The 62503-nt window shown below is 34.8% G+C and overlaps 2 protein-coding genes across 2 annotated transcripts; one reads left to right on the plus strand and one right to left on the minus strand.

Moving 5' to 3' along the window:
• Window positions 1-13732: 13732 nt before the first annotated feature.
• On the minus strand, window positions 13733-14583 carry LOC130802533 (protein FAR1-RELATED SEQUENCE 2-like). The gene is made up of 2 exons (XM_057666545.1): window positions 13982-14583; window positions 13733-13899 (listed from the first exon to the last, which is right to left on the minus strand). Exons 1-2 carry the CDS (start codon window positions 14481-14483, stop codon window positions 13733-13735), a joined length of 669 nt encoding a protein of 222 aa, XP_057522528.1. The 5' UTR covers window positions 14484-14583.
• Window positions 14584-16951: 2368 nt separating this feature from the next.
• LOC130802365 (DNA-directed RNA polymerase I subunit 1) lies at window positions 16952-60676 on the plus strand. The gene is made up of 21 exons (XM_057666340.1): window positions 16952-17129; window positions 17224-17393; window positions 22465-22624; window positions 22746-23042; window positions 24678-24899; window positions 25243-25419; window positions 34331-34505; window positions 38203-38387; window positions 46150-46413; window positions 48103-48191; window positions 48287-48434; window positions 48534-48752; window positions 48964-49350; window positions 49463-49604; window positions 53095-53297; window positions 55311-55513; window positions 56464-56662; window positions 56753-57033; window positions 58258-58398; window positions 58768-59497; window positions 59955-60676. Exons 1-21 carry the CDS (start codon window positions 17112-17114, stop codon window positions 60531-60533), a joined length of 4989 nt encoding a protein of 1662 aa, XP_057522323.1. The 5' UTR covers window positions 16952-17111; the 3' UTR covers window positions 60534-60676.
• Window positions 60677-62503: the final 1827 nt, after the last annotated feature.

The following is a 62503-nucleotide window of genomic DNA, read 5'->3' on the forward strand; positions in this document are numbered from 1 at the left end:
ATAAGGTCCATAAAGACAGCAGGCGCATTAGTGAGTCCAAAGGGCATGACTGTGAACTCATAATGGCCATACCTCGTTCGAAAAGCTGTTTTGGCTATATCTTCTTCTGCAATTCGTAATTGATGATAACCCGAAATGTTCGTTAGCGTCACGAGTATGGCATCGCATACATTTTTCTCTTTATGCGTAACGTTAAGACAATGCATAACCTGTAGATCTCTCTAATATGAAAACTTCCAAAAGATTGATTCTTTTTTCTATAGCCAATCTTCACCCCCTTGCACTTGCCCTATTTTACCAAATATAGTTTCAACTCCCTTAACCTGTTCGTAAACCTCATAGCTGATCAACAGTCGACGAGCTACACGGTCCTCAACCTCCCCGTTGAACATCTTTTTCTTCTTACGATATTAGTGATCTCGTGGGAGAAACTTTTGATGGTGCATGAATATATGTTTGCACTTAGGAATCCACGTGGATTCCATGTCATCGATACATATTAGGCATGCTTTCTTCCCTTTGTTCTTATACCCTGATAAGTTGCCATATGCCGGAAAATCATTAACGGTGCATAAAAGCATTGCACGCAAGGTGAACTCCTCATTAGCATGTGCATCAAACACGGAAACGCCTTCATCCCACATCTTTCTCAAATCCTCAACGAGAGGTGTAAGATATACATCTATGTCATTGCCAGGTTGTTTAGGACCCGAGATAAGAAGCGAAAGCATAAAGTAATTACGCTTCATACACAACCAAGGTGGCAAATTATAGATCACTAACAGTACCGCCCAAGTACTATGTTGAGAATTAAGATTACCGAATGTGTTCCTTCCATCCGTACACAGTCCGAGCCTTAAATTACAAACTTCATCCCCAAATGTCTTATGCAACCTATCAATATTCTTCCACTACAGAGAATCAAATGGATATGTGAGAAAATGACCTTTGTTCACCCTATTTGGCATGTCACCTCAAATTTAACGCATCTTTCTTTATAGAAAACAAGAGCTTGAATCTAGGTATTATTAGAAGCTACCACAATACCTTAGCTGGGAGCCCTTAAGCATCCCGAGCGCCTTACGCTTGTAACGCGGTAACCGACACCTAGGACCCTCTTCTAAGTTATCATTTTCATTTCGATACAATACACAATCATTCGGACATGCATGAATCTTTTGGTACTCTAAGCCGAAAAGACACATGAGCTTTTTGGCATAATATGTCGACTTTGGAAGTTCATTTTCACCAGGAAGCATCTCACCTAACACTTCTAATAACATTGTGAAACTAGTGTCACTCCAATTGAACTTTGACTTAATGTTGAAAATTGTCATCTGGGTTGTTTGTTTGGTGAACTTTGTACATCAATGGTACAAAGGCCAACAAGTCAAAAACACGAGGACGTTTTTCTAACTCATCCTCGACTCCCTCCATCATCTCATCAACACGATCTACATCCTCATCGACAATCTCTTCATCTGTCTCATACCCATCAACACGATCTTCTACATCCTCATTGACATCCACATTATTGACATCCTCAACAACACCTTTTTCTTTGTAAACTCCCTCCTCACCATGCCAAACCCAAACATGATATTGAGGCCTAAACCCACGTCGAAATATGTGCTCCCTAAGGATATCAACACTATCTACCTTTGATACATTGCCACACTTAACACATGGGCGATAAAAACCAACACCCCCCGTCCTAACTTGATGTTCAACGGCAATACTACAAAATTCTAATACGCTATCAATAAATTCTGACGATTCAATGCTCCCATACATCCAAGAACGATCATTTGTCATCCTAAGTGTGATTAATATTAATTTATGCTAAAGGAAAATGCATAAAATAAGGAAATTCATAATTTGGGTTAAAAATATATAATTCTGGAAAAATAATTTATTTTACTGTTACTGCACATTTATTTTTTATTTAAATAATTTTTGTGAATTTTTGTGATATTTAAATTTTAAAGAAATAAATTAATAACATAAATTGTTATAATAGACGAAAGAAAGAAAAGTGAAAAAAAATAATTAAAATTATTTTATTTTGGTGAATAAAAATATACAGCAACTAATTTAATAATAAGTAAATTTTTAAAATATTTTGTTTGGAATTTAATCTTAAGGAAATTAACTATTCATGTAATAAATCTAAAACTAAGCTATTAAGAATTCAATTAAATAAAATAAAATTTTATTTTAAAAAAATTTGGATAACTGGGCTAGGATCTATAATAAACACAATATGTCCTTTTTAAGATATTTTTAGTATTTATTTATGATGGAACTATTTATTTTATCATTTATAATAAATAGACATTCAAGAAATTGATTATTAAGAAATTAATAAAGCTAAATGAAAATTAATCTATAAATATATACTAAAGACTCATTTAAGTTTTGATATAGTCTAATAATAAATGATTTTATTTATATTCAAATTGTTATAAATTTATTTCTATTATATGTTGTTGTAATGTTGCATTTATATGAAAACAGTAACATGATAATTAAAAGGCTTGATAGTAAGGAAATGCTGAACCATGCTTTCGGCATGTAAAAAACGAGGGACGTGTTTTCCGACACGTAAAATACGGCGAACACAATAAGGTTATTTAACTTGACCTGTGGCTCGAGCAACATTGTATTGGAAGAGTGACGACTCCCACTAAGTTAGGGGTTTTGGTTTACCTCACCCTAATAGGCCCTTACATATATTAAACAAAGTTAATTGATGTAAGGAAACGGTTCACATAATCCTTTTATTCTTTTGTCGATGGAAAGACTTGTGTTATTGTTGAATTAACGATTGTGATTGGTGTTGAATGAGTTGCCTACGTGCTAGAAGTAATTGAAAACTTGTCGTGAATGGATGATAGTGGTTACTTTGGCTTTTAGCTGGTATGACAAAGAAGTTAAGGGGACTTATTAGTTCTATTTCTAACTTTTATAGGTTCCCAGTTCATAAGAGGAAAGTAGAACCTTAGTTGGGTGACTTTTTGTAACTTTTAGTCGTGCAGTAACGCTTACAGGTACGTACACGCAGTAATTAACTATCATATTCATTGGTTCAAAGTATTATCAATATTTCGTGATTATATGAATCGTATTAGAACTATAGAGTGCTAGAAAGTAAACTATGCTATCGAATAGTCATAATAGTGGTATAGGCAAGTAGAATGAAAGCATTAGGAGACTATGAGAACAAATTCCTAAATAGTAGAGAACGCACTATCGTTGTGTGTGGTATCGAAGTGAATCCTTAATTATTGAGCCTTGATTTTATTAGTCGGCGTGACTCAATTGGATTTATGTCTAGTAGATTTAGTAGTCCCCTAGGTTAGATCCGACGGGATCACCGTAAGGGGGGTATGAGTATACTTTTGACATTTGGCGTCGGGCGGCCGATACCGCCCCTTGACGAGGTGTTACCATGCAGGCCATGCAAACTCCAATATGGTGGCCTCTTCATTGGATTGGTACCCCAGTGTGTTAGTTTTCCCAAAGGTAGGACCCGAGAGGGTCAGTTGGAGGGAGTATGAGCTCATACTTTGCCATGAGCGCCGAGTGGTCGATAACACCCTTGGTCGTGTCACTATGCCATGAATAGAGAAAAGATCCATTACTTTTGAATATACTTCGAAGGATTAGTAGTTGAAAGAGAAATCATGAGTAAATATAAGTGTTTAGACAGATGAGTAGATTCGTTATTGTTGTGCTATGTCGTCGTCTATTCCCTTATTATGTGATTCTAATTATTATAAGTTATTGATTACTGACGTGTATGTGTTTTTTGTTCTTTGTTCATGACTCTCTATGATGTTCCTACTATGATACATTTGGCTATGGTCATTATGTTGAGCAACAGGGTTATCATAAATAGACATTAGGGGGGAATGAGTGAGAATCTTGAAGTATACAATAATCATATTGTCTACATGTAGTTTCTTTTTAATTAAGTTGTCTAAGTTTTAAGTTTGAGGTACATGTCCTCCTTTGTATAAGTTATTTTTGTTGCGTTGTTTTTATGGTTTGTATGATTTAAATAGTTCTTTCTTTCTTTGAACTCAAGCGTTTACATTGGAACCACGATCCATGCTTAGCATTTCGACCGAGGATTAGGCTATGGACATTCCGCCGTGATATTTTGTTAAAAGGCCGATGATTCCTTTTTTTTTTTATTATGTTTTATCGATCATTGTTTGTTTAGTGCGTCCAACTTTAGGGAAGATGCTGTCGAAATTTACGCACGATCTTGTTTTGCAGTTTTTTAATCCCTTTAATTAAATCAATCAAACTTTAACCATTTTATTTCTTTATTCATTTTGTATTTTATTTGATTTTTAATTTAACACCTGAATTTCCTCCGTTTCCTTGCGGTTTTGGTTCCGTATAGAGGATCAAAAATTCAGGGGTGTTACAGTATCCTTAGGACTATTTCACGTCCTCTAAGAGGAATAAGAAGCACCTTAGCTTGAAAAAGTCTTTTATTCATTTGCCATTCGAAGTGTGTGCATTTATAGTGACATGCCATGTGGTTACTATCTGCAACGATGATGGCTTATTTTGTCTTACTTTTTACGATTTTTGATATTACATTTATATTGACATTCTCTACCATCTCACTCCCAGTAGCTTCAATAGTTTAGAATTGGGTATGTTTGATATTAATTACATTTACGATTTTTGTCTTATTTTTTATCACAAAAATAACATAAACCTTTTGCTATTTTCTCAGCCTTTACATCAGCTGATATGTACGGGTATGATATCTAGGTAAATCTATTTAGCATTCATTTGAAAGGAGGAATTTGCCTTAGTAGTGTAAGGTTGTTGAGGTTTATAGGTACTCGTTGATTTATTAGCATATGATTTTACTGTCAATTTTCCTCACATACTATAAATTGTTCTTCTTGTAATCTTGCATGCCTGATGGCATCTGAAATGGATAGGGATTAAAAGCCTAAACAAAAGGTTTTGTCTCTTCCCTCAGACCCCTAATGAAACTTTTCAACAAATATGCACTAGTCAATTAATAACCATTTTGAAGCAAAATTGCTCTTAATTCTTTAAAAGAATCTATACATTCTTCCAAAGAATCCAATTGAGAAAGTTTATTAAAGTGTTCAGCAAAAGTAGGACATTGGATTTTAGGTGCCATATCTAGAGGTCTGGTAGACTTAACCTCTTGATGATTGTTTCTTGATGAATCCATTAAAGCTTGATCCTTTAATTCAGCAAGCACTTGGCATCACTTGCTGCATAGCTTGGGCTTGCTCTTCCAGCTTTCTTTCCAAAACCTTGACTTGTTCTTCCATTGCCATTGTCTTCCTAGTTGTAGGAGCCAGCTAGGAAACACGGACACGGCACCTAACTGGCGTGTCCCGTGTCGGACACGTGTCGGACACGGACACGCGACGGACACGCGAAAATCTGTGTCCGACACGCCAAATGAAGTGTCCAATATTTTAATATTTTTTCGGACACGTGGACACGGCAAGGACACGCGACGGACACGGCAAGGACACTTGTGTTGTTTTTATTTAAAAAAAAAATTGAAAACAAAATCAGTTGACACTAGACAGTATCAAAGTAGGCGAACAATCGAATTCCGTTTCATTTCCCTCTCAATTCCCCTCTCTTGCTCTCAGCCTCTCACTCCTCCTCTAACCCTAAAAACTCGAACTCACCTCTTCCTCCACCTCCATCACGCCACCGCCACCGCTGTAACTACTCGAACTCGAACTCGGTCGATGCTGCAACTGCTGGCTGCTGCTTCCCTGTGGGCTGTGGGTTGTTCGAATCCAATCAAAGCATCCCAAAAAATCGAAATTTTTGATTTTGTTTAAGGTATTTTCACTCTTTATCCTAAATCCTAATCTTAATCTTGTTCTAATCTTTAATTTAAGTGTTAATCTAATTGTTTTTGAGGTTTGCTGCCATTGCTGGCTGCTGCACTGTATTCAATATTCATGTCTTACTTGACTTTGTTGAAAAAATCACGTGGTTTGCTTTGTTCTATCACTCATGAAAGCTGGAATTTAGGACTGTATTCAATATTATGATTTTGATCATATGCATCTGGAATTTAGTACTTGCTGTCTTGCTGATTATGGAGCTCAAAATGCATAGCAATTGTTTGTTCATATGCATCTTCATTTTTAGCATTTTTTTTAATGTGTTTGTTAATGTTATTTGTTAATCTTGATTTTTAAATCTTTAATTTGATATATTTATTATATTACCATTTTCGTGTCCCCGTGTCCGCCATTTTTAAGTTGGCGTTTTCCCGTACCCGTGTCGTGTCCGTGTCCGTGTCCGTGTCCGTTTTAGTGCAACCTAGGGAGCCAGATTGTGTAACATCCGTTTTTTTAAATAATAATAATAAATAAATAAATAAATTTCAGAAAATTTTTTAAAAAAATAAAAAAATAATAACTCCCTATTAACAAATAACTTCCCACTTCTCCCTCTAAATCTTATAACTAACCTCACTTACCTATTATAAATTAAACCAATTACCCTTAATTTCATTCACATTATTACCCACACTTCCTTTTTCTCCTACAAACTCTTTCTCCATCTTCCAATTGCTTAAAATTTAATAAAGAAAAGGCAAGATTTTGATATTAAAGGTATGTAATTTCATCTCTTTATAATATTGTTCTACCAATTTCAATCCAAATTACACATTTTGTATTTGATAAAAAATAAATTATTTCTGACCTTAGTTTTCCTGCGATACGGCAGTCACCAGGATACCACCGGCGTGCGACGGCGGCCACCGGAGCCACCGCCGGCCGACACCTTCTTCTTCTTCCTTCTCCCTTTCTCCTTCTCTCTCTTCCTTCCCTTTCTTCTTTCTTTTTCGTGGGTATCCCGGACAAAACCCACCTTTCTCTTTTTTTTTTATAATTATGATTTCTTTTTTTTTCTTTTCTTTTATTTTAACTCTTACGATTTTAAATTACATGTTTAAAATTATTCTTTTTAAATAAATATATAAAAAGAAAAGAAGTCTTTTAATTTATTTATTTCGATGGGTTGATTGGGGTATTAAATTGAGATATATTATTTTCTCGTGTAGACAGCGGATTCGTAGACAGAGATTATTAGGAGCGTACGTTGTCTAGGATCGCGTGACAAGGTAATTCTCAATGTCCATCTAATTAGGACTATCCCGTTAGTATTATGTGTTAAGTGATAATTAATGTGTTTAAATAGGATGCATGATTTTATATGATGTTATGTTTTATATATTCTCAAATTATATTTACTATTATTTTTATCAAACTTGAATTTATAATTACTATTTTGATGAAATTTATATTATTGTTTTGATAACGAAATTTGATATGATTTAGTTGAAAGAGAAATATTTATAATATTATTTTGATGAGAGTTGTATTATTATTTTAATAATGATTTTAACTGCGATTGAATTTGGGAGAAATATATTATGATATTAATATTGCAATTGAATATTCTTGAGATATATTTTTCTTGGGAAAACCTTTGATCATAAAATAAAATGTATAATGTATGTTTGATTATATGTTTGTGTGCTCGCGACTAATTATTAAAATATATTAAATCACGTAAAGTGTAACACGAGGGAAATGAAGCTCTTATATTTGTTGTGTAGTATAAGGGTGATGAACAGGTTGTCCTGTTTGGTTAGTATAGCTGCCGACAGGTATTATTATTTCTGATACTTGATACGATGTTTGGTCTTCCTTTTAATTGTTGTGATCCAAGTAGAAGGGGTGTGCACACTAGGGTTCTCTGAGGCTACTCTGCTGACCTTGAATTATTTGGGGTGACAACCTCTTGATGAAGTAGGTATAGGGGTAAAGCCTCGGCCTTCTAGCGTTCTCGTTCCCTCAAATTAAAAATTGATTATGTGTTTGTCATTATTAAATATCAAATTAATAAATTGGTTTATGACTTTATTTGATATTATATATATTGTTTCTCAAATTGTTTTCTTTTAAACTCAGTTATATATTATTTTCTAAAATTATTTTCAATTTAATAATATTTTATTTTCTTAAACTATTTTCAAAATTAATTTTTTTACGGGATTGAGTTGGAATTACTCAATTTTCTGATTTTGGGAAGTTTTCCCTTGTTTTTCTTGCATTCTTATGTTGCAGGTTATTGATTGCGTGAGAATCGTGGAGTGAGGATCACTTAGAAATATATCTTTTATTAGAGTCGTATTTCAGTTTAAATTTTTTTTAGTTGTTTAAATTTTATATAGACATAGATTGCGTTTCAGTCTTCTCTTATGTTGTAAGACTCTTTATTGTATTTAAAATTATTAAGTTATTTCTTAGTCGTTAAGCCTTACATTTATTTTATTAGAAATAGATATGGCGGTAACACTCCCATGAGTAGGTTTTGACTCATGTTTTTTATAAAGGGTGTTTCAAAAGTTCGACCTATTCTGAGGGTGTTACAGATTGTCTCAACCTACAAACAAATCTGTAATGTTAGTACTAAAAGACTCCAAGATTTGAAGTTTCTTGAAAGAATTTTGAGGATAAAATCTAATCTGTATATACTTCAAATACTTAGGGTGCCAATTTTCATGAATATTAGATTAGAGGGCAAAGTGGATGGTGGCTACTCTGATACCAATAATACAGGTGTATCTTATATGACCAAGAAGAGGAGAAAAGAGTCTGATAAGTCTCTGATGAAGGCTAGAGATCAGATGCAGAATTAGGAAGAATAGCAGTAGTGTTATTATTGATGATGAATAATACATGCAATAAGATTGCCCAATCCTTATATTCCGCCACCCTTTTCATTTTATCGCCACCCCCCTGAGTAAATTACCATTTTACCCCTACTTTATAAAAAATTAACAACATTGCCATTAAGGGTAAAATTCCTATATATACCACACTCCACCTAAAATTATTCTCACTACAACTAAATACAACTCACTAAAGCTAAATCTCGGAGCAAAAATTAAGTACAATCCCCAAATTATTAATCGAGGTAAGTTATTTTTAATTTAATTAGTTGCAAAAGGAAAAAAAAAAAATTTCAAAACGAGGCGCCCAGATCTGGGCGGCTGGACCCCGGTTCAGGCGCCCAAAATTAGGCGCCTGAACCGGGGTACAGCCGCCCAGATCTGGGCGCCTCGTTTTGATTTTTTTTTTTTTTCGTGTATTTAGGATTAATTAATATAAATTTTGAATTATTATTGTAAATTTGTATGTTGTAATGTGTAATTTTTATATTTTTTAGTAAATTTTATATATTGTTTTGAATGCAAAAGAAAAAAAAATGAAAAGGAGGCGCACAGTTCTGGGCGGCTGGACCCCGGTTCAGGCGCCCAGATCTGGGCGCCTCGTTTTGAATTTTTTTTTTTTCGTGTATTTAGGATTAATTAATATAAATTTTGAATTATTATTGTAAATTTGTATGTTGTAATGTGTAATTTTTATATTTTTTAGTAAATTTTATATATTGTTTTGAATGCAAAAAAAAAAAATGAAAGGGAGGCGCCCAGATCTGGGCGCCTCCCTTTTTAATTTTTTTTTTTGTTATATTTAGGAATAATTAATTTAAATTTTGAAGTATGTTATTATTGTTGTTAATGTTATTATTATTAATTTTATTTTTATTATTATTGTGATTGTATTTTTTTTTATTAAATATATGTTAATGTTATTATAATTAATTATGTTATTATTAATGTGATTGTTATTTTTTTTATTATTATAAATATGTTCATGTGTTGTTTTATAAATTATTAGTGTAAATTTGTATGTTAATTTTTTGTTCTTAAATTATTATTTATCTTTGAATAAAACTGTAAAAATTGTAGAAAATGGCTGGTAATCAAGGAAAAGGAAAAGGTTTTTTTAGGCAATTGTTGAAAGGTAATAGTTCAAGGCCTACTTTACTTAGAGAGGACCCGCATGAGAGGGGGGGTGACGGGTTCTGCTAGGAGGGCTAGGCATGAAGAGGCTGTCAGACACAGTGAGGCCCAAAGGTCGAGTACGCTGAACCAAGTGCGTACTCCTATTGATGACCAGGCTGACAGCCTCCAGAGTAGTTGGGGGGTTTATAGTGATGATGATAATTATGCTGATGATGTTCAGTTCCAAGGTACTGAGTGTCACCAAGTGGACTGGGCTGTTGTTCGCGGCCCCGACGGCAGATTTGCCCGGGGCGGCCCGAGTTCTTCTGCCGCATCTGAGCGCGCAGGACGTAGTTTTGTCGATAATCAGCCGCCACAGGAGAGCAGGCCCTCACAGTCCACTAACACGGACTGGTTAGTGACATCACCCTAGCCCGGTGGGCCGACAGATACGCGACTGATCCCTAGCTATGGCGGGCACATAGCTAAACTTATTTATGACGGCTTCGAGCGTACGCCTCCGATTCTAGAATGCCGTATTAGGAAGAGACCGGTGGAGTCCATCATCGGACTGAAGGATATGTCCGATACGCTAAACGATGTTCTACCTGCCACTTCCCTCGGCCGACTACCGGTCATTATGCACCAGCACATCGATTGTGCTTTGATATCTGCGTTCGTCGAGAGGTGGCAGCCGGATACGAACACCTTCCACATGCCCTGGGGAGAAATGACGATTATGTTGCACGACGTGCAACGCATATTGGGTATTTCTATTGAAGGTTCTTTGCCGGCTAAGCCTTCGGAGGCGGAGTGGGAGGTTGGTATCACCAATCTGTTCGGGGAGCCTCTGTCTGAGCTTCGGCGTAAAGGTTCATTCACCGGCGGATGCATAACCGTTGCTGAATTGATGCGGCTGTGTCATAGGTCGCAGGCCATGGATACCCAGAAGACAGCGTACTACATGGCTGTCATCGGCTCTACCTTGTTGGCGGATAAGTCCAGAATTGGCATGCGACCTCACCCGATACTTGCCGTGAACGACGATCAGCAGGACGTGGCCTGGGGTGCGGTGACCTTGGCGTTCTTGTACAGGCAGCTCGGAATGGTATCTAGGGCTGGTTGCAAGACCATTGCTGGATGCCTCACATTGCTCCAGACATGGATTTATGAGTACTTTCCCGCTTTCCGCCCTCATGCTCGCCGAGAAGATGTGCCAAACATGACTAGGGCGGAGATGTGGACACCGAAAAAACCATGTCGTGAGCTGGACAGGTTGAGGGACTGCCGCAAGGTTCTTGATTCAATGACGGAGACTCAGGTACTGTACATTACATTTTGTCATGCATGTTGTTTTCAATTTATAGTATTTTTTTTGTGAACTTCGCTTGTATGCAGGTTGAATGGACTCCCTACAATTCTGCTGCTGGTGTGTTGCTGAATGATCACCCACGCACCACCGTAATCGGGGGTATCACGTGCTTTGATGTTGTGGAAGTGTATTTGCCGGAGCGGACATTGCGACAGATTGGTTTCGTGCAGGCTATTCCTCCCGCTCCTATTAGACCAGCCAAGGCTGTCCGACCGGCACACGGTACCTACTACGTGACCTTTCCTTCTTCTGCTGTATATTTGGAGGCATGGAGTAGGTTCCCCTATAGTGCCCGCCTTTTTGAGCAGGGACTTCGTCGGGCTTCTGTTCCTTTTGAGGCTGAACCTAATTACGTTGATTGGTTCAAAGTGTGCTCACACCCGTACATAGCCCCGGACGAAGGGCCTACTTCTGGTCCTGGTCCTTCTCAGAGCAGATCTGAATACGTGAGTTTTATTATCATTTTTTTTTCAGATTTTTTTTTAATGAATTAATAACGGTCATTATCCTTTTGTGTTTTCAGTTCCTGAATGAATGGCCCAGTCGATTCGCTCCACTGGCAAGACTACCTGCTAAGGTTGCGGATTTGAACCCCCGTCAACGACATGCGTTAGAAATATACCTTAATGATTGTAGAGATTTATTTGAAGAATGGCAAATTTTTAAAGGGCATGACCCTGCATAGTCTGTACTGAAACTATTTTACATTAATTATTGCATTTCTTTTCGTCAATGAATGTCATTCGTATACACAATAGTATAATTATGGATTATATACAATTTATAATGAATGTCGTGTATAAATTCTATAGAGTATCTAAATTTACAGCATCGTCAGCGGTGGTATTAGTTGGTTGTGAACGTGGCCCGCGTAGATTATTCCAGAGCATAATCCTCGTACTGAAATGTGTGTCAAGATGTTTGGTGAAATTGTCAGCTGCTTGTTTCCAACTTGGATGGATCGGCGGTAGAGGGGACGAATCGTCGTTCATTAAAAGTTGAACAAAATGATTTCTATTAACCCAACATATATGTATTACTTTATTTACACTATTCACGCCCGATGCTTTCCTTAACGGGAGAATCAAACAGTTGTATTGCGAATCACAGTCAGCAGAACCATAATAAGCAATGGCAATGTTTAGAAATGTTGCTGCAGAGTACAAAGCCATTAGTGCATCCATCCAGTGCATGAAAGGAGCAGGTCCGTTTGCGTGTGAACCTATTCTGAATATAGACTCGTCTAGTGACTCCTGGGATAGATACAAAGTTAGGTATTGCGCTCTATTCATTTGCATTTCTATACTCATAGCACGCCTTAAAAGAGGCCATGCTTCCTCGCCTCCCAGCTCTGTGACGGCAATTGCTCTAAATCCACAGTTACCATCACCTAACACATCAATCTAGTCGAACAAGTAAGGAGGAAGGATAAATGGGATGTTATTAGGCCATGAAAAGTGTGAAAAATCTCGACCTCCAGGATCATCTACAATAAATGTAAATAAAGTTAATATGCGTAAACTGAGACGAATTAATGCAAAAAACGAAAAATATAGTCAAGTACCGGATAAGTTGAAACTGAACTTAATTCCTACTGAGGATTGCGTCTCTCGACCACTAGATCTGCCACTAGATCTCCCGCGGGAAGAAGATCTAGACCCTCGACCGCGAGAAGATGATCTGCTATATTCAAATGAACTTTTTCTCCTTCTCATGTTTTTACTTGTGCTTGGTCTTCCCTTTCTCGGTGGACTAGCGTAAGACTCAGGTATTTCCGCGCCATCTGGGTGTAGTTCATATTCAAGTAACTGAGACATTCGGCGAACAACAGCGGGATCAGATTTGAGGACTTCATCGACCAGAGATTGAAAGTACTCTTTGTCATTGGCGTTCGGGTATCGTACTCCTTCATCGATTTCGTCTCCTACCTCTGTGTACCTCAAAGTACTCCAGAATTCATGAATGTCATCCAAATACAAAGCACCATGTGATCCGATGGACATATGTAAATAACATGCACACGGCAATCCATGGGTTTGTTGAAGTACACAACCACATTTGTTAAACACAAAATCACCGAGTTCTAACATGCGGTTATACTCAAGCTGGAGCTGCTCCAAGGCATAGAGAGATACGTGGCGATATAGAGGTCTAAAGTAATGATGTCGCATCGATCTTGGTACAGAAGACATGGAATCCTGTAGCGCTTGTCGGATTGTAGCTTGCTGATTTGTAATATGTGCGTGCGCCCTTTTGAAAAGGGTATCGAATGAGCTATTACCGCTACCAAGGTAATACTTAAAAGACGAGTGTTGGCTTTCAACTCTGCTGGTAGTCCGGTTACCCAAGTGTAAACAATCATTCGTCCACGCACGGACAAATTTCTCTCTCAGTGGAATCCATGTTCCAGTCAAATACCGAACGACCTTTTTGTTCCTAACCGACCACGTACTGACGATCACTTACCATCTATCTTCATATTCCTCGATCGTAGAACTTTCAACCAAGGGGTTCCATCTACTTTTCCTGAATACCTGCCCTTGTTGATTTTTCTTGCCGCCACACAACTTGTCCACCATGTTCTCAACGTCGTTGCCAATATGCCAGATGCATAACAAATGCCGCACATCTACATTAAACAAAACATTGAACGTAATTAAGACATTATCATTAGATATAACCACTATAATGAATCAGCAAAGCCTTTTTACCTGGGAAGACGTCACGAATAGCTGCAGATAAACCTTCGTCTCGATCGGTTACAATGACGCTAGGAGTCTGAGCAGTGCCGAAAATATCTCTCAATCCCTGCAGCACCCACGAATACGACACAGCCGCCTCATCTCGCATCAAACAAAACGCAACCAAGAAATTGTGATTGGTTGGCGTCATTCCGATCACTTCACATAGTGGCCACTTTTGTTTGTTCGTTTTGTACGTTGTATCTATCAGCACAACATACGGCCACGTACGTATCATTTGGATAGAGGTAGGATTTGCAATTAATAGTCTGCTCAATTGCCCTTCGTTATCCAAGTCTGTCCAGACCACATAATTAAGTTCTGTGGCCATATGAAGACAGTGTTGAAGGGGAGTCCTACCCTCCATCTCTTCTCTCCTTATTGATTGTCTAATATTATATATCTGATTCATACTAGCATAAAAACCAGGAAAATTATCTCTAATAGAATTCATAATAAAGGCCGGTTGCATTCCGGTTGCACTAAGCTGTCGTATGTGCTCCCGAATGTCTACATTAATCCTATTTGCCCTTACATGACCATCTCTGTACACCAAGAACGGGTGGTTATGTTTTCCCTTTTCACCAGGACACACCCTTACCGTCCAAGGTCTTTCTGGTGGTTTATGACTACTTCCTACAATCATAAATTTACACCCGCAACTTCTACTTTTAGAACCAGGTCGGGCAGTATTATCTAGATAATGTATATCACCCCTAATATTACCATAGCGGTGACATCTTAAATAGACACTAACTCTAGAACGTCCTTCTTTCTTTTTATAAGAAGCACGTGTAAATTGAAAACCGATTGTTATTACTATCGCATCGGCCCAACTATGTAACTCATCTAAGGAGATAAATTCCCTATCCGTAACAAAGCTACCGGAATAGTCTACGTTGTCTCCAAAGTTTTCAAACTCCTGCAAATTTGAAATATAAATAATATAAATTAAGTACATTAATGACTACAATAATAATAATAATAATAATAATAATAATGACAACAACAACAACAAATTAAAAACATTACGTAAATAAAAAAATCTTAAAAATTTAAATTTATCAACAATAAAAATTTATACGGAAAATAAAAAAAATTAATACGGAAAATAAAAAATAGTACTAATAATAATAATAATAATAATTTTAAAAAAATTAATACGGAAAAAAAAAATATTTACAGTCGCCCAGATTTGTGCGCCTGAACCATGGTTCAGGCGCCCAGATTTGTGCGCTTTTTTTTTTTTTTTTTTAATTTTCCAACGACAACTTTACGTACCGTATCCGACTCATAGTCGCTTTCGTTAGCCATATTTAACCAATTACGGGTTACCACTTCTTTAACACTTTTTAGAGAGATAATACCAGTTTTTAGAGAGATAGTACCGTGTTTGAATTCGTACTTCATACGCATCTCAGAATTCCATATATATAGACAAATCTTACGCATTAAATTCTTATTAGTGTTATTAAGCGTGATTTACATTTATTAATTAATTTTTAAGTATAGTGGCAATTTTGTAATTTTTTAAAATACAGGAGCAAAAATATAATTTTACAAGGGGATGGCGATAAAATAAAAAAGGGTGGCGAAAAATAGCATCACCCTAAGATTGACAAACTTCTTATATTACTTATATATAGCTAACAAATTGACAGCTAACAACTGAAACTAACACTCAGGCATACAGATACATTATACTAAAAGACTATATCAATTTATCTTTGATGTAGTAAGAAAAAATTGTTTTGTTCCATTAATTGTGGTTGGAGAATGATGCAATTTTTTAAAATAATTTTTCCTATTTTCTCCCCAAATTACTATTTGTTATTTTTTTTTTCCTTTTTTTCGGTAAAAATTACATTTAATTACATAATCTATTAGTCTTATAAAACTGTCTCACCATAAGATGGACCCATATAATCAGCCTATTTCTTAATTGATACTATAAGATTATAAGTGATCACTTTGATGTTATAAGTGATCATGAATACTAAAAAAAAAAAATCACTTTTTAAGATTATAATTTGTTATTTTAAGATACAAGTAATATTTTAAGGTAATAAATGATCAATTTACGACTAAAAACTGTCTCCTTACTATTTATTTTTTCTAAACAATCCAATTTTTATATATTTTTTTGCTGACAACATCCTTTGTTACATTTTAACCGGTTAATGTAGGTACCTACAACCAAAGAGGAGTAGAAGCAAACCATTGAAGAAGTATAAGGAGAAAAAAGTGAGTGTAACGACAAATAGGTACCTATACTAGCCGGGTAAAATGTGACTAAGAAGTGCTGTCACAAAAAAATATACAAAGGTTGAATTATTTAGAAATAATTAATAATAGGGATTATTCACAATAGATGATCAGTAAAGGTGTTCAACGGGGCGGGTCGATCCAATGAGTCAAGGTCGGGTCACATTTTAACGAGTCATTAGTGGGTCAGGTTAATAACGGGGCGGGTCATTAACGGGCCTTCGTGTAAAGAGTTAGGCCGGGGTGGTTTGGATAATTATAAAAATTATTTGCGAAATTTTTTTTTTGCCACTTTAATAAAAATTTTTAAATGATATTATTATATATATAATTGGGTCGATCAAACGGGCCATAAAGTATAATAAAAAACTATTTTATGAACTTTAAAAAGGCGGGTCAAAGTGGATTTGATTTAAACGGGCTTTGACTCGCCCCGCCCCGTTTAACATATAACATGACCCGCTCAGTTTAATTTTTGACCCGCCCCGTCCCGTCCCGTTGAACACCTCTAATGATCAATAGATGAGATCATAATATTTCCAAAAAAAAAAAAAAATTCGAAAAACCCGTATGTTTGTTGGTAGATCCGACTATATTTCCGACCCATTAAACAAGCCCGCATCCTACTATAAGTAATAAGACAAAACGGGTTTTTCCTTCCTATTTGTAGCAGAAAACCCGCTTACACTTCATACTTTCTCTCACTCGCACCCCTCACAGCCGTTCCCTCTTCTCCCCCTGGCTTCCAGGACGCCATAACTGCGGCCATAACTTATCTCTTTATCTTCCTCTATTAAACCCTAATAAAAAACGATTCAAAAGTAAAGTCCAGAAGATGGCCTTAGCGCATGAGGTATTTGTGTTCTCTAATTTTTTTCTGCTATGAATTTCTGTAACTTTTAATTGCTATTTTGTTTCTTCTAATTCTAATTTGGACGAATTTTCAGTTTGCAACGGGTACGGTGGAGGCGGTGAATTTTGGTGTAATGACAGATGAAGAAGTCAGGAAACTTAGTGTTGTTAAAATTACGAACAGTAATTTGTTGAATGCTGTTGGCCGACCTGAGCCTGGTGGTCTTTATGATCCTGCTTTAGGTCCAATGAACGATCATATTCCGTAAGTTTTTGATATATTTTGATGAATTTATTAAGTTTGAGTTGCTATTGCTACTGCAAGTGCTAGGTGCTTGACCGTGCAGGCCTCCAAATTACGGGGCCTTAAATGTAAATTTGCATTGTTTTACATTACTTTTGTCTTACTTTAGTGATTTGTTGTTAGGCCCTTAAATTTCGTAGAAATGTAGAATGAACGGGGCTTAAAAATTATTGTGTATTTGGGGTCTGTCCTGCATGTGAGCTCCAAACATCGGCTTATTGTGTACTCTACAGCTATGGTTGGAATAAAGATGAGGCTGCCCGTTATCTGGCAACCACTTTGTTCCAGAATTTTAACGTGGTCAATCTCAAAATCCCTGTTATTACTTATTTACCCATGGCATCGGTTGTTATAGGTTATCTTTTCATCACATTAGCCATCTTGGCCCATTGTTTAGATATAGTTAGGCTTTTAATTGCACAAAATTTCAAAAAATGTAATCTATAATGTTATTCATAAACTGTAATCTTCAACTTGTTAATTCATGTTCCATTGGTTGTGAAGCTCATTGTAACTTTTGTGAGTCCGTTTTCGAACGCCAGTTGCTTGGAAGTTACTACCTTAAACTCCGTGAGCACCACTCCACATCCTTTTAATGTGATTTCAAATAAGCGAAACTTTTAAATTTAAAGATTAAGAACAAGGAGAAGAACTGAATCTAAGGCATCCTTGAGTATTGGAATTCCAGGAAGTACACAAATTGTGATATGTAGAGCAAAGAGAAATGAATTTTTTATTCTGACGTCTTAGTTTTTAGTTGATCATATGTAAAGGTGTGCAGAATAAATGAGTGAATTATAAGGGTGAACCTTTTGTTTAGAAGAGAAATGATGAATATATAAGTGCATGTGCGCGTAATAATTGAGCCATTGTGCTAAAATGTAGTTTTTATAGTGATCATGCAAACAATCACATGGTGATGGTCATCGTTGTGCCAAATATTGGCTTAGACGAACATTTTTATTGAATCGACCTAAAATGCAATTGTTACTACTTTAAAATGTGGGAATGTTGAGGTATCTTGGTATATTTGAAAATCTATAAAACTCGAGCTATATCATATGATGCAACGTATTTTGCAATATTGTTTGAGCTAAAAAAGCACCTAAAAATTTTTGGGTGTATTTAGATGGTGTGAATGTAAAATAAACCAATATTACAAAAGTTGTATATTCATAATCATGTTTCATATTAGAACATAAAATGTCTTTGTGAGTTTCAATGAAGGTTATGAATTTGGAACGAGAAATGAGAAATGGGGATGGCGAGTCTATTTTGGGATTTGCACGAGCATGTTATATTTAGTAGTTCACATGTGGTATAAAATGCATAAATACTATTTGGTGACTTGTTGAAGTGTAAGATTTCAATTCAAATTGGTCACTTCGTTTTTTGTAGAAATGATAAGGGCAACTGTATTGTAAGGTTATAATAGACATTATCATATTGTGTAGTTGCCTAACCTTAGTTTTGTGAGCACGCTCAACTAAGACGCACCTAGGTTAGGGCACACCCAAGCGCAAGAGAAATCGCTTCTTCAAGTACAAGAGAGGTGCACAAGGCACAATAAGAGGCGCACTTGACAAAAACTTATTAAGTTTTTTAAAAGTTGTAACGTGTTTTGGTGTTTTTTTTGTTCAAACGTGCACCAAAGTGCCTCTGGCGCTCAAAGGTAGGGCATTTCCTCTTTTTGTTTGGTTAAATTGAGAAGGGAAAATGTTATCATGATCCACATTTCTAGTTGACCAAATGTTGGCTCCCTAAGTCAAGATGCAAATGCAAGTCAAGGTCATGCAAATGAGAGTCAAGGTCAAACTATTCAAGATAAAAACATTCTACACATGGTGCGACATCATATCTTAAAGTCTTACAAAGTCCAAATTGCCGCTCAAAAGGCGGTTCAAGATACATCAATACCATTAGTTAATTAAATAAATTTGTGTGCTGAACATGATGAATACCTATGGTTGACCTAGAGTTGATTAAACATAGTTAATCAAAGGAAGTGCAACAAGTTGCAAACACTAACACAAACATCCACTACACAATCATAGGAAGTTATTTGCACAGATCATGGGGTTGAATGCAAAAAACCGTCTAGGAGGACAACAACAACATCAACCATTCAATGTTGTTTTCTGAAAGCTATTGGGATTATTAATTATGTTGGGTTTCCAATTGATAGTAGGAAAAATTATCGTGAATAATACGACCTTTCACTGATTTATCTACAATAATACGAAATTTTGATTAACCCTGAATAATAACAATTTTGGTGTGCATTTCCCTCTAGCTTTCTTAATTAGTTGGAAACCTACAATTGTTAGTCAACTTGAAAAAAAAAAGAAGAAAATACAAATAATAAAAAATGCAATAAAAAAAAGGCAAAGTTGAGATTTTTTTAATTTAATTGAATTTAATTTTTTTGGGTAAAATTGACTTGCTGGTAAAAAAAATAGATGTTGGTGGAAAACTCACCTTTAAGTTTGTATTATACATGGTTAATCAATAGTTAATATTATTAAAGGAAAAAAGTTGAATGGTTGTATTGTTCAAGGTGATTTTTTCTTAATAATATGTAGTCTATTTGATGTTGTTGTGTGGTTTATAATAAAAGAACTTTGTTCAAACTTTGCCTCGATAGAATTCTTGGATTAGAATTCTACTAGGAAGTTTCTTTGTTTTGTGAGAGTAGCGACCTTGCATGTGTTTAGAGGAGCCTTTAGATTTAAGGGTGCGTGTGTGTATCCCTTACATTTAGAGTGAGCTATTAATCCTTCTATTCCATCTCCAATTTGCATACTATTTTGTTTAATTTGTGGTGTGTATGTATTGATTTGATCAACTACATCCCTGTCTATGTCTTTCTCTAATTCCCCCTATGAACACGATTTTCTACTATCACACATAACCTAAAATTACATTCGACATTTTGCCATTTTTCGTTCATCAATTGAAAACAAACAATGCTTCCCTTCAATCAACGCCCTACTTTTAACCGTCATCCCTCTTTGTTTCTTTGTGTGCAACCTTCAAGTTTCATATTGGGGGATAAATATGCATGAATTTGGTTCAAAATTAAGTGTCATTTATAGCGGAATTTATTAAGTGAAAGAGAATGATAGATTTTTTTGAAATTAGATTTTGAATTGATGTTATACAAACTTAAGATTTCATGCCAAAATTTTGTACGATTATGTTTTTTATATGCCAATTTTATGTTTATGTTTGAGGTTGATTTTGTTTGTACATTTTGTACATCAAATCTGCAATTTTATTTTTAGGAATAGTTAGCCTTGAATAATCCATCTTTTCACTGATTTTCCTAAAATAATCTTAATTTTTAATCAATTATAAATGATCCTATTTAAAGGGTTGTTTGCTAACAAAGCACCTAGGTAACCTATGTCTGGCTTAAGTGGGTCGGGCAATCAAACTCGACCTGATTAATTTTACTGATTGTGGGTTACATTTATAAGATATGGCAAAAAGATATTGATTATCTGTCATTTGATACAAACCAAGAATAACTCAAATTAATATTTAACATAGGAAATTGTTGCAAAGGTATTTCAAAAAAATATTTTGAATAATTCTTTGGAAAATCTCACCATTTCTTAGATAGTGTCAAACAAGGAAGCCAATTTTTTGCAATATTAATTTATCTGCAAATTCCATAATCACCATTTCCCACAGTATATTGAATCTTACAAAACATAATAAACCTTATCCCTTAACAAATGCCAAACAAGGAAGCAAATTACAAGCTTTATGCAATATTAATTAATCAACAAATACCTTATCGACCATTCCCTACATACTTTCCTTGTGATATAAGGAATAAAAATTAAAGTGTCATCCAAATTAGAGTAAATTAGGGATTTTTACCTTGAAAGAACGCAAGTTTGATTGAGAAAATTCTTGAACAAAATCTCTTTGCTCAACGTAGATGTCGAGCTAGTAAGCTATACAAGATTGAGAAAACTCTTTCTGATATGTGGAGAACTTTTTAGGGTTCATAAGATGTGAGAGGATAGAGGATGAAGGAGAATGATACCTATTAAACGTAAACAAACTATGAGTTTAACTGAGCCCTACATAGTATACTAAAAGCCATTTTTAAGCCCTCTTTGAGCCCTATTCTTATTAATCTAAAGAGTCTAAATATGGCCCGACTCTCACTAAACCCTTAAAAATATGGGTTGCATCCCGTTGTGTTGAACACCCTTACCAATGACTTATTAAACTGGTTAATTTGAAAAAAAAAGAGAAAAAAAATATTAAATTAGAAAATAATTTTTAAAATAAGAACAAAAACAAATTGTTTTTAAAAACATTTTTTATTTTTCCTTTTCATTTTTGATTCTTTTATTTTTTTGGTGGTAATCAACCTATAAAAATCGATGACCATTTGCGCAATAAAATTCTTGGTAAATGACCCGAAAGTTGGAGTTATTCATGGCCAATTAAATTTTAGGATTACTGTAAGAAAATCAATGAAATTTTGGAATGGTCCAACACACATTTACATACGTTGGACTAGAGTGTTACCATATAGTCTTTGGTTTATTCAAAAATTTGTAATGATAAATAGATTGATACCACACAAAGTCTTTAGTTGTATAGGGACATCGTACTTTTCAAACCAATCATATCAGTAGAGTAAGAGATGCACTTTTCAAACCTCATCAAGTCATCATATACCATGATCAATCTTGAGTAAATTATCTCGCCTCTCTATTGTTTAGTGTTCTCTATTTACATCTGATGCTACGCTAGAAAGCTTACGCTGAAACTCAATAGCTCATAAAGAGCTAACATTAGTGTATTTTTACTGTAATAAATGCTTAAGCAGTTTTGAGTGTGGGTAATGATTAAATATGACATCAACTATGGAGAAGAGGAGAGAAGATGATGTTGTTATGCTTCTTTCCTCCTTGATCTTCTGTATGCTGACTCTTTTCATGCTTTATTGTTAAGGATAGTACCTTTGAAAAGCAATAATGATGTTAAAGATTGTGTTTATGTGCAGTTGCATAACATGTGGCCTGCGTTCCTTTTATTGCCCCGGACATTTTGGTCATATTGATCTTGTGTCATTGGTTTACCACCCTCTACTGTTCAATATGCTCTATCGTCTTCTGCAGAATACGTGTTTGGCATGCTACCATTTTAAGGCATCTCGGGAGGAGGTAATTTTTTTATTTGTGCATATTAGTTTTGTTTTCCTTAGTTTTTCCTGATCATCATTCCCTTTCCTTTCTTGCTTGCTTGTATTTGCATGGCCTGGCTTATTTTTGTGTCCATATGCAGGTTGAGATGTGCATTTCTAAATTGGAACTCATAATGAAGGGTGATGTTACTAAGGCTAGAATGTTAGACTCTGCTTTAAGTGAGCATCCTGATGATAGTGGTGACAACCTCCATTCGAGTGGGCACTCCAATAATGGCAAACATAATGATAATAATAATGAAAAGGGTTGGACCTCTTTTCAGCTTACAGAAGCACACTCAGTTCTAAATAGATTCTTGAAGAAAAGAAGTGGGAAATGCAGTTGTGGGGCGAAGAATCCTGCTATTACTAAACCTACCGTAGGTTGGATTTACATGGTAAACTTTATTTGTGTTTATTTCAAAATTCCACTTGGTATTTATAAATGCTCATTTTATTCTGTTATCATTTTCGTTGAGCTGACAAGAGTCATTCGTGTATGTTTGTCAAACTAATTTTTGGTATTTACATTTCAGACCTATCTTTATAAGGTCTTTCTTGGCGAACTGGCTTTTGGAATGAGGGATATGCTCCTTTAGCAACCAGCACTCCATAAGCCTATCACTCTCTATTTATAGCAATAGAAAGTAAAAGGTCTTGAGTGACACTTAAATTGTGAATGTGTTATCTTTCCTTTCATGTGTTTCATTTTGGATTTTGAGCAGAATCTGACTTTCATTTTACAGATAGTGGATTGAAGTTTTTATTTTTTTTTTGTTCTTTCTTTGTTTTTTTGTTCTTTCCCTTCCTATTCTTGACTGTTTTGAAAGATTGATGCCTCTTATGCTGGGAAATTTTAATGATGGTGACTCTAGTTTTTATGATCGAACCTTTGGAAAAATTTGGAGTGGGTGGATTCATTGTGATGGGTGCTAAATCATTGGATAGTGTGTTTCCGGAGTGGAGGAGTGGTGGGAGGTTATTTCGATGGGGATGGTGCTACAATAGGTGCTGAAAGAAGGCTGGGGTGGTCTGGGGAAAGGTGGTGACATAGGTGTTTCTTGAGGTATGAGTGATGGACTAGTGGTTTGGGTGAAGTGAAGAGAGGAAAAATTCATAAATATAAAGCCATTGTGAAATTAGCATGCCATCAGTTGACTAGCTTAACAGGTTTTCATAGGACAGAAGACTGCTTTGACTTTTGAGATCATAAGATATATAGTTGGGATTATTTTGGGCAATCTACCGAGATTGTTTCTTCATTTTTTCCAAATATTTACTTGGAATTATCATCCTGTTTTACCTATTAAGCAATGTGTTTGTACTCGTTACAATGTTGTTTTTGATATTGGAATGTCAGGTGTTTACGATCTGTTCAAAAACTGAAAACACTTTGTATAGCCAGTCTTTTAGGCTCCTACTTGTACTATCACATTTAAAAATTTGAGTAAGAGGGAATTTAATCCAAAATGAACTTAATTTTTTTGTTATAAAAGTTAAGAGTAGGCATCTTTCCTTTTGGGCTATAGGGTCAATTTCTTTTAGTTGATATAGCAAACAATGCAATTGATGATGAAAAACCCACCTTACCGTAATATGCATGCTTGATTATGTATATGTTACGTGCTTCTCTCACCTTGTTTACCATAAAGAATCCCTAGTTTTCTTATGTGCATCATATCTTTTTGGTAAATTTTTACTTAAGTGCACTATTTCCTTATATGGAGATTTTTTGGAGTGTATAAGACAATGGTTATTCTATTTAAGCTATATACGCCCACATAGAGGAACCACACATGACCCACACGTATTGAGTCACACTCATCATTATTATTTTGCATGCTCATGAGTCATGAGAAATGGAGTACTTAAGAAAAGCAAAGGAAGTATTGTTTATCCTTCTAGCTACCTAATTGATTTTAGCAGTGATAACTGAATGATGATTACTATTCCTGTTGCTACTGGAGATGGGATTTTATACTGATCAACAACTTTGTTGGTACTACTTTACTCTTTTACTTATCTTTTTGTAGGGTGGCCTGAGTGAAAACAAAATAAAAGAAAATATCATCCGAGGGCACAAGTTGGATGGACCTTTAGCCGACGAAGATGCTGACAAGACTCTGTCTGAGGTAGAAGATTTTGAATGCCGTAATGCTGGACCAGGGGCATCTAAAAATCGGAGGATTAAGAAAGATGACGTCCAGTTGGAATTCATGAAGTGGAAAGAAGCACGATATCTCTTACCAACAGAAGTATGTTTTTTTCAGTTATAGTCATGATAGAAATTTTTGTCACATTAGCTTTTTCCAGATTCGAAGTATATTTTGACTCTTGAGCTTTTTAATCATCTATAATTGGATTTGATTCTTTGAGCTTATGTCTACCGACAGTATCAACTCTTTTTTTTAATCAAATTTAATTTCCTTTTACTAATAATGCTATTGTTCTGTTGTGCTGTAAATCACCTCGCAGAATTGTCTCATGTTTTTCTACTTTTATGCTTTTATTGTTAATATACATTCGTGACTTTTAATAAAAGACACATTATTCTGACACATATACTAAGATGTATATCATGTAACTTGATAATTGCAGGTCAGAAAGATCCTAGAGCTGCTATGGCAAAATGAGGCTCGATTATGCTCATTTATATGTGATATCCAGCAACGTCACCAAAATACTCAGAGAAAGTCAGCTTTTATGATGTTCTTCTTAAAAGCTCTTCTTGTACCTCCAACGAAGTTTCGTCCTCCCGCCAAGGGAGGTGAATTAGTAAGTTTCATCTTTATATTCTCTTGTACGTTTTCAATGAACCTGACTGTGCCTGGTGACGTGCTTGAAAATCGTGTTTGCTTGTGCACAATAATGTTTTTATGAAGTTTGAAGTACCTTAAAAACCATTGAACATCTGTACGGTAACTAATAATTGTTAAAGATAATGGATGGTCCTCATGGTTTCTTGGTGCTTTATTTGGGGAATGCAATAATTGCCAGCAAGACAGTATTGTATCAACTAATATTCTGGTGTCCTGTATTCTTGTTAGACAGCGTGACAAATAGCAGTATGGGGTGTTTGTTACAAAACTTGATATGAGTCTAGAATAAAGAATAACTAAAGATGGTATGGGATTGGAACTTTATTCCTAATGACGGTACAATTTTAGAACGGACAATAATCAGATCACTGCAGTGAAAGTAATGTTCCTTGTATACCGCCACCTTTTCTTCCCCAATGACGATATGTTAACAGTTGATCTGTAGCATTTACTATGCATTAATCAAGTTCTGAGTAGCAAAACAGAATTTCACAATGCAACACTGTAATATAAGATAAAAAAATTGAAGAACCTCTTTTAACACATTTTAAAAAACTCGCTAGTATGATTGTTTAAGAATGTTAATGGAAACATCAAAGTAGTGATTGGTAAAGATGAAATTCCAATATTCATTCCATCACCCCATTGCCATTAGGTTGCTCCACATAGGTGGGGTTTGGGGCGTGAATGTATGCAATTTTACTCTTGTTAGTGATTGTTTCCGATTAACCTTTGATAGAAAACGTCATGTATATGTTTTATTGAGCCATTTAATATAGTCTATTGTAATCCAAAATCAAAGCACTATAATTTCAGTATAGACAAACAAAAATTTGCCACCCAAACTCAAGATGTTTTTGACAATTCTATGAGTGTGTAAAGCTATTTATAATTACTTCAAACTTCTTTTATTTTGATTTTCTACCATCTCAAAGTCTAAATCATTCATGTCTCTTTCTACTTCCGCCCTCCAAGTTATCTTTGATATTCCTCGTCCTCTTTTTAAGTCTCTAATTCCAAATTTGTATCTTCCTAATTGTACTTCTCGATACATATCTTACACTATGTTACTGTATTTCTTCGGGAATACTCATCTTTGTCATTGCTCACGAAAATACTTCTCTTGGTACCTTATCATAAAAACCATATGCAATTATCTTTTTTCTAGCCCTTTAGTACTCCATTTGTCTCATAAATTGAATTGCTTCCATTATAGATTTCCCTTGCTTAAATCCAACTTGGTTTTCTAATATGATGGTACATCTCCTTATATGTATCTCTATCACTCTTTCCCATAACGTCATTGTATGGCTCATGAGTTTTAATCTACGACAGTTAGAGTAATCTTGGACATCTCCTTTGTTTTTGAAAATAGGCGCTAGAGTACTTCTTATCTACTTAATGGGCATCTTGTTTGTCCTCCAAAACTTGTTTAGTAGATCAGTTAACAAAGTTATTTCAAGTATCCCTAAGCATCTCCATACTTCAATAGATATACCATATGGCCTAACTGCTGTCTTCAACTTAACTTTCTTCAAAGCCTCTTCACATTTGATTTTTGTACTCTACACATAAATTCTCTATTTTCTTCCAAGAGAGTGATTGTTGTGTCCCCTATAACATTTCCTTGTAGTACACTAAATAGCTCGTCAAAATACTTCCTCCATTGATCCTTTGATATTTTCGTTCGGAACTAGAATTTTTTTTTATTCTCAAAATACGCTTTACCATACCTATGTCATTAGTTTTTGCGTGCCTCCTCTTTGCCATCCTATAGATTTCATTTCACGTTCTCTAGAATCTAGTTTGTCAAACACTTCTTTAAATGCCTTTAATTTCGCCTTGCAAACTGCTGCTTTTGTCTTTGTCTTATTCCTTGTATTTGGCTTTGTTTACCTGTTTCCTGCATTTACCTAATGCAAGATAAAATATTTTATTTTCCTTGATCACTACCCTCCTCATTCTACAATATTGTATCCTTTTAACTAGGATAGTAACCTTGATTCTCATAACATCTGCATAGCTTTTGGGTATTGCAATTTTTCATCTTTGTCCAGGTATCCTCTGTATATTAGCTCATCTTCCAATTAGCTTAATCTTTATCATTACCCTCTTTAAATATCAACCATGCAGTCTTTTGTTTCTCTTAACTTTCTTTTCCTTTGGTCTTGCTTGAAAGCAAACATCTAAGACAAGTAGTTTTTGTTGGGTGGCTATGCACTCTTATGGAATTACCTTACAATTTAGACTATCTCTTTCGCTTATCCTTGAGTAGTCAATTTAGACTATCTTACAAATCTCTTTACCATAAACAATTTTCACTCTTATAATCTTATTCTTCTTGCATACATATGCTACATCCTTAGATGTTTTTTGTTTTTTTTTGGTAATTAAAGGAATATATTAATTCAAAAAAAACCATTTACAACCTAGGCTATAAACGGAAAAAAACACCTCCCTAAACACAAAAAGGAGGCACTACCCAGACAGACCACCAACAAGAAAAACCGGCTAAATGAAGCAACAAAAAGCAACAAATAAACATCTTCCTAGCTACACAAAGCCAAACGACTCAAAGGATGGAAAAGAAACCAAACTATACAATGCTAGCCCTAAGCCAAGCCAAAATCCAACCAACAAAACACACCAGAAACACCACGATCTCAAGGGTGAAAGCACAAAAGAAGGGGATGAGATATCGACATTCAAGCCGTCCTTGGACTAGGATGACTATCACAGCTGCTACTGGCATCACTCAATACCTCTTTACCCTTGGATTTCTTCCTTCTATTTACTTGGACCCAATCCTTCTCCTGAGGCCTCCCACTAACCACTGCATTAACCACTGTATGCCCGAAAGTACTCTGCTTAGGTACAGGAAGCATTCCAGTGATACTCTTCTTAGAAGCCTTCACAACATCTTTGTTCTTGGGGGCCTGCCATCACATATATGCCCGATAACCTGACAAGTCTGAAAAAAGTGGGGCACCCACCCAATGAAGAACGCCTGATCATGAGCTTGGCCATCCTCATCTTCCACCAAGATAGCCTTTGGCAAAGGCTTGGAGACATCCACCTCAATCAAGACCCGAGAATAACTCACTTTAGTCGATAGTAGTACATTCATCCACAGCAATCGGTACCCCAAATAAGCTACCTATTCTACTTAAGGATTTCGCACCCCAGAATTTGGTTGGGAGATTCAAGAACCTAACCCACACTGGCACGACACGTAGAACATCCTTAGATGTTTGTTCATCCATGATAATACCAATTCCATTATTACCAGAAGTACAACATGGAAGAACATGTTCTAGATGATAACAAGATGGGGTTGTCGCGGGCACGAAGTGCACTAGATGACATGAACTCATCATCGCTACCTTGTTCACTAATTTTGATATCTAATGCTCAGGTATTTAGCCAAACTCACCTCTCCCTTGGGTTTCTATACCCCTTACTTTGGGATTTTCAGATAGGAGTTTTGAAATCAAATTTCACTAAACAACTACTAGCTATTGTTATAAAATTGAAAATTTACCAAACAAACACTAGTCATGGGTACTGACATTTCTAGACCTATACCTTTTACAAGATATCGTGAACCAAATGCTCTCGAAAGATATTCATAAAGAACATGAAATGTCGCTTAGTGATTTCACATGCTGAAAGAATACTTTGTGTAACAAATAAGTGTTTTGATCAAGTAAGTTTCATCAAGTCTCTCATACGAAAATATGTGAATACAAATTTTTAGAAACCTGTTAGGCACTACTATTGATGTGGTTTTAAAAAAACGTGGCTTTGGGAGAATATCAAGGTGATGTTATTATAGTAGTTTACTTTGAATATGGAGGGGAAGGATTTGTGAGCTGAGGAGCTCAAGAGCTACATACCTTTTGCTAATGCTGGTTTTGAGCTTAGTTTTTAAGGCTACAATTATCTAACATTTAGGAAAGGCGTATTGAGTGGAAAGGGAATATTATTTTAGAATTATTTTCTATTTAGGAGCACAACAAATGGTGACTCCGATTTCTATTATTAAGTTGTAGGAAATGACAGCTTACGAATGTCACCACTATGTGTGGCAATAGACATTATGATTTGATTTCGCTAATTATTTCGTCTTAATTGTATATGTATTCATGCAACTTTGAACATGAATATTGGTCGAAGTGGAAAAAACAAATTTGTCACTTATTTTGGGGTTGAGTAATTTTTATGGTGAATTTATAGCTTTGTGTCGTTCTGCTTGTGGGTGCAAAATCTTACATATATGAGCCTATAGAAGAATAGAGTATTGATGGGCTTACATACTTCCTTTTCAATATTCGTTGAAGATGTTTGGTCTATAATAATAGAAGAAAGAAACTACAATCTGATCTAAAACAAGTAGTATTCAATTTTAAAAGGCAAATTTATGCAACTACTTCAATCTTTGTTATAACTTGTGGATCAAAATTTCTATAAGCCATGCTTTGTATAAATTGAATGATCATTTCCATGATTCAAAGAGTCAATTGAAAGATAAACTTTGAACATAAATATGTTCATTGAAAATGTTAATTGGACGTTTGGAGCTGGTATCTTGGAAACAATTCGCACCCGATGCGTTTGCAGAAATGGTCGTGGTGTCACAGAAAATGGCTATTAACAGAGTAATAGCCAAATAACGCAGACACGGTGTGATTTTTTGAAAAAATCACATAAGGGGAGTTTTGAACTTATAAATGCATTTTTGTTGTTGAAATACTATGTTATGCAATAATATGTCCATAATAATTATGAATTCACTATATGAGGTACATTTAGTGGATACTTAGTTTATTAGTTAATATTTTGTTTTACAATCAAAATTATGAGCGGTTGATGGCTATTAGTGAAAATTTAACGAGGACATATAAGAACTTTTTGTACATACTAGGAAGATGTTTGAAGCAGAGTGTAAAAATGCGGTAATGGTCGAGATTGCAATAACGAAATGGTGATGTAGTGCTAGGAGTGATGTGATCATAACGCCTAAATATAATTTAAAAGCATTAAATAACCCTTGATACGACCTAAAACGCGACTGTTTTACACTTTACAACTATGTTACTCGGAACGCAATACGAATTAGGACGTGGGTCTGCAACGATCGAAGGGTACACGAAACGCTATCTGAGGCTACTCCGAAATGATGTGTGTTTTTTAGTATTACAATTTACTATTAATAATTAGATTTCAAACAAAAAAAGATAAGGGAAGATAGTACCCCTTATTGTTAGTATTGTTTAAAATAAGGAAACAAAGTAAAAAAGTAAAAGATAAAAAAGGAAAGGGAGCATGTAATTTTAGTAAGAAAGAAAACTAATTTGTAAAAGTGGTGGGCAAAAAATAATGTCTTGAAATCTATTGTAAAAGTAATTAGAGTAAGTATTAGAACGAGTGGTGGGCCCAATGCTGTACAAATTTTTTTTTTTTAAATATGATCATTTGTGCGGGAAGCCCAATAAGAAACTTTGTTAACCCGATTAGTGTACTAAGAGTAAGCATTTAGTTGTATGTTTCATCTTATTCATTCTTATCTTCTCTCCATTAAAGTCAGAAGGTAAGCTCCTTATTTCACTTTTTTCTTAGGTTTTCTTTACTGATAACAATAATCTTCACTCCATATGTGCTCCAATGAACCAAAACAGGGTTGCTACCGATATGGGTTGCGTTTGACCCGCAATTTGGGACGAGTGTTCTCGATCATAGATCGAAGCTTGTTTTTGCGATCCGAGTAACATAACTTTTTAACGTGTGAAATGTTGTTTCGTTTTTTTCGAATGTCTTTACAACACTGTCAATTAAAAAGATGTTGCTTTTGCACTATGGTTATAAGAAAATTCTCTTTAAGCCTTTGCAAAAATAACGTTATAACGGGAAAATATCATGGTTATGGTAAATAATCTGGCTTTACACGTTACGAAATAGTCAATGCAGTGTTTTGACCATGAAAATTCATGCACCGTTACATGACAAGATTTTATCTTGTGGTAACTTTCAACAAGTTACATAATTACCGTTAATTAATGTAAAAAGGGAGTTTTTATTCCATGGGTGGTATAGACTTTGACATTTTAAAGATTAGAAACAAAATGCTATTCACTATCATAGTCTTTTTTTTAAGGCATGGGGGCCCAAAATGTAAAAACAAGGTCATATCGTATCTTATAGATTGTATCGTTAATGTTTTCAAATTTATTGAATCGATAATACACGCATCGTAAAGTTGCAAAAAAACCCGTATATTAGGCCGCTTCAAGCAATATTTATTGTTTTAGCTGATATTTGGTAGTGTGATAACTGCATCAATCCCATAACCTATCACCGTGTCCGTCACTGTTATCGCATTGCACTATTGGTGAGGCTCATCAAGGCACAAAGTTTCAAAGCGCAAGGCAAGGCGAAAACACGAGCTTTTTGTAATGAGGTGCACATTTTAGCTAAAAAGCTTATAAAGCAATTTTAAAGCATGTTTGATGAACAATGGCGATGATCATAATATCTTTGCTTGAATAATATTACACAATTTATGGGTTTTGGAGGAGTCAATGTACCTTTATTTGTGAGAACAAAGAACTTGTTTTCAGTCGAAGCTTATTAGCAAATATCATGTGCAAGTTTACATAAATATAGGGTGTGTTTGATAAATGGTTTTTTTTGAGCTATTTGTTGGCTTATGAGTTTTTGGTCGAGCAGTTATAAAATTCTTCGGTAAATGGCTTATGAAAAGAAAACTCGGTTTTTAAGCTGAACAAAAAGAAACTAGGAGAGGAGTAGCTTTTAGCATTGGCTTGTGGCTTTTTACCTATTTTTTCTCCGTTAAACAACCAACAATTAATTTCACCAAATACCTTCATAATAATTGATTTAAACGTTTAGCTTAAACAACTAGATTGTTAGTCTAATAGCTCACATTTACCAAACATGGTGCAAAATGACTCAACAGGGTACTTAAGCCCATATTCCAAGACAATATGTTCAATTACTTTTTCTCTAATTATAATCACATTATTATTAAGGTAGAACAAAGAAAAAAGACGACAAAATAATCGAAGAGGAAAGCTGAAGAATGAAATAAAGGGGATAATTTAAAGAAAGTTTAAAGGAAGGATAAAGATTCTTGAAGAAAAGAAATGAAGATATCCACATGAAAGAAGAAGGTTGAAGAGAAAGAGGAAAAAAACAAAAAAGGAAGCTACCTAGTAGTGGTGAAGGCACAATGAAAGGATCTGTTTTCGTTTAGGTCTCCGAGAAAATCTTTTTTTTTTTTTTTTTCCTTTTTTGTTCTCTGTCTTACGGTAGAAAAAACCTTTTCCTTTTTTCCTCTCTTTGAATAAGACAACACTTTATGTCAAATTGTTTTATAACATATTATCATTATCTTCAAAGCAAAACATAAGCGCAAAAAGCGAAAAATACGCAGGGTGCAAAAAACACACAAAAGCGTGTTTTGCGTATATCAGTCTGATCCCAAACTAAGAGAAGCAAATTTTCTCGAGGTTGTCTTGTAGGTGCTACTAGGCACCCTCAATGCGTGCTTTTTAAAACTAAGATTATACTTGTTTTTAGAAAATGTATGGATCCCTAAGGCGCTTAAGGTCCATTAAGCCTACTAATCACTAGGCGCTAAACAAAGGTATTAGGCTTTAGCGTGAAGGACTCCAAAATCTGATAAATTATAAATTATAAAAACCCTGAGCCCCCACCCCTTTAAAAACCCTTAAGTGGAGAAGAAATATAATGAACTAGAGAAGTGAAAACATGCCTTGTGAATGTGGTTGTTAAAGGGCTTCTTCTAAGACTATGATCAAAACGCGCACTAAGGTGCAATTAGGTGCTCTAAGATGCTCGCCGTATGTGCTTAATTTAAGGAATCATCTCCCTACCAATGGGCGTAGCCAATTTCTCGTCTAGGGAACTTTTCTTAGGATTGCCTTAGTGCGCTTTTTGAAACAAAATTACCATGTAGCACTCTAGTCAAACAATTAAAACATAAATAAGTTGGATAATATGTTGGGATTAAAGCTTTGATATTGTTTGTATCTATAATAGTAATAATTGTCGTCTAAGAACAAATTATCTTCTTTAATAATATATTGAGATCGTCAAACTGTAATTTAATCATTTTAACCCAATAAGTTAAAACTTGAAATTTTTGCTTTTAAACTGAACACGAAAATTGTCAAATGTAAACTTCGATTATTTGGGGTTCTTATTTGAAAAATGCTCTTCCATAATCATTTTCGGGATCATTGTGAGTCAATTTCTTGTGTAATATATTTTTAGTATGTGTGATTATAGTTTATATTTAAAAAAGCCTCCCATACTTCTTTCATGTTTGATTGTGATAATTATCTCTTACAGGTTAAGACTTGCTTAGAAGATGAGAAGCACTAGCAGGCATTAATTGTTACACAAAAATACTAATGATGATGGAATTTGGAAATTTGTTAATCAAATATTGTTGAGTTTGGCCTATCACTTTGACAAAGGGTTTTGTTAGGTTGGTGGCATGTTGCACAAAACTTTACCAGGTTATGTTGAGTAACTACAAGCTAACCCTTTGGAAGTATATAGAGAAGAAGTAGAATTTGTCTTCTTGTACATTTGAGTAACACATTATTAAAGATCCAGTGATTATATTATTCGAGGCATTTTGCTATTTCTCTTTGGTTTCATTTGATTGGTCATGGTTTATGTTATTGCTGAAGTGATAGTTGTATTATTATAGATTATAATATAATTGTGGTGGCTTTACCTTGTGTTTGTTTTTTTTTTTTTTTTTTTTTTTTTTTGGCTCTAGAGCACAAACTTATTGTGATCTGCTATTCTTTTAGGTGATGGAGCATCCACAAACCATTTCATTGGGCAAGCTTTTGGATTCTAATAAATCCTTGGCTAATGCTTATGAGAATAAAGCTGAACAGAAAGCTGAGCGCACCTTTATTATTAGTAGGTGGATGAATCTTCAACAATCTGTTAATGTTCATTTTGATAGCAAGAATGCAACTGGTGAGTTTGTATCTTTGTTGATTCAACAAGATCTGCATTATAGTCAAATTTATTACCAAGTCTTTCCATTGTGATATGCATTTTGTTTCACTTTTCCATAAAATTATGGGTCATGGTCTTCTGGCAATGGCATGCTGTTCTAAGGACTTATTGCTCCATGTTATTCATACACTTAAAACCTCTAGTAACTACAATAAAACTATTCATTATAATTTTAATTGTAAAACGCTGAGGTTATGGTTTAAGGATTTCCTTACATCGAGCTGGTGTTTTATTATAGTGAATTGGTCCTTAATGTTCGTATTTTCTCAAGTTTTATGCATTTCAATCAAATTAGTTGAGTTTATGGATAATTTATTAGGCTGAAGTCAAACAATTATTTGTAACTTGCATTCTTCCAAAATTTTTGTAAGTCTGGTTGTAGCCTTTTAGGCTTTGTTTTAAATTTTGATAGATATAGAGGCTTATTTGTGATTGTAAATCATTGTATTAGGCTGAAGTCATAATATTTTGTAGCCTCCATTCTGCCACATTATGCAAAATTCTAGTTGTAGGCGTAGTTTATAATTTGCAAGAGATACAAAACTACTGGTTTCGAAGGCTAAAGGTAGAGAGGCATATGCACAAAGCATCTGTGAAACAATTATCTGTTATAATACTTGGTCATTATATTATACATCCTATACTTTTAAAAAGTGCTCCATTTCCCATACTAGATAGGTCAAAAAAGTGCATCGCTTCCTTTTTTAGTCAATCTTTTTGCTTTAAATTCCAAATCACCCTCAAGGACTGAAACTATACCCCTTCACAAGACATACGACAAACAAAGAGCCTTCATCCCCACCTTTTAGACTTCTTAGCTCTCTTATTCTACTTGGAATTGACCGTGGTGGTAGGATCGATTCTTATAAACTTTAATATGCTAAAATTTTTTTTTCCTAGTTCTAATTAGTCAATCTAAAATTTGAAATTGTGATATAATATTTCATTAAAAATTTGGTTTTAGGGAATAAAACAAAAAACAATTGAATAATAAATTTAAAATTCTATAGATTTCTACTTTTTAATTATAATAATGGAATAAGTGTATATGTAAAAGAAATTAATGACAGGTGGTGCATAAGGAAAATCAATTATATTTGACTCTAAGTTGCCTGGTTGGATTGTAGGACTTAAAAATCATGTTTTGATATTACCTCTCAATTTTATTTCAATTAGGGTCATAAAAATCTACCAACATTATGATCCTACTTTTTGGATCATAGTGTCATAAATATGGAATATTTTCAAACACAAGTGTTATGTAAATTAAATTTATGAAAGATGGTGCATAAGGAAAATCAATTATTATAGTTGACACTAAGTTGCTTTATTTGATAGTAGGATTGTAAAATCGTGTTTTGATCGTGCTACTCAATTTTATTTCAATTAGGATTGTATGATTCTACCAACATTATGATCCTACCTTTTGGATCATAGACAATTGAGATTTTAATACTCTTTCATAGTTATCAATACAACCACCTCCACTACTACCATTATCTTCCTTTATGGCCTCTCTTGACTAGTTGACCTTGTAATGATTTCCTCTCTCTTCCCAATTAGCCATCATTGGCCTCTCCTATCTTTGTTCCTCTCTTCCTCACATGCAAGTTGGATTACATCAATAATCGGCTCTAAGCCCTTTCATTTTTACCGTCATTATGGAAGAGATTTCTAAATCTATTTGGGAGACGGTACCGTGGTGTATGCTATTTGCTGACGACATAGTGCTGGTAGCAGAAACTAGAGAGGAGGTTAGTAATAAATTGGATGAGTGGAGGGAAGCTTTAGAAGGTAAAGGGTTTCGTATTAGTTGTACGAAGACCGAGTATTTACGCTGTGACTTTAGTGGGACATCACCGGTAGGTGAACTAGAGGTGTCCACTGATGAAGCAGTTGTTAAAAGTACGACCAAATACAAGTATTTGGGATCGATCATTCAAAGAGATGGGGAGATTGACGGATATGTTAATCATCGTATACATGCGGGTTGGCTCAAGTGGCGAGCAGCCACCGCGGTGCTATGTGATTGGAAATTCCCAAGCAAAATTAAAAGGAAAATTCTACCGGGCGGCAATCAGACCTGCTCTGCTATATGGGATCGAATGTTGGCCTGTAAAGAAGATTTTTGAACATAAGATGGAAGTTATAGAAATGCGTATGCTGAGGTGGATGTGTGGGTACACATTGATGGATCGAATTAGGAGCCAAGAGTTTAGGAACAAACTAGGGGTAGCCCTTATTTATGCGTGAAAATAGATTGAGGTGGTTTGGACATGTGCAGAGAAAGACTTTCGATGCCCTTGTGAGGAGGGTAGAAAGCATTATAGTAGAGGGTAAGAGGAGTCGAGGATGACCCAGGAGAACTTAGGATGAGCAAATAAAAGTTGACTTGCTTGAGTTAAATCTCTCTGAGAGCCTGACTAGGGATGGGGTAGTTGGAGGTGCTATATCCATGTTTTAGACTACTGATGTCCTCCTAGATTACCTTTTGATGTTCTTGCCCTCTTGCTTCTCTCGTTTTTTTTATTATTATTTCTTTTTGTTTTCTTTTTTTGTAGTTAATTCTACTTATTTATTTTCTTTATAGGCATTTAATTTATCTTTCTCTTGTAGTTACGTCTCCTTATCTTTCTCAAGCCGGGGGACTCCTTTGGCTGCGCTCTCCTTTATGGGTATGAGTTGCCGCCGTCTTTCCCTTCCCAGACCCTGTCCATAGTTTTTCTATGAGCAGAATACACTGGGTAGGAGGATGATGATGATGATGTTTCTATTCGATCCTTTCCCTTCAGGATAAATCTTAGAGGATTACCATATTCACACCACACCATTTTTCTCTCCTCTATGTTGCTCGCTGCAAATTTGAAAGGACCCATTTTCGTTCTCTTTTCCTTATCGGTGAAGATGGTGACTAAATTTGAGTTTGGTGGATGGTTAGGTTAAAGTTTGCTATTAAGGTAATAGTTGGGAAGATTTGGGGATTTTAATGGTGGTTGTGTACGTGTGTTTTGATGATGGCTTTATGGAATATGGAATGGTCCTTGAAAAATCTGTACTGGTTCTGAGTTGTGTAGGTAGAGATTCTATGTATGAGCATAGAATTTATTTGAACTTTTTGTTTCGGTCCCATGGATGAAATCTAGCTTCTTGTGTTTTTGGGTATCCTTTAACTTGTGAAGAAACCTGACCTAAGGTGTTTTACAATGAGAAGAGTGAGAAGGAATTAAAGCACATGGGTAGTCTGATTCATCACCAAGCTTCAAAGAAAATTCGAGTAAAATACCAGGTTTGTTCCCCATCTTCCCAACCTTAATGAGGCAGAAAGTCCATCAGAATCACTTTTTCTTATTAATCACTTAGCGGTCAAAATTTGTTGGAAACTAGGTACTATTGAAGGAGCCTACTTTGTTGAAACGACTAATAGTTTCGTTTAATTTATTCTTTAGTGACCATCCCTCAGCATCTATCTTAAGGGGTCCTATGGATATAAGTCATTGTGAAGTCATATGCTATATTGTTTTTCAGTGTTACTATTCTTTGAGGGATCCTTTTGATGTTTTCTTTAAATTTTAATGATGATTTTTTTGGGAACCCTATCATGATCTATTTGTTGGATAACGTTCGCTGAAATTTTCCATTTTGATCTTCGTTACAGGCCAAAGTGAGACAACTTCTGGAATATGTCAGTTGCTGGAAAAAAAGGAGGGTGTATTTCGGCAGAAAATGATGGGGAAGCGAGTTAATTATGCATGTCGTTCTGTAATATCACCTGATCCTTATTTAGCTGTCAATGAGATCGGGATTCCCCCTGTTTTTGCTTTGAGATTGACCTATCCTGAGGTAAGATTTGATCTTTTAACTAAGCAATGTTTTTTAAATGGTGTTGCCTTGACAATTATTGGCTATTTCTTTATTCAAACTTATTTGTAATTGGCCTATAGATTTCTTATTCTAGTTACGGGCTGCTCCAAGTAACCTTAAGGGTAAGAATCACAAGAAAATGGTCAAAACAAGTATAGATATCTCTTTTAAAAAAGAACACATCCCGGGACATAGATTATGTTTTCTGACTTTTGAATAACGTGTTTTATGGACAATAAACTTTGTCAACTACCCCTTTGAGGTTATTAATTGTGAGCTATGTTACTCGGAACGCCATACGGTTGGGGACGTGGGACAGGAACGAGTACGCGGGATGCTATCCAAGGTGACTCCGGAACCATGAATATTTTTTGGTATCATAATAATTTACTCTAATTAATTAGATTTTAAACATTTAAAGTAAAGAAAAATCGTACAATTGAAATTGAAAAAAAATATCAGAAAAGAAGCAAAAGCAAAAGCAAAAAAAGGTACAAACAAAATACAAAATAATATGAGTAATAATACCGTAAAAAAAAAAGAAGAAAACGGGACTAAGGGCACGTTTGTTTTGTTTTTGATTAAAAGTTAAAACTACCAGCCCAATAAAAAATAAGTAGTACAAGTATAATATAGTAAAAGGCAAAATTAAGCCCGCTTTTGTACCTCTTTTATTTAAAACTACCATCTCCATCCCAACAAAAGTGATATTTGTAAACCTAATTTTAGGCGGCACATCTATTCATCATCTTCATCCCCTTTTTCTTTTTTCTCCTTTAAAGCCATAGACAAGCTTTCGTTTCTTTTTTTTTCTTAGTTTCTTAGCTAAGAACAACAAGCTTCACTCCATCAGTGTTCCAATCGAACAAAACGGGGTTGCTAGCGATCTGGGGTCACATTTGGCCTGCAATCTGGTACAGGTGTTCCCAATCGTAAAACGGGGCTCTATCCGGGTATCATAGATTGTGAGAAAGCAATCTCAATGAGTAATTAAAAGGCCATTCTAAAAAAAATTTGTTTTTGTTATTTGTAAACATTTTTCAAAAATTTAAAAGATGAGTGTCTAATTAAATAAGGTTTTAAAAATTATTAGAAGGATTAGAGAATAAATTTTGTTTTTTTGGTACCACACAGAATTTTAATTTTTAGCACAAACAAGAGAACGAGAGACATTATAAAGCTAGAAGAGAAAGAAATCGCTTCAAGTAGATGCTTCCAGCACCTTGGGTCCATATTTCACATAGAATTAAGTGTGTGGGGTGGCAAAAAGGAGAATGGTTACTGGAATACTATTGAACGACCATTAGATTTGTGCTACTATATGGATCAGAATATTAGACTTTTAGAAAGGATCATAATAGAAGATGGGAGTAGTGGAACACAAATTCTTGTGAGAGACGGTCTCTTTGAAAGACCATCTCTAATTGGGCCGGCCCATTATATATTTTTTAAAATATTATAAGTAAGCATTAAGAATGATGTAAGTAGACATTTAAGATATTGAAAGTAGGTATTAAGGATAATATAAGTAGGCATTAAGAAAATGGTTAGTAAACATTAATCTTTAATGGGTTGGGCTTGAGATACGTCTCTCAAAGAGACGGTCTCTCTAGAGACTAGCTGGTAGTGGAAATGCAAATGCTTTCATGGATTAGCGGGCGTACCTTAGATAAAATTTGAATTGAAGATATAGAATAATGTATATCTCGAAGAAGTTCGAGATGAGCAACAAGTGGATAAGGTTAGCACCTCATCAGAGGCGCCCCAGCATGATGCCCAGGAGGAAATGCATTCAACGCACTTACCTCCTACCGCCCCAAGTGGAGAAAATCCACGCGAAGTCACTCTACCTAATGAGGCAGAAACTTCTCTTGTTGTTCCCCTACGTAAGTCTAGTAGGACAATAATTCCGTCAAGAAGATATATTGATTTCCTTTTGACAGAAAGCTCTGATACCACTGTTGGGTTTTACATAGATGCGTAATAAGCGGAATTTCAGGAAACACTTCCCTAACATCTATCTCAAGATCATAAACATAATCAGACACATGAATCATATAAAAGGATAAGTCTATATTACCTTTGTAGCGTGAAATCCACAAGAATTAACGTGTTAAGATAACCTGGAGAGCCTCAAACGTTGCTCCTCTATTCAGTCTACCAGAATCAATTGAATACCAACGTTTGCTAGAACGAAAGAGATTGTTTCTCTTGCTTTTTCTGGTTCTTTTTCAATTACAGTGAGAATGATGGAGGGTGAGAGTTTAAATAAAAATATTTTTAATACTCACCCCATCATCCCACGTTTTCCACTACCAACATTATATCCATATATAATACTAGTAAGCTAGGTCAAAAGAAACTGATTCTTTTGTTAACCTAATTGGATCACAAGCCCATACTCCTAATGGGCCTGAGTCATTTATCGTTCAATTGATTCTTTTGTAAGACCTTATAGGATTAATTATATTAGTCGTGGTCCAATTATTGTTGATGCATGGTATAGACTATGATGAAACTTTTTCTCTAGTAGCCATGCTAAAATTCATTAGGATAATCCTTGCGATAGCTGCCTTTCATGACTTTGAAATATGGAAAATGGACGTCAAAACCGCCTTTTTGAATGGGTTCTTAAAAGAGGATGTGTACATGACACAACCACAAGGTTTTGAAGATCCGAAAAATCCAAGGAAGGTATGCAAGCTTAAGAGATCCATTTATGGATTGAAGCAAGCATCAAGGAGTTGGAACCTTAGATTTGATGAGGCAGTCAAAGAGTTTGGTTTTCTTAGAAATGAAGAGGAATCTTGTGTATACAAGAAGTTAAGTGGGAGTAATATCACTTTTCTGGTCCTGTATGTAGTTGACATACTCCTCATTGGGAATGACAAAAACATGCTTGAGTCGGTCAAGCAATGGCTTAAAAGTCATTTCTCCATGAAAGACCTGGGAGAGGCTGAGTACATACTGGGAATAAAGATCTATAGGGATAGATCGAGGAGACTTATTGGACTAAATCAAGAGACTTACATAGATTAGATTCTCACAAAGTTCAAAATGGAAAACTCCAAAAGAGGGTTTATTCCTATGCAACATGGCATTAAACTTTGCAAGACTATGTGCCCATCGAGTTCAGAAGAGTTCAAGCGTATGAATAATGTTCCTTATGCTTCTGCGATAGGATCAATCATGTATGCTATGATATGTACTCGACCAGATGTTGTATTTGCTTTGAGTATGTGCAGCAGATACCAGTCCAATCCAGGAGATGCACACTGGATAGCAGCGAAAAATATCCTCAAGTACTTAAGAAGGACAAAGGATAAATTTCTGGTATATGGCGGAGCTAATGAGTTGTTTGTCACTGGATACACTGATGCAAGCTTCCAAACTGACAAAGATGACTTCCGATCCCAATCTGGTTTCATATTTTGTCTGAATGGAGGAGTTGTGAGCTGGAAGAGCTCCAAGCAGAGTTCAGTTGCAGATTCTACAACAGAGGCCGAGTACATAGCAGCAGCTGAAGCAGCAAAAGAGGCTGTTTGGATTAAAAAGTTCGTTAGTGAACTGGGTGTGGTTCCTAGCATTGAGAATGACATCAAGTTGTATTGTGATAACGAAGGTGGTATTGCTCTATCCAAGGAGCCTAAATCTCACCAAAAATCTAAACATGTTGAAAGAAAATTCCATCTTATTCGAGAAATTGTTGGATGACAGGATGTAATAATAAGTAGAGTTGATACTACGGATAACATAGCAGATCCGTTGACTAAACCACTCCCTCAGCCGAAGCATGAGAGTCATACTAGGTCCATGGGGCTTAGGCATATAGGAGAATGTCTTTAGGTTGTTTACTTCATGTTTACAATTATAAAGAATTTTGTTTACCATATGTTTGGAATGTTTATTAATAATATAAATAGTTTGTTTCCTATTTAATTGCTTGGTTTAGTATTAAATAAAATGTCTGTGTAATTTGTGTTTTCAATAGGATTATCGGAAACGTTTCGATAATGGAACCCTATAAGTGAACTGAAATCACAATTTATCTAATGTCCCTAATCTAAATCACTAAATTGGACATAAGTGGTTTATTAAAGATTAGCATATAATTAATTGATAGCTCGGTTCCATGGGCTATGGAAACATAGAGATGTTTAATCGATTACATGGATGCATACCTGATGCATTGAGACTTGACCTAATCTGATTCGAAAGGGTAGAATCAAATCCTTATATTTAGTGGATTCCTTAGACATGAGTATGCCTTAATCACTACGAAATAATTAGTTTAACCTTGACGCTGTTAAACGTCGTGCTGTAATAGGAGGCTATAAAGGCAGTGATCAGGTGGGCTAAGAATTGAGTGGGAGTTATGGTCATACAAGAATGAATAAGTCCTCCTATGTGATAGGATTGGTGTGTAGGCCTCTTGATGAGCGAGAATTGAAAATTGCATGGCCATGCGGAATAAGATTAAATGGTTAATCCTTGGTTGAACAATTCGAACTCAGAGATCAAGAAACATAATTTGAGAAATAACACTGTGTTATCGAATTTCACATTAAGTGGCTTAAGGAATTTATAATTGTGCAATTGTCTTCGGACAAGTGGGAGATTGAAGGAATATGTCCTTAGACATTTCCGACAATTACTAAATATAAATATATAGGATATTTATGAAGATAATAAAGTTAATTATTATTAGTAATTGTATTTACTTGCTAGAGAATAAATATAATTGGTGGGTCAATAATAATTGGACCACGACTAATATAATTAATCCTATAAGGTCTTACAAAAGAATCAATTGAACGATAAATGACTCAGGCCCATTAGGAGTATGGGCTTGTGATCCAATTAGGTTAACAAAAGAATCAGTTTCTTTTGACCTAGGTTACTAGTATTATATATGGATATAATGTTGGTAGTGGAAAACGTGGGATGATGGGGTGAGTATTAAAAATATTTTTATTTAAACTCTCACCCTCCATCATTCTCACTGTAATTGAAAAAAAAAACAGAAAAAGCAAGAGAAACAATCTCTTCCGTTTTAGCAGACGTTGGTATTCAATTGATTCTGGTAGACTGAATAGAGGAGCAACGTTTGAGGCTCTCCAGGTTATCTTAACACGTTAATTCTTGTGGATTTCACGCTACAAAGGTAATATAGACTTATCCTTTTATATGATTCATGTGTCTGATTATGTTTATGATCTTGAGATAGATGTTAGGGAAGTGTTTCCTGAAATTCCGCTTATTACGCATCTATGTAAAACCCAACATAGAATTGCAAATATTAAGGAAAAGATTAAAGAAAATCTTTAAAATGGTTTGAGCATGTGCAAAAACAAGGTATTAGCGAACAAGTAAGAGAGATTGAAAGTTTGAGCTCAGGAGACTTAAAAAGAGGGTAAAGAAGACCGAAGATGACTTACAGGACATGAGTGGAAAAAGATATGAATGAGCTAGACCTGGACTAAAATTGAGATGATAAAAAATCAGAAAGAGTGGAGAAGAAGAATACATATGGTGACCATTGAAACTGATATATTTGTTCATACAGCCGATCCCAATCTTTTGTGTTTGTATGGTTTTGCTTAGATGCTTTCATTGCATTCTTTCTACTATCATGCTGGTAAGGTAAACAACAATGTAAAATCCTTATCTCAAAAGATTGGGGTTGGCTACATGAACCAATAGATCATTCTAGTGGTTTTCCATATGGATTTTCTTCTGTAGAAGCTAATATCATTAAAGTCTTTTCTTTTTAGAATGCATTATTAGATATGTCCCCCTTTTGTTTTCGAAGATAATTCTTCTATTAAGATTTACATGCATATGACTCCAATGGAAGGAAGATTGTTTATGGTACCTAGATTTTGCTTCAAGCTCACATTCTCATGCCGACATGACATGAAACCAAAATAGGTACAATATTCAGGTATTGGTTCAGCTAGTTGAGAACTATTGATTGAGGACAAAAATAGAAAAAGAAAAAGGAGGGATTCATGATTTAACTTCTCCATACGATTGTTTCATTTTTTATATGGGGCATTATATTTACATGGGTTAGGTGACTGTACTTCATAGTTGATTTTCTAGCTGATTGTCTTCTGCGAGAATGTCAATTATTTTAGCTTTTCTTTTCTCCCGTGTTTTTTGCATTTGCTCTTTTTTTAATGATCTCTCATGGTTGCTGCATGCTATTCAATGTGTTTGTTTACTCAAATTGAGCTTTAGGACAAGAGTTTTACATGCTACAATTTTCAATTGTTATTTGACCTGACATACTAATTTAATGATAATTACTTGTTGCGAGATAAGGTTCTGCACATACGACCCTCTTACAAACCACCCTAGGTGGGAGCCCCTCAATGATATTTCCACTTCATGATCATTATCATCATCATACCCAATGTAGCCTGCTCAAAGAAGCTATGATCATGGTTTGGAGATTTATCCACACCACAATAGAAATAGTAAAGTATTTTAATATATGAATTCTTTTGTTAATAGATAAATCCACATGACCGTGCCTAAATCTCAAACAATGTAGTCTTAGTTTTAAAAAGTGCGCCTCACTTTGCGCCTCGTGCACCTTGAGCTCAGCTAGGTGAGGCAAAGCCCACTACAAGAGGCGTGGGCTTTGAGCGCCTCGATGCGCTTTACGCCTTGTGCACCCAGTGGGCATCATAGTTGGGCTGGGTAATTAACACATGCTTGTTTGTTAGAAAAAGAAATAAAACTTGAAACCCAAATTTACTTGAATATGAATTCGAAAACTATTGCTTCTTTAAGAAAAATAAAAAGTAGGCAAAGAAGAAAATAACTTGGGGAATATTTCTTATTCCTATTATAATAGTTTTGTGCTAAAGTGGTGTTTACCGCAAGGATAATAAATGTTTCAAACTTGTTGATGCTAAAATATGAATATCATGTTTTTTGAAGTATTATATTTTTTTTTTAAATTGATTTTAAGTTTTAGCGAAAAGTGCGCTCCCTTAGAAAAATCTCATGCCTTCGCTTTGCTCTTTGTACCGAAGCTCTAAGGACCGTTTGCGCCTTGGTGCGCCTCACACTTTTTAAAACTAAGAATGTCGTCATGATTTGGAATTAAGGGCATTGACAAGTCGGAACCATGTGTGACTTTCTTGACTGAGTTCAAGCTTTGTTGGTCGGGTTCTTCACTTTATCTCAAATCTTTGCCACTAGGGCATGTACATAAGTAGGGCATCTAAAAACTTCAATTTGGTTCAAAATATTAGGAGGTTTTCATAAAATAGCCAAATTGGACACTTAAACACAAGTTTGAGTTGGACATGCCACATGCGTATACGAGTTTAATTGTCCGAGTAGCATAGAGTTGGGTGGCATAGTTTATGTTCATTTGTAAAAAAAATTGGAAAAGTGGTCCTCTAACCTTTTGCATGTAAATTGGAAAAATTGGAAAAAATTGGTGGCATAGTTTATGCGTATACAAGGATCAATGTTGGCTGTTATCTGTTTGCATGATTTATATTTATTCCAATGTATCTTGTTTTTTAGCCTTTTTATATATTTAAGCTACAGGGATAATGTTTGCAACTGGTCTGAAAACTCGTAGAGGGATGACATGTGGGAGCACTTTTTTACCTGAAGAATGCCTTCCTTGATATTTGTTCTCTATTTCTGATGATTGTTTCAAGTACTACAATTGAGTAAAAAGTTTCATATTTTGTATTTTGTGTAACCGATGCAGAGAGTTACTCCATGGAATGTGACAAACTTAAGACATGCTATTGTTAATGGGCCCGAGATTCACCCTGGTGCCACGCTTTATGTTGATAAAACGAGCACAACGAAATTAGCTTCTAGCAGGAAATCTCGCATTTCTGTCGCTAGAAGATTATCTTCTTCAAGAGGAGTTGCGACACAAGCTGGAAAGACTTTTTGCAATGAATATGAAGGGAAGGTTGTATACCGTCACTTGCGCAACGGGGACATAGTTCTTGTTAATCGACAGGTATGAGAAAAGCACATATTACCAAACTATGGCAGTGAATCTATTGTTGACCTTTTATGGGAAGCTTAGAAGTTGTATATCAAATCATTTTTTCTAATTCTGTGGGGTTGCTTTTTTGGCTGCTTGTGGGCATCCAACTATTGAACCATTAGATGGGATGGGAGATGATTGTTTCCTTTATGGGCAATTACATATTCCCATGATCATGTGTTGTTTGTCCGTTATTGTTGTCTTTGGCTTAATATATCACTATTCACTACTGTAATTGTTAAGTTAGATGATTTTGGTTCTCTCCGTCTTATTGTCACACTGCAGTCTATGGTTTTCATCTTTTGTATTGGTGAATCCTGATTCTTTTTGTTGCTTTTAAGTTGGAAAATTGCACCTGATGTTGGAGTTTAACATAGCTCTAGGAGGTGCTGCAGAGTGAAGAGTTTATTGGTAACAGATTTGAAAGTATCTTATTTCTTGAATCTGCTTATAAAAACTCATCTATCTGTCTCTTCTTCCCCCTTTCAGAGGAGGAACATAAAAAATTCAAAGTTGCTATTCATTTTCACAAGATGAGATGTTGTAGCTTCTTCAGTTTCTAGTGCTAGACACTGTTGGTTTCGTTCAAGCTCAAATGTGCCGCAAGCTGATTCCTCATGTTTCTTTTTGAAAATTTATCGATTGTTGCTTATCAGTGTAATCCATAATCTATTATGGTTGCTTTTTCTTCCACTTCTGTCCGTTGCCATGATCTAAGTGTTCAATTTTGATATAACTCTATGGTAGAGCCTCTGATACTTGAACTCTTCATTTTACATCCCGTATATGTGTCACCCACTTCATTTTAAATTAAATTTGTGTATATTTCATAAATTCGCCATCGGATCTGCACCTGTCCCATATACCCGTACTTGGTCCAAGTTGCATTTGTAAGAACCCAACTCCATAAGCTAGTTCCCGTCGAGGTCTGAAACCACAATTGATGGAAGATTCTCATAAGTTTTCCATAATACTGCTGTTCGGTCCGGATCATTGGAGTTGGACTTTTCTGCCCTTGGAAGTGTAAAAGCTTCTCAAATCTTAGGTACAAATCATAGATTAAAGATTAAAGCTTCTCAAATCTTAGGTACAAATCAATGAGTTCATCTTAAAAGAAACCTGGATATGGAAAATTAAAGCTAATTTTTGAGGAATTAGTTGTTCTGGTTTGTGTCACCTCAAATGGTCTAATGGGCACCATTGTTGTTGGTAGCACCTATACAGCAACTTCTGTATTGGACTACGGTTTTCGTTAAGTAGACTAAATATTATTTCTTTTCTGATTGCTTTCCAGACAATATATTTCCCTCCTATAAAGTTGTTCCTCGTGATTTGGAACCTTCTTGTTGCCTGATAAAAAAGTAATACTAATTTTTTCAATTCATTTGAGATCATAAAATGGACTTTGGGAGAAACAAAAAATCTTTGGATTATTGTAGATTTCCTCTTAGGAATAAGCTTTTTTGATGAATTTGCTCAATGAACTCTTTAGTAAAAGAATAGTTCTTTTTATTCATTGCACATGTTCTGTGAATAGTTTATATGCGTGCAATGACTTTTAATCTTGGGGGTTGGGATGCTTCTGGTCCAATTTTTTCTGTGTTTAAAATTTTTCCTTAATGATCTCTTTATCAGTCTAATATCTTCTGTATCTGTCAGCCCACACTCCATAAACCGAGTATTATTGCACTTAAAGTTCGTGTCTTGCCTGGTGAACGGACCATTCGTTTTCATTATGCAAATTGCGAGTAGGTTCTCCTCTACAATAAATATCTACAACAAATATTTCTTTGTAGTATACCTCTGCATGGCTCTTGATACTGTTATTTGTCTGGTGTTATAGCTCCTTTAATGCTGATTTTGATGGTGATGAAATAAATGTTCACTTCCCACAAGATGAGATATCCCGTGCTGAAGCTTACAACATTGTAAATGCTGATAACCAGTATATTGTTCCTACTCGTGGTGATCCTAAAAGAGCATTAATTCAGGTTCTAATCTTAAACATAGTAAAGACATTGTTTTTTCCTTACCTAAGTATCTCTTGTCCTATATTTTAACATTTCTCTTATTTTTATACTGTTGAATAGGATCACATTGTGGGTGCTGTACTTCTCTCAAAGAGAGACACTTTTCTTACGTTGGAAGAATTTAATGGGCTTCTTTATATGTCTGGTGTGTGCTCTTATGGTGGATCCTCTCTCAATACCAAATCCGGGAAGAAAATATCTGTAGTGGACTCAGAAACTTTTATACAGGCTCATCCACCTTCTATTATTAGACCGCAGATATTATGGACAGGGAAGCAGGTTGGAAGCACCCCTTATGCATATATATCTTTTGCAATTACCTCATATCATATATTATCCTCTGCTTTCTCCCTTTTATGTGAGATCTTTTTGAGAGACGTGTAGCTATTCCTTAAGAAATGAAGATAGGTAGTATTATCATTGTTTTGTATTTCTTGGTTAAAACTATCATTTTTTAGAGTTCTGACACTCTGCATTCACTCCTGCGTAGGTCATTACGGCAATCTTGAATCATATAACGAGAGGATATTCACCATTCACTGTTAAAAAGCGTGCTAAAATTGCTCGAGAATATTTTGGGAGGGATGAATCTAAGAAGAATGATGAACGCCTGAATACAATTAAAGGCATTTCTCAAAAGAAAAAGAATAGGTTGAGTTCTAGGAAGATGATTGTTAATGATTTGAGAACAAGCATTAAACATAACATGGATGAAGATGTTGTGTTTGTTTACAAAAATGAGCTAGTCCAAGGGGTTATTGACAAGGAGCAGTTTGGCAAGTTTGGATTAGTTCACACTGTCCAGGAGATGTATGGGTTTAGTGCTGCGGGCAATTTGCTTTCTGTATTAAGTCGTGTTTTGACTGCTTTTCTGCAGGTTGTTGTTCATTCTTCTTTTATCTTTTATTCTACTTGATGCAAAATAATATGTCATATCTTTTTTCTCTTCTATTTTGGTTGACACTAACACATTTCTTGCTTATGCTTAGATGCATGGTTTTACTTGTGGAGTTCATGATCTGCTTCTGGTACCATCTTATGACAAAGAGAGGAAAAAATTACTTGAATTATGTCTTAATTGTGGAGAGGATGTTCACCAGCAATTCATTGGCCATGAGAAAGATCATTTAGGTATGTCATAGTTCTTCAATGCCAGTTACTTGTATTGACTACAAAGAAGTTTGTTCATTTTGTAGCGTATGTGCAACCCTGTTTGAAGATAAATTTTATTCCTAATGCCTTTACTTAGTTCCTGGAATCTCTTTACATTCTGTTTTACTTTGTTCCTTAAAGTTCTTTGCACCTTTTACTTTACTTCTTTTTCAGTGAATATTTCGTTTACACTCTATTTACCAATTATATTTATCTCATAGTTACCCAATCCTTGTGCCCCCCTCCCCGAATTGCGAATTAGGTTGCATGTCTTGAGATAAGATTTTTTCTTTGGAAGTCACTTCGGGACATTAACCACCTAGCCAAATGCCCAAATGTAATCACACCAATATCGGGAGGGGATAGAGACAGGAGAGTGATGGCCTTTAATTACTGGGTGTGGGAGAAGAAAACTGAACATCATAAACTTGCAAGTATTATAAAATGTATGTTTTATGTGTCCATTCTTCCATTGGCTCCTCTTTTAAACATGGTAGTTAGATCACTTGATTTCCATTACTTCATGAACACTTTTAGTCTGTTTTGTGCAAACTTTGTAGTTTAAAAAAAAAATTAAAGTTATTTATCGTTTTTTCAACAAATTTTTTTAAAGCATACGTTTCTTTTAATATCAGCTCTTCCTCTTATTTAGAGCTCGATCAAAAGACTTTAACCTTTCGATTATATCATTTGAGGAGTGTGCAGTTTGATTGAGGTAAGGGGCGACTAACAAGTGTGAAAGCTAGGGTAAAATAAAGAAAATGGCCAAAATTAGACAGATTTGAACAGTGAACAATAGAGAATGACGTTAATGGAATAGATAACGAACAAAAAGAGCGGATGCTTCAAGGTGTAATTTTAGAATACCTTTTTATATATTTGATGGGGATATGTAATTATAGATACTAATTGTGAAACATATGCATTTGTGTTGTTGATGATGATGATGATAATGATGATGATGATGATGCATTTATGTTTGTGAACATTGGTTGGCGAACATAAAAAGGAACAGATGGATTATTATATATAACTAGTGTTATAACAAAAGAAATTTAGAAATGTTGTAGCAGTATAAGAAACTAGAAGATTACTGTTAGCAACATGCTTAATTTTTCTTAAATGGCATTTAGGTTAGTATAGTGATGCTTACTCAACATATTTGTGGCATGGCACAAGGCTTTAAGAAATATGCCAACTGTCTTGAACCAATGCGTTGGAATCTGCTTTTGTTATTCCTTTATCTCAAAGTAGATTCAAGACCTTGCATTTTTCTATCTGAAATTTGATATCTATTTGAACATTTTCTTTTAAGGGATTGTTGTTACTTGTTAGCTCTTCGCTATCGCTTTTATTAATTTAAAAATTTCTTCCCTGTCTCCTATCAAATATACTTTTCTGTGAATAACAATTAGGAATACAATAACGCCTTAACTCCTATAACCATGTTCTTTGATTAATTCTTGAATTGATTTGCGACAAGGGTGTATCAGTTATTTGTTATTCGTAATAAAGTTTCCTATGGTTCTTGAGATTTGTATCTTAGGAAAGTTGAAGCTCATTACCTTTTGATTTGATCATTGTAACAAAATAGTCCTACAATTTGTATCTTGGATTGTTCATCATGATCTATGTCAAATGCAAATGCGGTTGTGAACCAAATCTTTGGAGCCACAAACCCACTTTTCGTCTTCCTCTATGAGAGATACACGTTTTTATGTTACGCCTAATCTAATGAAGATTGGAAGTGGTTTGAGAGGCTAAGGATTTTTATAGATTGGCATATAGATTGAAAGATGGAAGATTTTTATGGATTTTGGGTTAAGGATGGATGAGGTAAGGTTTAGGGATGATGAGGGAGGAACAAGAGGAAGTAATATGGGCCATGGGGTCTTAAGGTTTCAGCTTTTATAGAGGCCGAATATGGGTTTAGGTTTGCTTTGTGAATATAGTAGTTGTAATGATTCAAAGATTGAAATGAATCTTAAGGGTATTTTGTTGATTTTGATGATATAATTGGCCGCTGTTTTTGATGATGGATGTTGATGATGTTGGCAATTTGGTGGATGAAGTTGACAAATGATGTTTATGATGAGTGGCAGATATTTGTCGGTTTGGATGATGAAGATTGTGGGTAGATTTAGCAATTTGAACAATTACGTTACAAAAATACCATAGAAATAGAATCAAGTTCCAAGAACATAATCAACTTTGCAAGGGTGTCCATAAGCATGGAAGACATTTGACTCTCTAATTCTAAAAAAAGTTACAAGCCAATGAACAAAACGTTCCCTCATTTTTTCGATCATAAACTCCTCTATCTGTTTCGTTCCCATCAAATTAATGTTCATAGTACATCGTCTTATCATTTTTTTGAATTAAAGAAATGCAAAGTTAGAAGATATTAACTAATTTATATGATTTAGTTTAAGTAGTTTAAAGAATATTCATATGACTTAGTCCAAATAGTTTGAAAAGATAGAATTTCTGGCTAAGATGATGCATGGGATGTGTATGTGGCCCTTAAGCAACGGGTTTTCATGTGTGGCCTTTCTCTTTACATGTATCCATCTTGGGCCTCGTAGTGGACTTCAATCTTCGGAAAATCACTTGAAAATTTTCAAAATTGATTCAGCCGCAACTGCATCAAGCACCTTCTACCTGATCAATATGATGACAGTTGCCTTGGGACTAGATTGTCAATCGCTTGCTGGATGGAAGAGGTGAATTATGCATTGAGTTGTTTCACCTTCTTTGACAAACTTTTTTCCGCGTCAAAACTTAGAATCATTGTGTTTCATGCTTTGATAGTCCAATGCGAAGTGGCTCCCACCTGGACAATGGCCTGATCTATGCAGCCCTACCCTTGTAATAAATAATCACAATGATTTAATGTCATTAACTATATTCGTTAGTCCATTATAATTTGAAATCACTGTGATTTAATATGTCATTTTACTAATCATTAGAACATTATAATCTGAAGCCAAAAGAATGAAAATATTTGGCTCCATCATGAATAGACTAATTGTATCTTGTTGCTTGTATATATTACTCTTTTTATCTTTTCATTTACTTGCAGTTAACATCTCTTCTTTTTTGCCATTAGTCTTTTTTAACTGTTCCTCTTGTTTCTAGGAGCATAATTTACCTCATTTATCCTTATATTGATGTCAGCAAAATCACAACCAATTACCGAACTGCCAATATATTTCATGAGTTCTATACATATAATGTCAGCAAGATTGCTTTATAAGTTCGTTCCCAATCATTTTCGATTCACTATGTTTCTTTCAACATTCTAAGAAATAATGGGCTTGATCTTATTTCAACGATTCTTAAGTGTAGTTGTTTCTTCTTCGAAGCCTTGAAGCAGTTTCTTTAGTACACTGTAAAATAGTGAGTGCTTGTCGTTATCTAATTACTAACTGTTAGTTTCTTATTGCATGTTCCCTCTATGTCTTTTCAGGTTTTACCGAGTTACAAACAGAAATTGAGAAAGCCATTCGACATAATGGAGAATCTGCAATAGCACTTCTAGATGGAATGATGAGAAGCAAGCTTAATACGTTGAATTCAGCTGTTACTAAGCTATTTCCTGAAGGATTAATAAAACCTTTCCGAAAAAACTGTCTTTCTCTTATGACACTGTCTGGAGCTAAAGGTGGCGCTGTAAGTTACTGGCTTCTTTCAGATTTTCTGTTCTTTGTGCTTGGACATTTTCTCTTCATCTTTTAAACAAGACAAGATGATGTTTAACAAATTCTAAAGGCACAAATGTTATGCAGAGGCATAATTACACAAAATGTCTCTAGTGCTGAGGTATTTTGAGTGAGGCATAGCCGCAAATGTATGTATAATGCATGTCAAACACACTTTCGTTTTTCAAATAATACTTCCAAATTATTGGTAATCTATTTTTTCTTTCAAGGAGTCTATGCACATAACGACTTTATAAAATATGACTAAAAACCAGCATAATCATAATACTATGTTCATAACAAGATGGCATTATAATATATATATATATATATATATATATATATATATATATATATATATATATATATATATATATATATATATATATATATATATATATATATATATATATATAGGGTCAAGTTCAAGTGATAACCTGTCTGACAAAAAAGTTACTTTTTACTAAAAAGGTATTACTTTTAGGCAAAAAAGTGTTTGTTTTTTTTACATAAAATGTGGTACTTTTCAACAAAAATGTTACTTTAAGGAAAAAATATATATTTTTCTGAAGTTTTCAAATTGTCTTAAATGCATATAAGTTGAAACACCTTTAAGTTGATTAATTTAAACTTGATAGAGAGCAATACACCTTGTTTCAGTGTGTTGTTTGTACTTAACATCATCTATCTACTTCATTCCCAAGTTTCCTGCTTCAACAACTTAAAAATTTAAGAAAAACAGCTATACAGCGGGTAGTGAGATGTTGCTTGGTTATAGTCAAACATTGACACCATAATCATGGCTCTTCTCACATGTTTAGCGCGCTGCCATTTTTTCTTTGTCTCTCCTACTATCTCCTAGTATCCACCAATGTAAATGTCCATAAATTGTTTGGTCCTGTGGAACATGATGGAGACTGTTGACAGATTGACAAATAAAGTAGGAAAGAGGCATAATAAATGAGGGACAATATGCTTACCAGGTAAAAGAGGTCATTGTAGGCGGATTTATAATTCTTTGGTTAAGAATTATAATGGACTATATAAAAATGGTCCATTTAATCATGTACCCTTCATATTTATATGAGGTTGCAGTATCAAGGGTCAATCAAAAACAACCTCTTTGTCATTACAAGAGAAAGGTTGCGTACATCCTATTCTCTCAATCGTACATAGGTGGGAGCCAATGGCACACGGGTAATGGAATGTTGTTGTTTGAATCGCTCTTGATAAAAATTGAAGATTACTAAGCAAAAGCACATAATTTCCGACATCCCTTTTTGATGAGGCTAAAGATTCATAGTTTTTTGGTTTTGGATTTTGATGGACTATTTAACAATGGGTCATTAATTTATGTGCACTTCTTTTTTATGTGAAGTTGTTGATGATGCTTACTACCAAGTGTCAATCGAATACAATCTCTTTGTTATCTTTAACAAGTGACAAGGATGAGGTTGCGTACATCCTATCTCACCCATAAAATGTTGATTAAGCACATGTTTTTGCTCTCTGTCTCTAATGAGTAATGATACATTCATAAACTTCTGTTTTGGTAAATATGCTATTTACGATCATGTTTATGTATGTTATGGGCTTAATATTAAGGTTTATTTTGATTTTCTTGAAATCTATTTGGAGTGATGGTTGAAACGTTTACATGATATTTGTAAACATTCTGCTTCTCGACCCAAGTGTTTGTACAGTTTTTTGTTCAATTTCACTTCGAGTTGGACATATGTTGCTTAACACCTCGTACTATTTTGAGTCGCATTGGAAGCATGTGCCTAGTCGCTGCTGGACTGCATTAAATTTTTTGTCGTGCTTCAAGCAATCTCTCCTAAAACAGGTTTTCAATGTGACCACAATCCTATGGCATGAAAACCCTTAGCAAGAACCTGCAGAGTTTATGAAAACCCTTCGCATTGTAGATCAGCTATATCATATTGATTCTGACCGATATTCTTTTGTTCCATACTTTTGGCAGTTTAACTTCCAGCAAATCTCTCTTTTGTTGGGTCAGCAAGAGTTGGAAGGGAAGCGTGTACCTCGTATGGTCTCTGGCAAGACATTGCCATGCTTTGTCCCTTGGGACAGTTCAGCTCGAGCCGGAGGATTTATCAGTGATCGTTATCTTACTGGTCTTCGCCCCCAAGAATTTTACTTCCATTGTATGGCTGGTCGTGAAGGGTAATGTTCATCCAATCCATATCTTCTCTAGCATATAACTCTTTCTAGGAATTGTCTCCCCTCATCCTCCCTACCCTCGTCCAAGTGCGTAACTATCTTGTGACTTGTAGTAATGTGCTCGCAAAATCTCCCAACTTAAGTCGCAGTGAAAAGATGCTTAGTAAGAAATAGGCTAGTTTAGGGAACCTTATACCGTTTAAAGATTTGAACCTCAGAATCCCCTTTGTATTTTATTACTTTGAAGAATGACCTAGAAGCAGTTTTTGAATCTACCCCTATAAGATTTGCTAACATTGATTTGTTTTGGATCATGTTACCAACCCCATATGTTGAGATTTGGGCTTTATTTTGTTATGGTTCTCTAAGGAGATTTGTAATCTCCATTCTCTTTCTGCTCTGATCATTACTTCTGTTTTACAGTCTTTCTCTTTGTTTCTCGTTAGGTAGGAAAGTGGCTTGATAACAAGGCATGGAACTTTTTCTAAATTAATGTAGGAACTCTGTTTAAAATTGTAAATGTATCTCCCTGCTGTTCCAATTTAGATGATACATGTCAACTTTGCTACTAATATCATTTGATTGACAATTTGATCTCTTGGTTTTTGAAGCATTTTGATTATGTCAATAGATTAAGGAAATATTGGATCTTGAATTGTTCTCGAGATAAAAGTTATTAACCTAACTAGAAACCATAATCTGAATTTTAAACCTAATAAAAAAAATGGAATCTATCAAGTACTTTTAATCAATCATGCTTAACTTCCAGATTTGATGGATTTCTTAGATTCTCAATGAAAAAACTGTTAGATTGTCTTTGGTGGTTATGCAGAACTTTTTTGGGTATAATTAAGCTTATAAAGGCTTCCACGTGTGTAAAACAGAACATCTTTTTTAGACATTAAAATGTACTTGTTCGGCTTACTGATTCCTGTGCTTGATTTTGTTCATAGACTAGTTGATACCGCGGTTAAAACATCTCGAAGTGGGTACTTGCAAAGGTGCTTAATTAAAAACCTGGAGTGTCTCAGTGTTCAATACGACTACACAGTTCGTGATGCAGATGGTTCCATTATACAGTTCCGCTATGGAGAAGATGGGGTTGACATTCATCAGAAGAATTATATGCAAGAATTTGAAGCATTAGCATTGGTTGGATTATGATCTTATCGTGCTGTATATTTGAATGTTGTTTAAACTCTATGTTTATTTATTGTACTTTGTTTCAAATTCGCTTTGCAGAATCAACCGCTGATTGTTAGCAAAAATCCTCCAATTAAAAATGGATGTGTATCCAAGTACATTGAAGAAGCTAATGATATTCCAAATCAACTTTCCAAGGAAGCGATGGAATTCTTGAATAATCATGCAGAAGCAATGAATCTTCCATTCAGATGCCCAGAGGACCATGCCAACTTTCTTAAAGTAGTCAAAAACAAATATTACAGTAGTCTTGCCCAGCCTGGGGAGCCTGTGGGAATTATTGCCGCTCAATCAGTTGGAGAACCATCCACTCAAATGACGTAAGTTTTCCTTTATGTTCTTTCAATTTGAATTTTATTGTTATTCTCTGCAGCAAGGGCATGAGAAGTTGTTACATTGCACTTAAGCTCAATAAGTAAATGTAGTTGATGTAGCAGATTTGTATCATCCATATTCCATCAGATAATATATTAGAGGAATGGTTAGTCTAGAATGTTACAACATACCAGCTAGTAGCTCACATGGAGTTAGTGCGACTGAATCCGATGAAATTACTTATTTATATTACTGTACTTAATGCATTTTGATAATGATTTAGAAGGGAAAGGTAAGGAAGGAAAGGGTGGCGAGGGAATTATGAAGGGTGTTCCCTTTGTTTTTTAGGAGGTTTGGGAAGGGGAAGGAAATAAACCATGCAAGTCTGTCCAGTTTTGGAGAGATTTGATTATTAACAAAATTGAGTGAGTTAAGCCCTTAGTCTCTCCTTTCCAAACCCCCCCTTTGGTTTTCAAACTAAGAATAACTTATCCCTTCAACTCCCTCCCCTCTCTTTCCCTCCAATTCCTTCAATCCGAACATAGTGTACATGTGAGATGGAAGGTTACCAGACAGACCTGTAGTTCACCTGCAAAAAAAAAAAAAACAGAAAATGCATAATTGGCGAAGAAGTTATTCTTAAACATGTTATGGGATCTTGTGTGTATTGTATTCCTGAGGAAATAAAACCAGTCCCTCTGCAATGGAAGAAGTATGTCCAGGAAAATTATGAGAGCATGTATAGAATAATCTTGTGAATCTTGTGGTTTCTTCTATAGTGGTTGTGGAAGCTACCTCTCAAAAATCAAACCAGACAATTACTTGAAAAGTCAACATTGGCTAAATCATATAGCTATTTTTTTATCTACAAGATGTTTGAATCAACATCTGCCACAGCTTGTGTTTAAGCTGTATCTATTGTATAAAATTTTATGCTTAGTTTTTTGTTTGTCATCATGTGACAGACAAATTTTTTTTTCTTTCAATCATCTTAAGCACTTGCCTCGTGTCTTTCATCCAAGTAATACTTCTCTCCATTGATATTTATCAAAGATTTCTGTCCTAATTATCTTTTTGCATTAAACCGTAAAAGCTACTGTTGAATAATACAAATAGTAATTGGAATTTGGACTTGCCTAATTGCGTACAGGTATTCATCTTCTATTTTGCTTGGAAACCTTCTAATGTTGTGCACTTTCTTTCTGAATTTGTGATCATATATTTTTCAGATTGAATACCTTCCATCATGCTGGTCGAGGAGAAATGAATGTGACATTAGGAATACCACGTTTGCAAGAGATATTAATGACTGCTTCAGTTTTCATTAAAACTCCAACCATGACATGCCCTTTGCTGAAGTGCAAAACAAAGTGAGTTATATTTTACTTCTCTTGTATATTGAATTCAACAATTATAGAATGGCATGTCTTTTGCACAAGTGCATAACAGTGAGTTCTATTTTCTTTCTCTTGTTTATTCAATTTGACAAATTAAAAGTCTGGTTGCAAGTTTTCTTTTTCCTTAAAAAGTTTTGGCCATTGTATTAGGATGTTCGAACATTTGGTGTTTGTGGATGTAAGTAAACATAAAGCCAACTTGTCACATTTCTACGGAAATCCCACATCTACAGCTCCAATCTTTGTGGAACATAAACTACTTGCCTTGATTAATGTCTTTTCTCTTTTTGGTTCATAGCATTTTTTCATTTAAATTCTGCTGATCAATATGTTTTTCTGAAGGGATGATGCAGAGCAGCTTGCTGCAAAGTTGAAGAGGATTACAGTTGCTGATTTGATAGAAAACATGGAAGTTAGTATTGTGCCATTTTCCATTGAGAAGAATGAAATCCTCAGTATTTACAAGCTTAAAATAAAGCTTTATGATCCTAAGCTTTATCCTCCTCACATTGATCTGACATTAGAAGACTGTCAAAGAGCCCTACTTAATGAATATTTGGACGAATTGGAAACGGCAATAAAAAATCATTTGCTTTTACTTTCAAGAATCGCTGGCATCAAATCTGTAGCCCAACTAAAAGGTTCAGATGAGATGGATGGCGATGACTCTGAAAACAAGTCACGACCAGATGATGATGATGATGGCGACAGTGATGCGGGCAATGATGATGGGGCTGATGATTTAGGTGTAAGGGATCAGAAAAGGAAGCAGCAAGGTACGGATGAGATTGATTATGAGGATGACTCTGAAGAGGAAGATGAGGAACGGACGCCGGTTGCTGAAAGTCAGCATGAGTTGGAACAGGATGAAAATGAAGATGAAGAAGAGAATATGGAGGAAGACATGCCAAAAACATCCTCTGACCTTAATTCAGAAGAGGAAAAGGTGAAACCACAAGCAAAACTAAGAAATAAGTCAGATGGTGATATAACAGTACATGTAGCTTGTGAGGGACTATATTTTGAAGTTCATTTTAATTTCACCAATGAACCCCACATATTGCTGGCACAGGTATGCTGGGTTTATGTTTTTTTTTCTTTTTGCCGTGTTATTTTTTTAAAATTCATTTCAGCAGATGGTTTAGCACTTTTGACTTTTGAGACCATAAAACACTACTTTTTAATGGGTGTACTGGTTTCTGGCTATTAGCAATGGATAAATTCCATTGATGAAGGTACATGAAGATAGTTTTTTGTTGGTCATAATCTAAGGGTTACAATAAGAATTACTATAGCTTGATATAAAGTACTTGCATATCATAGTCATCATCTCATATCAGCTATGAAACATGAAGGGTACAACAAGGGGCCCGGCATTTATAATAACTAACTTAGAGTTGATTTATGAACACTTTAGGGGATTAGCTACAATTACCAAGTGCATTTTCGAAATTGAATCACTATAGAATAGCGCATTTTTAGAGTATAATAATGTCATAATCTCACTCATGATCAATGTGATGTTGCAGATAGCTGAGAAGGCAGCTAAGAAAGTTTATGTCAAGAGTGCTGGCAAGATTGAACAATGTAAAGTAGTAGAGCTTCATTTGGATGATTCTGGTAAGGGTGGGATTCCGATGCTTAGAAAGGGTAAGGAATCTCGTCTTGCTCTACAGACTGCAGGTGTAGATTTTAAAGCTTTCTGGGATATGCAAGATGAGCTTGACATTAGGTTCGTTAGTTCAAATGACATAAACTCGATGCTTAATACTTATGGGATCGAAGCTGCAAGAGCAACCATCGTAACAGAAATCTTTACGGTTTTTGGCCACTATGGAGTTACGGTGGACATTCGACACTTAACCTTGATTGCTGATTACATGACACAAACAGGCGGGTATAGGCCGATGAGCAGAAGCGGTGGTATAGCGGAATCGATTTCTACATTTAGCAAGATGTCCTATGAAACTGCTTCCAAGTTCCTTACAGATGCGGCTATTCGTGGAGATGTAGACAATTTGGAAACTCCTTCGGCTAGGATTTGTCTTGGCTTGCCCGCTAAAGTTGGCACTGGTTGTTTCGACTTGATGCAGGATTTAGATGTATAGTATATGCTAATTTAATGGGAATACACATGCAATCGGCTATTTAGATAGTGTTTACATGAGATGGTGCCTTCAATATCCTTGGGTATTTAAATTTTTTTGTGTTTTTGGTTTTATTATTATAAGAAAATTATTAAAATAGTACTTAATTTTGATTGTTTGTTGGGGGTGGGATAATCCCACTATTTTGGAATGATTTTACAATTAAATCGTTTACAAGTTCAAAAATATATAATATTTGCTACCTAGAAAAATTATTAAAAATTATTATATTCAATTTTAATTTAATCAAATTAACTAAATTGAACAAAGTTGTTGATTATTCAACTTAATATTATCAATTAAACCCTGATTATTCTACTTACACCAACCATGAATTGCATTTTTCTTTGCAAAAAGATCAATATATTTTTTCATTTTTACAAGACTTATTTTAGTTTCCAAAAACATTTTCCTCTTTCACATGTCCTTCTGCTAAAAGAAGGCAGAAGGAAAAGGTGAGGTAAAGGATTACCCCAAGCTAAGATATGGAATCGTTTTTGCTGAGTATGGTGACTTTCATTTTGTTCACAAAAGATAGGTCAGTTGATTAAACTGGTTCCACAGTGAAGTTTAATAATAATTAGGAAAAATTATTCAGAATAATTTCACCTATTGTTTATCTGCTGCTGTGAATGATCTCTACTTTAACCGATTATTGATTACTTTAGGTATCTCCTAGCTATTACATTCAATTCTACTTTCTTCTTATGCTTCTTTGTTGGTCTACCTTTACTTCTCTTTGTGATATGTACTTATAGTAGTCGGTTAAAATGTGGCAATAAGTGTTGTGAACAAAAAATTTACAAAGTTTAAATTATTCAAAAATAATCAATAGTAAGAATTATACACAGTTGATGGATAATAGATAGGATTATTGAGGACAATTTTTTCAAATAATCATTGTAATTGTGCTTGGTATGTAATAATAACTTTTAAGCACAGCAGTCTCTATGGCCCCAACCAAATTATCACTTGTGATAAGGGTATAACTTGCCATATTTTATCTCTGTCTCTGACCTTTATCATAAATTTTATGAGTAATATATGTCGGATATGATGATGATGAGCTTTAATGGGTTTTAATTGGATTTTAATATTGAATTGCTTATATCTCAATCAATCATCTATCTATACAATATACAAATGAAGAAACAATTAGGACACATGTCGACTTCACAACAAAAAAATTTTCGCTTTTTTCATGTTGTATTAGGCAAACATTTTTTTAGCATATCATGTAATATCTTTCTGATTAGATTTGTTTATAATAACTTAGTTACAAAAGATTTTTAAAATATATCTTATTTACTAATTTTTACCATATACAATCAATTAAGAAATCTAGTATCTTTTAATTATAATGGATATTTATAGGATAACATATTAATTATAATTATGTAAAAATTTATTTTCATTAAAATATTTTTGTAATAAATTAAGAATAGAAAATAATTTAGAAATACTTACAGATAATCATATACACTACTTACATGGCTATATTAAAAAAAATACACAAATTAAATAGATTATACATTAATTATTTAAGGATATAATCAAGAACAGATGTTGGTGAAATAAATTTCAAATGATAATTCAATTACCTATGTTTGACAAACTTATAAAACATAAATAAATAAATTTGGTTATATAATGATTATTATAATAAAAACATACTTCTTCCCTTCCTTAATAAAGTTCTCACAAGGAATGTTCATAGGAATTAAGAAAATTAGAATCTTTTAGATAATAAACATATTATTTTATTGAATAATAAATTTAATGGAGGAAAACTGAAGACCATAAACATTAAAAAAATATTAAATAAAAGTTATTAAAAAAATATAGGGACCACAAGTAATAAAAAATATTTTTTTATAAAGTTAGTGAAAAATATGTAGGACCATAAAGAATGTAAAAATATTAAAATGAAG

Source organism: Amaranthus tricolor, chromosome 16, assembly GCF_026212465.1.
Source record: "Amaranthus tricolor cultivar Red isolate AtriRed21 chromosome 16, ASM2621246v1, whole genome shotgun sequence".
Classification (NCBI taxonomy): domain Eukaryota; kingdom Viridiplantae; phylum Streptophyta; class Magnoliopsida; order Caryophyllales; family Amaranthaceae; genus Amaranthus; species Amaranthus tricolor.

Coding starts and splice junctions, on each gene's coding strand:
- LOC130802533 (XM_057666545.1), bottom strand. CDS start 14,483: ATGCAACCGGCCTTTATTATGAATTCTATTAGAGATAATTTTCCTGGT. Junction 13,900..13,981: donor TATTCGTGACGTCTTCCCAG/GTAAAAAGGCTT, acceptor TGTTTAATGTAG/ATGTGCGGCATTTGTTATGC.
- LOC130802365 (XM_057666340.1), top strand. Junction 46,414..48,102: donor TAGTTCTTGTTAATCGACAG/GTATGAGAAAAG, acceptor TGTATCTGTCAG/CCCACACTCCATAAACCGAG. Junction 48,753..48,963: donor TATTATGGACAGGGAAGCAG/GTTGGAAGCACC, acceptor ACTCCTGCGTAG/GTCATTACGGCAATCTTGAA.